The 70,111-nt window shown below is 55.5% G+C and overlaps 1 protein-coding gene and 1 pseudogene across 1 annotated transcript; one reads left to right on the top strand and one right to left on the bottom strand.

Moving 5' to 3' along the window:
- Positions 1–9,300: 9,300 nt before the first annotated feature.
- LOC135891995 (zinc finger protein 501-like) lies at positions 9,301–11,496 on the bottom strand. The gene is made up of 3 exons (XM_065419674.1): positions 11,418–11,496; positions 10,464–10,669; positions 9,301–10,167 (listed from the first exon to the last, which is right to left on the bottom strand). The coding sequence occupies exons 1-3, from the start codon at positions 11,494–11,496 to the stop codon at positions 9,301–9,303; spliced, it is 1,152 nt and encodes a 383-aa protein (XP_065275746.1).
- A 19,330-nt stretch (positions 11,497–30,826) lies between these two features.
- LOC135891994 (syntaxin-binding protein 2-like) lies at positions 30,827–60,029 on the top strand (annotated as a pseudogene).
- The last annotated feature ends 10,082 nt before the right edge of the window (positions 60,030–70,111 follow it).

The raw sequence follows: 70,111 nt of genomic DNA, 5'->3' as shown, positions 1-70,111 counted from the left end.
ACAGGGAGGGCTTGGCTCCCCTCACTTGGCTGATGGCCCAGGAGGGAACATGCGCCACGCCAGTAGCCGCATGGCTTGTGTGGGGGAGACCCGTGTCCACCAAGCCGCATAACGTGGGAGGGGCCAGATGTGCCACTGTAGACAAGGAGAGCGCAGAGCCCAGCTGAGCCCAGAGTGCCAGGTGCTGACGCCACACGATGGCCCCGCAAAGCTTGCTCTCGGCTCCTGGCTCCCTGGCAGCTGGGGCGAGGGGGTCACAGCGCTGGCCCAGTGACCCATCTGAACGCTGGGCTGGTTCCTCTGGCATCAGAGGATGGACCCGGCTGTTCCCACAGGCCTTGGCTCCACCCTGAGCCAGGTGCTCCACCCAGCAAGGCAGGGAACGCTGCTCCAGCAGCCAAGTCTGAGGGCAAAGCAGGGCTGTGCCACGGGAGGGGCTGCTTGGGTGCAGGATTCTCCACCTCTCCAGAGCCGCCAGGCCGGGTGTTAAGGCCTCTCGCTGTGACTTGCTGCCAGCAGGGGGCACCCTGCCAGGCCCTGCTCCATCCCTGTGCCCCTGTGTGAGAACCCGAGTGCCCATGGGTCCCTGCACCAAGGCTGGGGTGCCCCCGCCTCCTCCTTCGGGTAGAGCAGCCTACCAGTGGCGGGCCAAGGACAGCCAGGGATCCAGGGGGGTACCCCACGGCTTCAGCCCAAAAGGTCCAGAGAGCAGCCTACAGCCACGTTCACCCGAGCCCAGCAGCCAGCCAAGGCCGAGACCCAGGCCCTGTGGAGGAAAGGTTCATCTTCTCTAGACTTCGTGTGGGGCAAGGTGGCAAGCACGGGGCAGGGTGATGGTGGCATGTCACCACCTGGGACCCAGGCTGCAAACCCATCACGGGATGAGGGGTCAGGTGGGCTTAGCACACACATCCCACAGGGCCTTTCTGGTGTGGGAATCTATGACCAGCTTCTAAGTCCGTTCTGCAACTTCCCTCCAGACTCCTGCTGGGGAGGGCTGTGCGTGCCATACAGGGGTCGGGGCTCATCCTGAGGGGGGGGCTATGAGCTGGGCTGGGCTGCAGTGGCTCATGCTGGGTGGGGTGCGGGGGAATTGCCCGCTGAGGGGGCTGTGCAGAGGCAGGGGGCTGTGCAGAGGCAGGGGGCTGTGTATGCCGTGCAGGGATGGAGGCTCGTGGGGGGCGGGGAAGGCATCTGTGCATTGGGATGGGGCTGTGTGTGCTGTGCTGTGCTGGGACAGGGATCATTCCACAGGGGAGTTGGCTCATTCTAGGGGCCCCTGTTCTGCCCTTGCAGCTGGAGCAGATGCTGGAGAACACAGCCGTGCGTGCCCTGAAGCAGCTGATTCTGCTGCACCGGGAGGACGGCCCCAGCCCCTCCCGCACCGTTGAGTGGCTCAACATGCGCAGCTGGTGCTCAGGACACCTTCACATCAAGTGCCCACGCCGTGTCTTCTCCCGCCGGAGCCCCAACAAGCTGGTACTGTCCCTCTCGTCCCCAGGACCCTCTGGGCTGGTGCAGCATGGTGCCACACGGCGAAGCTGTCTGTGCTAAGGAAGACAAGACCCCATGGGGGTGGGCACAGAGCTGTTGTCTCAGAAAAGACCCCCAGGCCAGTCTGGTTCCTGTGGTGCCTCTGCTGCCTTCCATGGCATTAACCTGGGCAGAGCCTGATGCCAGCCTCGCATAGGTCTGTGATGGCATCAGACCTCTCTGGAGTGCGGGGTGCAGAGCCAGGGGGTTCCCTGTTATAAGGGGGTGGGAGGGGGGGGTCAGTGCTCAGCAGGGTGTGGGAGACTGGGGGCTGCACTTGGCTGCAGTGGGGAGGGTGGGAGGCCCCGATCTGGGCCACTGGCTGTGCCCAGGTTGGGGAGGGAGAGGCCCTGCTCGGGGGGGATGGGTTGGAAATCTGATGGCCACCCTTGTGGGGAGCAGTCCCCCAGCTGCGTTGGAGCACCCAGGGCAAATCCATGTCTTGCTCTGCAGCGGGAGCTGCCTGGCCTGGCCAGTCCCCCCGCAGCTGGCTGGAAGGAGTGGGCCCCTCATCCTGCCCATCCATCTCATGCAGGACGTGGGCTACAAGCACGGCAAGGTGATGTTCAGCGGCTGGAGCGGCGACATCATTGAGAAGATGGTGAAGGACCGGCGCTCGGCCGACTTCTACGAGAACAAGCGCATGGATGTGAGTGAGGGGGCAACAGTGGGGCATGGGCCAGCAGGGGATGGGTAGCTACAGTTTGTGCCTCGTCACACTCCAGCCACTTAGCTCCCTTTTGTGCCAAGCTGACGTTCCTACAGGGTCCTGGCTGTAGCAGCCCCATGGCACAGCACCAGTGCCTGGGGCAGGGGAACAACCAACTCAGCCCTGGCGCCCCAAGCAGTAGGGCTGGGGGCTCCAAGGGGAGTGGGGGGGCTTGGCAAGGAAGTGCCCTCCCTCATCACTGCAGACCCCAGTTCCAGCAGGGGCCGCTGTGTGGCTCTGGTCCCTTTGTCCTTAGGCCGAGCGGGAACCCCCAGCCCCTTGGCGAAGTGGGGGATCCCATCAGGGCTGGACTCAGAGCCATGGGGTGAGAGCCTGATCCACACCCTTTGCCACAATGCCCCCCACTCCTTGTCCTCACCCACTGGAGCCCTCCTGAACCACCCGCTCTCTAGCTCAGCCCACATAACATTTCCTCCCTGTGTCCCAGCCCCCCCAGGCTACCTGACGGGGGCATCTCTAGCCTGGCTCTCACCCCCCAGGTGCTGACTTGCCCCAGCGCGGGGTTCACTGATCTGGCTGAGATCGTGTCTTGCATCGAGCCGGCCAAGAGCTACCTGTCCGATGGCTACGCTGATGGTGAGTGGGGGCAGGGAGCGCGACGCAGGGCTCTCTGCCCATGTCACTTCAGTAGACTTCTGGGGCCCCAGCAAGGCTGGAGGAGGGGGGCTAGGGCTGGGATAGAAGGGGGGACTGCGGGTCGGGATTGAGGGGCACCAGGGCCAGGCCAGGAGCAACTGCCAGCCCCATGTGTGCTCCCATCCCAGGTGAGGAATCTGACTACCTGACGGAGTATGAGGAAGAAGGGCTGGACCCCGCGCGGGGAGAGGAGGAGCTGTTAGCACCGGCTGAGTGGACCCACACTGAGGTATTTGAGACTGTAAGCTCTGGCCTCTGCTCCGTGGGGAGGGGGTGTGCTGGGCCCAGCTGCTTCTCCTGGGGCCCTCTCTAGATGGGGGAGCTGGCCGAGGTGGGGCTCCGTCTGTGTCACTGTTCTGGCAGCTGTAGGGAGCGCTGGTCCCCGATGCTGCTGCCCATGCTCCAGGGAGCAAGGGTGGGCCTGGATTCCCCAGCCCCTGGGACCATGCCCCCCTTCCCTGCACAAACACTGCAGGCTCCCTACGAGGTGCTCTCCACACTCCCCCACTCCTCTGGGGGGGGCTTCCCGTTCACACTCTCCATGCTAGCTCCTGAGCTCCTTGCTCTCAGGCTGGCATTGCCCAACTCCAGAGCCCAGAGGCCAAATCCTGGGGGTGGGGCTAAGAGTCGTGTGGGAGAGGGTGGGAAATGGACCTTCCCCTCTTGAGTGTGGGGACCAGCAACACCCACCGCAACATGGGGCTTGTCTGGACCCAGATGTTGCCCTAGATCAGTGGTTCTCAAACTTTTTGTATTGGTGACCCCTTTTGAACACCAAGCCTCTGAGTGCGACCCCCCTTAGAAATTAAAAGCACATTTTTGATATTTAACACTATGTTAAATACTAAATTTAAACCCTATTGCTTAAAATGAATTGACCTTTGTTGCTTCTTCTCTGTGTTTGAAAAAATCCACGTTTCAATTTTTATGCTCAGGATGTTTAGTTTCAAGATGTCACTGCAGTTTGCATGGTTGCATTGATTCAGCAGACAAAACTTCACAGCAAATGACACATTGCGGTTTTTCAGTACCAGAGGTGATGATCCTGGTAAAGCCAAGTTTAATGTAAGACTCGAGATCCTTTCGTTTTTTAGCGGTTTTAGCAGTACAAGTGGCCATTATTTTCAGGAAAAAGTTTGCACTTGTGTCTCTGACTGTTAATTAATACAGTACTTGTTCAGCTGCGAATCAAGCCCTCTAATGTTGTCTCAGTACCAGGGCCAGCCATAGGAAAAAGGGCGCCCTGGGCAAACTTCTATTTGGCACCCTTTCTTTGGAGGTGGAGCAGCGCTGGAGGTGGAGTTGGGGGTGGAGCTGGGCTGGAGGAGCTTGGGGCTGGCAGCCCGGCGCAGGGCTCGGGGTTGGAGCTTGCAACCCCCCACATAACCGGGTTGTGACCCCCTGAGGGGTTGCAACCACCAGTTTGAGAACCAATGCCCTAGATGACCTTGGTGTGCTCGGGAGGAGGGGGGCTCCTGGCCACGTGGCTTGTCCTTACCCAGCTCTCACTAAACAGGCCTGAATTGTCCCTGCCTCGGCCTGGGAAGAGGCAGGGCGATTGCCCTGGGGGCAGCTCTCCTGGGGCGCGGGAGTCTCACTCTGGACTGGATGGAGGGACGGGGTGTGTGTTCTCCACTCAGCCACTGACTGGACTCTAGTCTGAGTTCACACTCATCCTGCTGGTCCTTCCTGGCCCTGAGCTCTCTGGTCTGGGGGCAAGGGCCCATCATGACAGCAGCACTGCTGCCCCCTCCTGCCACTTGGTGGCTGGCCGAGGGCTGGGTCTGTGCCATCACACAGTGTCTTCTCCTTCCCGGATGAGGAGAAAAGTCTGCGGCACCACAACTCCCCGCCCCCGGAGCGAGCCCAGCCGCCTGCTCCCGGACTGGGACAGATGGAGCCTGCAGGCCCAGGGCTGGCACTAGGAGACTGCAGCCTGCATGTTGCTGGGGCACTGGAGCCCATCCTGCGTTGGAGCCCCCGGCCTGCATCTGCTGCTGGAGTCCTGAGGCCAGCCTGGTTCCACTCGGTTAATGGCCAGGGTTCTGCTGGGGTCAGCAGCCCTTCTACACCTCCCAGTGTGCAGTGGGACCTGGCCCGGGCTCACCTCAGGGTGGAGTGGTGGCCACCGGGCCCAGCACCCTCCACCAGCCAGTACTTGACCCAGGCCAGTGCTGCTGCAGGTAGGGTGACCAGACAGCAAATGTGAAAAATCGGGACAGGGGGTGGGAGGTAATAGAAACCTATATAAGAAAAAGACCCCAAAATCGGAACTGTCCCTATAAAATCGGGACATCTGGTCACCCTAGCTGCAGGTCCCGGGGCACCCACAGCTACCCACTGTATCAGCTACAGGCCACTGCTGCTCACTCCAAGGCCTTGCATTGCTCCAGGGACAGCAGGGCCCAGTCCAGCAGCCTCTGCTGGTAGGGGGTGGGGATGAGGGCAGGATACTGGGGCAGGACTACCCCAGCCCCCTCCCTGCCACACACACGAGGGCCCATGGCCCTTCCTTGCTGCTCCCTTCGCTTGCCCTCTGCCTGCCTCATGGAGGGCCACGGGTGCAGCTGGCAGCCAGGGCCCTACACCCTTCCCCCATGGCCCTATGCCTGCACGCTCCTTGCTGTGTGCCAGGGTTCACCTCCTGGCCAGGTGCTGCTGCATGACCCACTCAGGTGAGGGAAGGTTCCCAAGAGGAGGTGCCTGAGGGGTGAGGCAGATGCCCCCAAGCCCTTCTAGGTCCAGCCCCAGCTTCTGCCAGCTTCTCTTCCCCTGGATCGCCACCTGGGGTCTTGAACACCGCACTGAGTCCAGAACCTGGGAGTCCAGTGTCCCCCCACCCAGGCTGAGTGCTTTGGTGAAAACTCTGCCTCTCCCTCCTCCCCTACATGCACTGTGTATAGGGGCAGTGTCATTTCCCTCTTGCCCTCCGCCGCATTGCTGCTGTGGGACATGCCCCTCAGCATCTCTCCTGCAGCTGCTTCTCCTTCCCAGCCCCACCTGCCACCCCTAGAGAGGGCCTGGGCTTCCTGGGGCCACGCACTCAGGATCAGGGATCAGCAGGGCCTGCTATAGCCCCAGCTTGCCTGGCCTGTAGGGGAAGCCAGGGGACCCACAGCCAGGGGGTGGTGGGTGATTTAGGCCAGAGCCTTGCTCCCTGGCTGCATGTAACTCTGCCAGCTCAGGCTGCTATTCCTGGGGCAGCCCCTTTCCCCAGGGAAGCAAATCCTAGGCTCAGCAGGCATGGACACCCCTCCCCCACCTCCCAGCTCCTGGGCACCCCCCATTCCTGGCTGAGCTGCTGTTTGCACCTCCCTCCAGGCATCTCATCACTGTCATAGAGCCCCCACATCCCAGCTGCGGCCAGGGTGGGAGCAATAGAACCCTAGATGCTACTGATTGTTAAGTTATTGCTGAGGGTGGGAGCTGCAGGGGGGGAGGGGCTGGCACGGAGAGGCCTGGGCACTGGGATTTTGTTATTTATTTTTTATTTAAAAGAAACCTGCTTGTGGCTGCCCGGCTGGGGCGGGGTCTGCCCATCCTGCCAGAATAAAAACTTCCACTGGCCGGGCTGACAATCACTTTTGGCTAACTCTCTGATCAGCCCCCGGGGCCCCTGGGGCAGCCCCCGGCTCAGCCTCCTCCAGGGGACGTGTTTGGGAATAACAAGCGTGGGCCTGTGGCTCCACTGGCCCCAGCTCAGCCCAGGCTGGCTCCTGCAGGAGAAAGTAAGGTGCTCAGGAGCTGCTGCCCTTGCTCTGGGCAGCCTGTGGAGCCGCTGCTGCTGGGGCAGGGGTTGGCTTGTTTTCCCTCAGACCATGAGTCGTGTCCCACCAAAGGTGGGTGCAGCCCCTGCCAAGCTGTGTGCCCACTGAGCCATGCACAGTTCCCTTCCCCTCGTGGGCTCCAGCATGTAGGAAACTGGGGTTGGGCCTGGCCCCCCAACTCACTGCAGGGGGGTGCCTGGTAGGTCAGAGGAGGCTCCAACTCCATCCTCTGTGCTGCACTGGGGCCTAGCTCCTGTGCTCGGCAGGCTCTGTGCCTGCTCATGCCCTTCTCCCCCCCCCCCCTCCCCCCCCCCCGCCATGTGGTGCAGGATCAGCTCCCAGCAGATCCATGCTGTGTGGGACTCTTTCCCTTCCGCTGTGCCCACCTGGCTGCATCCCCCATGGGCCCTGCAGCCTGCATCCAGCAGCTGGGAAGGTGAATCTACCCACCTCCCAGCACTGCAACTGCTCCCAGCTGGGGAGCCCCAGCCCCCAAGCCTGAATTCCCAGCAAAGCCCTGGGGGCTGCTCCCGTAGGTGGCTTTGGCCCTGGTGCCAGCTCTAGCTGCAGGACGCCCTGGCCTGGGACCGGCTGCAGCTCAGGGGGTGCACATCAGCACAGGCTCTTCGATGCGATCTGCTGGCCAAACGGTCACTGTCACTTCCCAACCCAAGGACCAGGACCCATGTAGCCCCAGCTTCTGCAATTAACCTTGGTCTAGTAGCAACAAGGAGTTGGCCATGGCTGCTGCTTGGCCTGGCTCTCCTGTCAGCTACTCCCCAGTTACTGCCCTTGGGTCACTGCACTGGTGGCCTCCCGTCTTTGCAGCGGCACCTCCCACCTGCTCTAAGGGCTTCCCTCTGGCCCAGACCCCTGCACCAGTGACTCCAGCCACCCAGGAAATGCGGCCCAGTCTGGCTCCCAACAGGGGCCAGCGGGAGTCCAGGAGCTGCCCCCGGCTTTGCTCTAGGAAGCCTCCACTATATGGCAAAGCTCAGGCCTGCCCAGAGACCCAAACTGCAGGGTCCCCCCTTACTGCAACCCCCAAGAGCCCCCTCCCCCAGGCACCAGCCCCCTAGCAGAGAGACACCCCTCAGCTGGGCACCCATGATGCTTATACTAAATCCAGGGCCAAGGCACCCATGCAGCATGCAGGCCCCACCGGGAATCAATGCTCCAGGGGTTAACGGCCAGGGCGCCGGCTGCCAGTGACCAGGCCCACAGTAGCATGCAGCAGAGCTGGTGCCCCTCAGCCTGCTGCCTAGCAGGGAGTGTTCGGGTCTAGGGAGCTGGAACTAACAGGAGCTGGGGCTCCTAGGAAAGCCAAGACCCAGTCGCTGCCCCTCTCCACCAGACCCGGGCATAGATCCCCTGGCCTGAAGCCATCTCCCCTCTGCTCATTGTCGGCCCGCATTGCTGACACCAGGCTGTATCTGCCACTCAGCACTGGCTGCCTGGCCATGCTGCTGCAGCCATGTCCCACCCCACAGGGGGAAGATGAGGCGTAAAGCTGATCTGGAGCTCTGGGCCCATAAGCAAGGCCCTGAGTACCCAGGCCTGCTGCAGGCCATTCTGCAGCAGCTTTAGACACTTCCAGGCAGAGGAAATGCGGAGCCTGCTCAGGGCCACAGCGTGCTAGTGATTTCCAGAGGCAGCTGACGATGGTGTCCTCATGCAGGCTGGTCTCGCAGCACAGCAGGATTGTGACCAGAGCCAGCCTAGCCCCGTCCCACCTGGCGGCCGGAGAAACTGGGCTGGAAGAGAGGGCACGCTTTGGGACTGCACGCTGAACAGAAACCTCCAGCTGCGGTGCTGAGAGGCTGGGAAATGAAACAGTTACTGACAGTGCAAAGGATCGTGCTCCGCTGAGATGAGGGAGGCATCTGGCTCCTCTCAGAGTGACTGGCGCAGACCAGGGAGGTGGCACTGCCCATGTTTACACACAATGTGGTGGCAACAAAAGCCCCCAAAGAGACATTTCTCCAAAATGGAGCCAGGATGCCGCGGCACAAATGAAGCCATAGCAACACCAGGTGCCTGTGCCCAGCTGGCATTCCCCTCCGGGGTGCTTGGTGCAGTCAGGCCATGGGGCCCAGCGCCCGCCCACTGCAGACACGACACAGCGCCCCGGGGAATGTCACAGGTTTATTTTCACTTTGTAACACAACATTTTAGAAAATTCATTAGAAGCTGCTCCCCGAACCCGCAGCGCCCCCCCCCAGCTGTAGGACAGGTTTTGGCTTGGCTGGGCCTCATGGCAGGGCCCAGGGTGTTGGAGCAGCAGCCCAGGCAGCACCAGCCAGCAAAAGGGGAGAAAAACAGGGTCTGGCACTGCCTGGGCACAGTCCCCATTGCCTGAGCCCCACCCCTGAGCAGGGCCCCACCCTGCAGGAAGCTCTGCCCCCATGTTTGCTACCTGGGGCTGGAGAAACCATGACTGGTGGCAGCAGCTTCACTCACACTCAGTACCTGGATGGGCAACACAGTCCTGGCCCAGCCACCCCCATTCCTGGGTAGTGGGCGGGGGAGTGGCCATGCAACAGTGTGGACTCTGGTCAGGGCCAGGCCAGGACCATTCCAGCATGAGGAGTGTGGGAGTCATCAGATGCCGGTGATGTCCTGGGGGCTGGGATGTCACTCAGCAGCATGCACCCGCTGGTGCAGCAGGAGGTTGGAGCTGCGGGTGTAGCCACGACTGCACTGCCCGCAGCGGAAGGGGCGCTCCCCAGCATGGGAGCGCTGGTGGCGAAGCAGGGCTGAGCGGTGGCGGAAGCGGCGCCCACAGTGGGAGCACTCGTGAGGTTTCTCACCCGTGTGCCGCCGGCGGTGCTCCACCAGGCTGGCAAGCTGGGCAAAGTGGCACCCACACTGGGTACAGGGGTAGGGGCGCTGCCCACTGTGTGCACGCTGGTGCGCAGCCAGGGCTGAACGGTGCCCAAAGGCTTGGCCACACCGACTGCAGCAGAATGGCTGCTCCCTGCTGTGTGTGCGCCCGTGCTCCCGTAGGTGTGCCAGCTGGGCAAAGCACCGCCCACACTCAGCACAGGTGTGGGGTCGGGCGCCTGTGTGGCCCCGCTGGTGCCGCAGGAGGTTGGCACGGTCAGCAAAGGCATGGCTGCAGTCAGGGCAGGTGTGGGGGCACTGGCCAGCGTGGGCACTGCGCTGGTGCAGGTAGGAGCTCTGTGTATAGCTGCGCCCGCACTCCCCACAGTGGTAGGGGCGCTCACCCGTGTGCACCAGCTGGTGCCGCAGCAACGTGGCACTCAGGGCAAAGGCTTTGCCGCAGACCGGGCAGGGGAAGGGACGTTCACCTGTGTGCGCTAGCCGGTGCCGGAGCAGGTGGGTTCGCTGGCGGAAGCGGCGGGGGCAGTCAGGGCAGGCGTGGAGGCGTTCGACACTGTGTGTCTGCAAGTGCCGTGCCAGCGTGGAGCGCAGCCCAAAGCTCTTGCCACAGTGAGCGCAGGCGTGGGGGCGCTGGCTGGCGTGGGCGTCCTGCTGGTGCTATGCCAGGTGGGCACTCTGCCGGAAGCTCTGCCCGCACTCCCCACAACGGTAGGGACGCTCACCGGTGTGCACTCGCTGATGCACCAGCAGTGCCGAGCTGCCAGCAAAGGCCTTGCCGCACGCCAGGCAGGGGAAGGGGCGCTCACCTGTGTGCGCCCGCTGGTGCGTGGCCAGCGCTGCGTGGTTGCAAAAGCCTTTGCTGCAGGTGGTGCAGATGTAGGGCCTCTCGCTCACATGGAGGAGCTGGTGCCTTGTCAGAGTGGCACTCTGTCGGAAGCTCTTCCCACACTCACTGCATTTAAAGGGCCACCTGATGGCTCTGCATCAGCGCTACCTCCTGGTACAGCCTCCTCCACCCTGGCACTGCCTCCTTGCACAGCTTCCTCTGCCCCCGCAGCAGGGTCTTTGTGCCACACTCCCACCAGCTCCACATCAGTGCTGGTGCCGCCTCTTCCCGGTGCAGCATCCTCTGCCCCAGCCACGCTCGCCAGCCTCTCACCTGCAGGAACAAACGGGCAATCAGGCATGAGCCATCCCCACAGAAGGCCGGCTAGGACAGGGCCCCAACTACGGCAGTCAGAGTCCGAGGCACCACCCAAGTGGCCCCGCCCCTCCCTGGAGCCGGTTTCTGAGCTGGGATTGAAGGAGGCGGTCACATCTCTTGCAGCTTTTTCAGGCTGCTGCAGACTCAGGCAGGAGTCAGCACCACCCAGCTCAGGTTCACAAACCTTTCTTTGCCTCTGTGTGGGCTGGAAATATTATTTGCTTTTTCAGTGAGAGCCAAGACATGGCTTGGGGCCATGGTTCTGGGGGCCCTGGCGCAGGTGGTGGGATGGGTGCAGTGGGGCACACAGATCAGGGAGAGGGCAGTGACAACTTCTGAGAAGAGCTGGGCCAGGAGGGCTTGCCGGGATGGATGTGGGGGCTCCCCGCTGTCCAGGACCAGCGCCAGCTTTTTTGCCGCCCCAGGCGGCAAAAAAGGATGGAAGAGGACAGGAGAGGGGCAGTTCCGCGAGAAGCTGTCGCTGAAATGCCGCCGAAGACGGGGGCGGCCGAAGATCATCCCACCGCCAAAATGCCGCCGAATTCCGCGGCGGCCGAAGCGTCGCCACCAAAATGCCGCCGAGGGACACGAAATGCTGCCCCCACAAATCCTAGCGCCCTAGGCGACTGCCTAGGTCGTTTAGTGGTTGCGCCGGCCCTGCCGCTGCCCCCACCTCTCTCAGCTGGGTTTATTTATCCCTCACCTGTTTGGGGGCCCGGCCAGCTCTCATCGTCCTCGCCTTTGCTGAGATCTGGGACATGCAGCTCTTCCCCTCGCTCCATCCAGTATTGGGATTGGGGCCCTGCTGGGTGAGAACAGAGCAGGTGGGATCCAGGTAAATACCCGCCGAGCTCAGCGTTCATCTGCTACTTGGGGCTGGCAGGGACGGGACAGCCAGGAAATGCCCCTGGAAACACAAGAGGGTCAATTGAGACACAAACAATCAGAGTGGAGGGGAGACGACCCCCACGGGATCCCCGAGCCATGGTGCCAGCGTGGCCCCACAGCCACTCACTAACACAGGGGTATAAAAGCCCCCTGCCGGCTTCAGACTTGAACCAAACTGGCTCCGTGCAGCGCCAGGACTGAGCCTTTAAACGGGACTGGTGGGGAACAGCTGGCCTGGCTAATGCCACCCTGTGTGGTGAACACCAACTCCGTGCAAAGGAGCAAGCCCAGGAAGTGCCAGTTACCTCAGCCCACATCCTGTGAGCCAACGGCCCCACCGGGGACCCCACTGCATGGGGCAGAGAGCCAGCGATCCCCTCGGTCACAAGGGGCTGGCAGAGACTCCTGCACTTTCCAGAGCAGACTGTGTACACAGACCCTGCAGGGGAAACCGACCACGGCCTTCCCGAAAGAGCCCCAAAGCAGCTCAGAGCTCACAGCCTGGCTATCAGAGCTCTACAGGGAACAGCTCTGTGGTCTTCTGAGCCACAGAGCCCTGAGCGTGCTCCTGCTGGAAACACTTGACAGCATCACCCCCCTGGACTCGACCTAGGGAGGAAGCGCCTCACACTAATGAGGAAACCCCCCACACTCCACAACACGCCCAGGGACCCCTGCCGCTGGGACAGCGCCCCAACTCCTTGGCACAAGGAGCGTCTTCGTTCTGTGCTTGTGCAGGGGCCGGCGCCATAAGGCCTGATCTCCAAGTGGCTGTGAGTGCTACCACTGGCCAAAGAGCAATCGCCAGCTGGTGCTGCCATCGCAAACCAGCCCCTCTCCCGACTCCCCCAATCACAGGACTGGAAGGGACCTCGGGAGGTCATCTAGTCCAGTCCCCTGCACTCATGGCAGGACTAAGTATTATCTACCACCCCTGACAGGTGTTTGTCTAACCTGCTCTTAAAAATCTCCAATGATGGAGATTCCTCAACCTCCCTAGGCAATTTATTCCAGTGCTTCACCACCCTGACAGGAAGTTTTTCCTAATGTCCAACCTAAACTGCCCTTGCTGCAATTTAAGCCCATGGCATCTTTATCCTCAGAGGTTAAAGAGAACAATTTACCTCCCTCCTCATGGTAACAGCCTTTTATATACTCGAAAAATGGTAGCATGTCCCCCCTCAGTCTTTTCTTCTCCAGATTATGAAAAAACTGGGTTTGTTATCTTCCCTCATAAATCATGTTTTTTAGACCTTTAATGATTTTTGTTGCTCCTCTCTGGATTTTCTCCAATTTGTCGACATCTTTCCGGAAAGGTGGTGCTCAGAACTGGACACAATATTCCAGTTGAGGGCATATCAATGTGGAATAGAGCTGTCAAGGCTGTATCCCCACTTTGAACTTTAGGGTACAACTGTGGGGGCCTGCATGAAGACTTCTAAGCTTAACTACCAGCTTAGATCTGGTCCGCTGCCACCATTCCCAAAGCTAATTCCCTTCCCTGGGAAGCCTTGAGAAACCTTTCACCAATTCCCTGGTGAATACAGATCCAAACCCCTTGGATCTTAAGACAAGGAGAAATTAACCATCCCCCTCCTTTCTCCCCCCAACTCCTGGTGAATACAGATCCAACCCCCTTGGATCTAAAACAAGGAAAAATTAACCATCCCCCCTCCTTCCTTTCACCAACTCCTGGTGAATACAGATCCAACCCCCTTGGATCTAAAAACAAGGAAAAATCAATCAGGTTCTTAAAAAGAAGGTTTTTAATTAAAGAAAAAGGTAAAAATCATCTCTGTAAAATCAGTATGGAAAATAACTTTACAGGGTAATCAAACTTAAAGAGCTCAGAGGACCCCCCTCTAGCCTCAGGTTCAAAGTATAGCAAACAAAGATAAACACTCTAGTAAAAGGTACATTTACAAGTTGAGAAAACAAAGTAAAACTAACACGCCTTGCCTGGCTATTTACTTACAAGTTTGAAATAGGAGAGATTTGTTTAGAAAGATGTGGAGAACCTGGATTGCTGTCTGGTCCCTCTCAGTCCCAAGAGCGAACCACCCCTTACACAAAGAGCACAAACAAAAGCCTTTCCCCCCCCAAGATTTGAAAGTATCTTTTCCCCTTATTGGTCCTTTGGGTCAGGTGTCAGCCAGGTTACCCGAGCTTCTTAACCCTTTACAGGTAAAAGGATTGTGGAGTCTCTGGCCAGGAGGGATTTTATAGTACTGTACACAGGAGAGCTGTTACCCTTCCCTTTATAGTTATGACACGCCCCCCAAATCACAGATAGTGTTGGACGTTCGGTTCCACACTGGCTGTGATTTCTTCCTGGAGTTCTAGGAGAAAACAGAGTTAATAAGACACATGCACCTTTAGACATACTACTGATTATATAAAAACTAACAATATGTTTCATTCCAAGAACAATTGTTAACCAGTTAACTCTGGGAAACTTTCCCGGGAGAGTGCATCAGCCACTTTGTTCGAAGCTCCTGAAATGTGTTGTATTTTAAAATCAAAATCTTGGAGAGCTAAACTCCACCGAAGAAGTTTTTTGTTATTTCCCTTGGCGGTATGAAGCCACTGTAGCGCAGCATGGTCTGTTTGTAGTTGGAAACGCCGTCCCCAAACATATGGGCGTAGCTTTTCCAGCGCGTACACAATGGCGTAGCATTCCTTTTCGCTGATTGACCAGTGGCTTTCCCTCTCAGACAGTTTCTTGCTGAGAAACACGACAGGATGGAATTCTTGATCTGGTCCTTTCTGCATTAAAACTGCTCCCACGCCCCGCTCGGACGCATCTGTGGTTACTAGGAACGGTTTGTCAAAGTCTGGGGCCCTTAGCACAGGGTCAGACATGAGCGTCGCCTTAAGCTGGTTAAAGGCCTTTTGACACTCATCGGTCCACTGAACTGCATTTGGCTGTTTCTTTCTGGTTAGGTCTGTCAGCGGGGCAGCGATTTGGCTGTAGTGTGGTACAAATCGCCTATAATATCCGGCCAAGCCTAAGAAGGATTGGACCTGTTTCTTTGACTTTGGAACCGGCTACCTTTGGATAGCATCCACTTTGGCCTGTAGGGGATTTATAGTTCCTTGACCCACCTGGTGCCCCAGGTACGTCACTCTGTTTGACACTTTTTAGCCTTAACAGTTAGTCCTGCCTGCCGGATGTGCTCGAAGACTTTTTCCAGGTGCTCCAAGTGTTCTGTCCATGAATCAGAAAAATGGCCACATCATCGAGGTAGGCAACTGCAGATTCTCCCAATCCCGCTAGGAGACCATCTACAAGTCTTTGGAAGGTGGCGGGTGCATTTCGCAACCCGAAAGGGAGTACATTGTATTCATACACCCCTGCCTGGGTGACGAAGGCTGACCTTTCCTTAGCGGGTTCATCTAGTGGTACTTGCCAGTACCCTTTTGTTAAGTCTAAAGTAGAGATGAATTGGGCATGTCCCAATTTTTCCAATAGCTCATCTGTGCGTGGCATTGGATAGTTGTCAGGACGAGTTACAGCATTTAGCTTACGGTAGTCCACGCAAAAGCGTATTTCCCCATCTGGTTTGGGAACTAGAACCACTGGAGATGCCCATGCACTGTTAGAGGGGCGGATTATACCCATCTGTAGCATGTCCTGGATCTCCCTTTGTATAGCAGTTTGGGCATGAGGTGACTCCCGGTAGGGTGGGGTTCTAATTGGGTGAGCATTACCTGTGTCAATGGAGTGGTATGCCCGTTCGGTCCGTCCTGGAGTGGCTGAGAAAATTGGTGCAAAGCTGGTGCACAGCTCCTTGATCTGCTGTCGCTGCAGACGTCCAAGGGTCGTGGAGAGGTTCACCTCTTCCACGCCACCATCCTTTTTTCCTTTGTAGTAGACACCTTCAGGCCACTCCGCGTCATCTGTTTCCTGGGCTGTAAACTGGCAAACGTTTAATTCTCTGGAATAAAAGGGCTTAAGAGAATTAACATGGTATACCTTAGGCTTTATGTTGGAGGTGGGGGAGGCTATGAGATAGTTAAAAGCTCCTAGGCGTTCCTGGACCGTGAATGGTCCTTCCCACGACGCTTCCATTTTATGGGCCTGGAGCGCCTTTAAGACCATGACTTGGTCTCCTACTTTGAAGGACCGTTCTCTGGAATGTTTATCATACCAGGCCTTTTGCTCTTCCTGAGCATCCTTTAGGTTTTCTTTAGCAAGGGCTAAAGAGTGTCGGAGGGTGCTTTGTAGGTTGCTTACAAAGTCTAGAATGTTAGTTCCTGGAGAAGGCGTAAACCCCTCCCATTGCTGCTTCACCAACTGTAATGGCCCCTTAACCTCGCGGCCATACACAAGTTCAAATGGTGAAAACCCTAAACTGGGATGTGGTACAGCCCTGTAGGCAAAAAGCAACTGCTGCAACACTAGGTCCCAATCATTGGAGTGTTCATTTACGAATTTACGTATCATGGCCCCCAAAGTTCCATTAAACCTCTCCACCAGGCCATTGGTTTGATGATGATAAGGGGTGGCAACCAAGTGATTCACCCCATGAGCTTCCCACAGGTTTTTCATGGTCCCTGACAGGAAATTAGCTCCCGAATCTGTAAGGATGTCTGAGGGCCACCCTACCCTGGCAAAAATGTCTGCTAATGCCTGGCACACACTTTTAGCCCTGGTGTTGCTTAAGGGTACTGCTTCCGGCCATCGGGTAGCAAAATCCATGAAAGTCAGTATGTACTGCTTTCCTCTGGGTGTCTTCTTTGGAAAAGGACCCAGAATATCCACAGCTACTCGCTGAAATGGGACCTCAATTATGGGTAGTGGCTGGAGAGGGGCTTTAACCTGGTCTTGGGGCTTTCCCACTCGTTGGCACACCTCACAAGACCGGACATAATTAGCAACGTCCTTGCCCATTCCCTCCCAGTGGAAGGACTTCCCCAACCGGTCTTTGGTTCTGTTCACCCCAGAATGGCCACTGGGATGATCATGGGCTAAGCTCAAGAGCTTTACCCGATACTTAGTGGGAACTACCAACTGTCTTTGAGGATGCCAGTCTTCCTGGTGTCCACCAGAAAGAGTCTCCTTGTATAAAAGTCCTTGTTCTACAACAAACCGGGATCGGTTAGAAGAGCTGAGAGGCGGTGGGGTGCTCCGCGCCGCCGCCCAAGCTTTCTGAAGGCTGTCATCTGCTTCCTGCTCGGCCTGGAACTGTTCCCTTGATGCTGGAGACATCAGTTCCTCCTTGGACTGTGGACTGGGGCTTGGTCCCTCTGGAAGCGATGCAGGTGCTGGGGCTGTTTCCATTGACTGTGAACTGCTGTCTGCTGGTGCACTATGTGGTATTTCAGGCTCTGGCTGAGCCTCTTGGGTAGGGTTATCTGCTGCTCCCGCCAGTTCAGGCTCGCTGGTGCCCTCTGGCATTGGAGTTGTAGACGGGTTGGCAAGCGCTGGACTCAGTGCTGGCAATGGTTCTGGTGCTGGTGGTGTTGCCAGTTCCGGTTCTGGGACTGGCTTTGGCTGGGTCTCTGGGATTGGATCCACTACGGCTGTTGCAGTCGTTGGCAGGGGATCCGGTTCCACCACCTTTGTTTGGGTCTCTGGTAACACAGACGGGGCCCTGGTGGACGGCTCAGGAACAGGGATGGGGATGAAAGCTTGTTTAGCCTGGCTGCGGGTGACTATTCCCACCCTCTTGGCTAGCTTCACATGGTTGGCCAAGTCTTCCCCCAGCAGCATGGGAATGGGATAATTGTCATAGACTGCAAAAGTATACATTTCTGACCAGCCCTTGTACTGGACCTGCAACTTGGCTGTAGGTAAAGTTACAGACTGTGACACGAAGGGTTGAATTGTCACTGGAGCCTCCGGGTTGATGAGTTTGGGGTCCACTAGGGATTGGTGGATAGTTGACACTTGTGCCCCAGTGTCCCTCCAAGCGATAACCTTCTTTCCGCCCACTCTCAAGGTTTCCCTTCGCTCCGAGGGTATGAGAGAGGCATCTGGGTCTGGGGATCTTTGGTGTGATTGTGGTGTAATGAACTGTAATCAGTTGGGGTTCTTGGGGCAGTGAGCCTTTATATGTCCCAGTTCATTACATTTAAAACATCGCCCTGCTAAGGTATCACCGGGGCGATGTTGGTTGGTGGAGACTGGTGTGGTGGGGTGAGAAGGCGTCTGGGGTTTCCCTTGGGATGTGGGTGGGGCCTTGGGTTGTCCCCGGTGATAAGGTTTTGTTTCGGCTTGCCCCTTCTGATATTCGCTCCAACTGCTACTAGTTTTTTTCTTTTCTGTCACCTCCACCCATTTGGCTCCAATCTCCCCCGCCTCGGTTACAGTTTTGGGCTTCCCATCTAGGATGTACCTTTCTATTTCCCCAGGAACACCCTCTAAAAACTGCTCCATTTGCAGTAGGAAGGGCAACTCTTCCATAGATTTAACATTTGCTCCTGATATCCAGGCATCCCAATTTTTCCCAATGTGGTAGGCATGTCGGGTAAATGACACATTGGGTTTCCACCTTAGGGCTCTGAACCGCCGACGGGCATGCTCAGGTGTTAGCCCCATTCTGATTCTGGCCTTGTTTTTAAAAAGTTCATAACTGTTCATGTGGGGTGGGATAGCTCAGTGGTTTGAGCATTGGCCTGCTAAACCCAGGGTTGTGAGTTCAATCCTTGAGGGGTCCACTTAGGGATCTGGGGCAAAATCAGTACTTGGTCCTGCTAGTGAAGGCAGGGGGCTGGACTCGATGACATTTCAAGGTCCTTTCCAGTTCTAGGAGATAGGATATCTCCATTAAAAAAAAAAAAAATGTGTTCCTTAGGCATTTCAGCCGCCACCTCTGCTAAGGGTCCACTGAGCTGCGGCCTCAGCTCTACCATGTACTGGTCTGGAGTGATGCTGTATCCAAGGCAGGCCCTTTCAAAATTTTCTAAGAAGGCCTCAGTATCATCGCCTGCCTTGTAGGTGGGGAATTTTCTGGGATGGGAAGTGGTACCTGGAGAGGAGTTGCTAGGATTGGCTGGTGTATCCGGCCTAGCCCTTGCTACTTCCAGTTCATGCTTCCTTTCTTTTTCTCTCTCCTCCATCTCTTTTTCTTTCAGCTCCATAGCTCTCTTGTGGGCTTCCTCTTTGGCTTTCTCTTCTCTTTCTTTTAGCTCCATCTCTCTCTTGTGGGCCCCCTCTTTGGCTTTCTCTTCTCTTTCTCTCAGCTCTATCTCTTTTTCTTTCAGCTCCATAGCTCTCTTGTGGGCCTCCTCTTTGGCTTTTTCTTCTTTTGTAGTCATTTTCCTGTTTTCTTGTGCTGGGTCACACCCCTCTGCAGTTGACTGAAACTGGGATGCACTCAGCTCTGGCTGCTGCTGAATTAACAGAGACTTTCTAACTAGCTACTCCCGAGGATGTAAAAAGAAAAAAAAAACAATTCAGCTTGTAAATTCCTTTTACCAGTCGTTTGCTCATTAATTGAACCCTTCTCTTAACAAAGGCCCTTGTTAAAAAAACTTAACACCTCTGCCTTCAGGCAAGGAGAGATAAGATATGCACCTACCTTCAGCTCTGCTTTCCAAGCAGCTAGAAGGAAAAAAAAAATCTTACTGGCTTTTGGGTTTAAAATGATATCCCACCCCTGCCACCATGTCAAGGCTGTATCCCCACTTTGAACTTTAGGGTACAACTGTGGGGGCCTGCATGAAGACTTCTAAGCTTAACTACCAGCTTAGATCTGGTCCGCTGCCACCATTCCCAAAGCTAATTCCCTTCCCTGGGAAGCCTTGAGAAACCTTTCACCAATTCCCTGGTGAATACAGATCCAAACCCCTTGGATCTTAAGACAAGGAGAAATTAACCATCCCCCTCCTTTCTCCCCCCAACTCCTGGTGAATACAGATCCAACCCCCTTGGATCTAAAACAAGGAAAAATTAACCATCCCCCCTCCTTCCTTTCACCAACTCCTGGTGAATACAGATCCAACCCCCTTGGATCTAAAAACAAGGAAAAATCAATCAGGTTCTTAAAAAGAAGGTTTTTAATTAAAGAAAAAGGTAAAAATCATCTCTGTAAAATCAGTATGGAAAATAACTTTACAGGGTAATCAAACTTAAAGAGCTCAGAGGACCCCCCTCTAGCCTCAGGTTCAAAGTATAGCAAACAAAGATAAACACTCTAGTAAAAGGTACATTTACAAGTTGAGAAAACAAAGTAAAACTAACACGCCTTGCCTGGCTATTTACTTACAAGTTTGAAATAGGAGAGATTTGTTTAGAAAGATGTGGAGAACCTGGATTGCTGTCTGGTCCCTCTCAGTCCCAAGAGCGAACCACCCCTTAAACAAAGAGCACAAACAAAAGCCTTCCCCCCCCCCCAAGATTTGAAAGTATCTTTTCCCCTTATTGGTCCTTTGGGTCAGGTGTCAGCCAGGTTACCCGAGCTTCTTAACCCTTTACAGGTAAAAGGATTGTGGAGTCTCTGGCCAGGAGGGATTTTATAGTACTGTACACAGGAGAGCTGTTACCCTTCCCTTTATAGTTATGACAAGAGCAGAAGAATTACTTCTCGAGTCTTGCTTACAACACTCCTGCTAATACATCCCGAATGATCTTTGCTTTTTTTTGCAACAGTGTTACATTGTTGACTCATATTTAGCTTGTGATCCACTCTGACCCCCAGATCCCTTTCTGCAGTACTCCTTCCTAGGCAGTCATTTCCCAGTTTGTATGTGTACAACTGATTGTTCCTTCCTAAGTGGAGTACTTTGCATTTGTCCGTATTGAAAGTTTGTCCAGATCATTTTGAATTTTAATCCTATCCTCCAAAGCACTTGCAACCCCTCCCAGCTTGGTATCGTTCACAAACTTTGTAAGTGTACTCTCTATGCCATTATCTAAATCATTGATGAAGATATTGAACAGAACCAGACAGAACCCTAACCCAGAACTGATTCCCCCGCCCCCACAAACACACACCCCTGCACAGACACCGGTCACCCCCACACGCACACACACAGAGCCCTGCACAGAGAGCAGCCATTGGCTGCCAGCCAACCCCGCCCCCCGCATAGGCACCGGTCACCCCTCCCTGCCCCACACACACACACAGAGCCCTGCACAGAGAGAGAGCAGCCAACTCCCCCTGCCCCTGCACAGACCCCGATCACCGCCCCACACCCCCCCGCACACCATACCAGCTGTCCCGGAACTGGCTGCGGGCCGGGGCAGATCCGCGGGCTGCAGCTCTGCACCCGCCCCATGTAGCGGCCTGGCTGATGGAGGGCTGCTGCCCGCCCCACACGCTGAGCCAGCCGGGGCCGGGGGAGCGGACCGGGCTGGCTGCACCGTGCCCAGAGCGGCCCTGGAGCAGGCTCGGAGCCGCTGTGCTGCGCAGCCCCGCCCCGCTTCCGTCCCCTCTGCCCGTCACCGCGCCACGGGGCTCGGCCGCCCGACCACTCCCGCGCTCAGCCCGACCCCCGCACAGAGGCCCCCACTGGTGCGCCAAGGACATCAAATGCCCGCCCCGCCGCGGAAGGACCCGGCTTTACCGAGCTCCGGCTGCAGCCCGCGTCCTCCACCCCGCTCGGCTCCAGCCTGGCCTCGGCTGTTTACCAGGGGCCTCTCCCGCCGGCGGCCGGCGCTCTGTGCAGCGCGGGGACGTCTAGCGGCTGCACGAAGCAATGCCGGTGAAGGGCTCCCTGCCTCTAACCGCGGGGCTGGCTTCGCTCAGGCCCTGCCCCGCTCCTGACACCTGCCCCCCTGACCATCCTCCTGTGGAAATCACGGCTAGTTACAGATATCTCAGGGCAAGAGCCCGTGTCCAGCAAGGTCACCAGCGCCCCGGGCCGGCCTGTGCTGCAAAGCCAAAGGACTATTAACTGCCTGTTAATGCAATACTCCAATACAGAGCAGCCAGGTGGGAGGTGACAAAGTGCCACCCCACGTAACCCTTCTTGTGTTATGGAGAGAGAAGGCTATGCCACTCCCGGAGCCGAACCTTGATTTCTGGCCTGACAGATGTGTTACCCCATTTTTATTTTGGGTTCACTTTGTCCCTTAACACACAATATGTACGTACAAATCAACAACAAGCAATAGTCCATGGGTTTCAAATCCAGCAATAACTTTTTCACTCAGTGTAGAGGGGTGCACTCATGTCTCATGAGCACCCCTGGTTGAGTGCGTGCAGTGCCTGCACTTCCTCTCCCTAAAGCTCCTTCTTGGGCTTAGGTCCTCATCACTCTCGTCACCGTGCTGCCGTCGCCTCCTTGCCTGCTTTTGCAGGTTCTGGTGCTGCATACACTGCAGGATAATGCACGTGGTGTTTACAGTGCTCATAACTGCCGCGGCGATCTGAGCGGGCTCTATGCTTGCCGTGGTATGGCGTCTGCGCGGAAAAAAGGCGCAAAACGATTCTCAGCTGTTGCTCTCACTGAGGGAGGGGGGCCTGATGACATGTACCCAGAACCACCCGCGACAATGTTTTTGCCCCATCAGGCATTGGAAGCTCAACCCAGAATTCCAATGGGTGGCAGAGACTGCGGGAACTGTGGGATAGCTACCACAGTGCAACGCTCCGAAAGTCGACGCTAGCCTTGGTACTGTGGACGCACTCCAACGACTTAATGAGTTTAGTGGGGACACACACAATCGACTGTATCAAATCGATTTCTAAAAAATTGACTGCTATTAAATCGACCTAATTTCGTAGTGTAGACATAGTGAATTCAGTTCTGACAGCAGGCCTTACTCCAGGGCTTCCCCCTGGAGGCAATGTTCTCAGAGGGCAGTTCAGGCCCCAGCTCTCCTACTGGGCCACTAAAGAATTCAGTTCCCCTTCTGGGGTATCTCAAAATCCAGGCCACTTCCCCCACTGCCTAATGGCAGGTGAGGAAGACCCTGGTCTGCTCACTACCCCTACAGATAGCAGTTGTCCATCATGCCCCTTTATCTACACCACTAGGGTTACCATATGTCCGGATTTTCCCGGACATGTCCGGCTTTTTAGATCTTAAATTGCCGTCCGGGAGGAATTTTTAAATAGCTCAAAATGTCCGGCATTTTGCCGGGCGGGGAGGGAGATGCAGAACCTACGAACCTGGGCAGCAACAGGCAGAGGCGTAGTGAGCGCCCTCCGTACCCTCCGACCGGATGGGGCCCCGCAAGGAAGGGGGCCCCTAAAAGTGGCAAAATAAATACCGCATTCCAGTTTCTGCATTGTAAGGGGCCCCACCCGGACATATGTTCGGAGGGGGCCACCGTTCGGAGGGGGCCACGTTCTTTGTTGCTACGGCCCTGGCAGCAGGGAGCAGAAGTCTGGAGCCTCTGGGCTGCCTCAGCTGTTGGGAGGGGGGGTGGGAAGGGGGAGGGGGGTGGAATTCTTGAGCCCACGCTGCCCTGGCTGCAGCCGGCAGGAGCGGAAGCCCCCAGGAGACGCAGGATGAGGAAGCCTGGGGAGCCGCGGTAGGAGTTTGGGGCAGCAGGAGGACAGGGCTGCAGGGCAGGGCAGAAGTCCCGATCCCGGGCTGGAGGAGGAACCCCGGGGAGCTGCAGTAGGAGCTTGGGGCAGCAGGAGGACAGGGCTGCAGGGCAGGGCAGAAGTCCCGATCCTGGGCTGCCTCGGCTGGGGTGAAAGACAGTAAGTTCCCAGCCTGGTCGGAGCCTGGGCTGCCTCGGCCGTTGGGGAGGGGTGCGTGGAATTCCTGAGTCCCAGCTGGAGCAGGGGAGGAAGGATGGAAGTCCCCAGCCTGGGCTGCCCCAACCCCTTGCTGGAGCTGGGAGAGGCCCCGAGCCCCGGCTGCCCCGGCTGCTGCAGTGACTGGGAGCAGAAGTACCTCCTCATTGATCAGCCCCATCCACTGTGCGGCTGCTAAGGATGCAAGCACCTTGTCTTACTACTGCCCCAATCCCCAGGTGGACTTTCCATCCCTGGGGGGGCTCCACATCTGGGTCCCCAGGGGCAGAAGCTGCCAGGACCAGGGGATAAATCAAGGCCTGTGTCTGCACAGTGCTTTGCAGATGAAGCCAGCTAGCCACGAGCGAAAGGTTCTGCTTAACTTTGCTGATTTGAACTTTTGCCTCTGCAACTCCTTGCACTGAAACAAAGAACCATTTCCCATGTAAGCTGCAACTTCAGCCTGGCTGGGCATTGTCCAGAACCAGCCCTAAACACCCTCCCCTGTCAGTGGGAGAAGGGAGAGTTGTCTGTGCATGGACCATGCAGCAGGGAGCTGCTGATTTTCTTGGGACTTGGTCTAGCCAGGACATTATTGCCCGGCAAGCCAGGGTGCGACTCTACAGGGCTAGCAGGCTGCACGGTGACAACCTTGTGTCTCTTGCAGGTACGTTTTTTCCATTTTGGGGCCCTGGAACTGCTCAGGCAGCCTAGGTGAACACAGCGGGGATGAAACCAAGGGAGGCAGCGATGTTAAGTGTTTCTGATCTCTCCTAGCAAACACGCTGGCTGGGATCCAGGCTGCTGACAGCTGATATTTTCTGGTGGTTCTTTTTATTATTATTCCCTTGCATCCTTACTACATAAACTTGCCCAGAGCAGCAGCCGATTTCCTCTGCCCCAGTGGCTCGCTTTCCCATGCAAGCCAGGCAGCAGGGGCTGAATTTGACCCTTAGCTGGGTGGGATGCGGATGGGGACCCGTGCCTGTTGCCCCGGGCTGGTTGTGGTCCATGAGGCCTGGTTTGGGAGGTGTATGGGTGTAAGAAGAGTCTGGGAGGATGCAGGGGAAAGAGCCTTGACGTAAGCATTTGCAAAATCAAATCAGCAATCAGTCAGAGAAAATCAGACACAGATGGGGCAGGATGAGCCAACAGCTTTTGTGTTGCAATGTTTGGTCAGGTAGGGTTACCATACGTCCGGATTTTCCCGGACATGTCCGGCTTTTTGGTCCTCAAATCCCTGTCCGGGAGGAATTTCCAAAAAGCAGGACATGTCCAGGAAAATAGGGAGGCATGGTGGGGGGACCCCCCCCCCCCGGGCTCCAACTTTCCCGGCTCCTGCCGCTCTCCACCGTCACGGGGGCTGAAGCAACTTCCTCGCAGGGGCCAGGCGGCGGCTGTTCGTTCTCCCCACCTGGGCAGCTGGACTCGGGAGCAGCCGCCACCATTTTTTTTTTTTTTTTTTTGCTCTGCCCCCCCCCCCGCGTCCCGGTATTTGACCTGGGTGATCTGGTCACCCTAGGGGGCGGAGTTGGGGCAGGGACTTTGGGGAAGGGGCGGAGTTGGGGCGGGGCCAGGGCCCGTGGAGTGTCCTCTTTTTGCAATATTGAAATATGGTAACCCTATACACCACACCACTGCTCTAATTCCCAGGGCCACTTCCCAGTAGGCCCACACCTTCCTCAGCAGCAACCAGCCCAGAGCTCCTTCTTTCCACCAGCACTGCTCTGTCTGAGGTCCGATAGCTCCCTCAACCCGCCACACTCCTCTTACTCTAGTAAGGGACTGATTTCATAATGGCCCTGCATCTCATCTTATATTATGCTGCTGGGCCCTGATTGGCTGCTCCCTTCAGTCCCTTTCTGTGTGTCCCACACAGCCACTCTAGGCAGCTTGGAGGATCCTCTCCACTGCCCTTTTCTGAGGACATTATACACTAGTTACAAATGAAAGAGTTTGTTGTTTGGTGAATTAAGAACAGGAAAATGGCAACATTTATCTAAATTTGTTTCATTGTGTTAATAAAAATAATAAAACACATTATTAAAGTTGTGTGTTTTGCGTGTCACACAGCAAAATTCATATGAAGACACTGCTCGGGCATAGCTGGCTCTCAAATAACCATGTTTATTAACTATGTGCAACTATCTGCAGTTCTGAGTGATTTCTGATGGCTTCTAAAATATAGACAACAGTGAATAGCCCTACACTGCTCACAAACTCTTTGTCTTCTAGCCCTAATCCCATCTCTATGGGGTCGGATCTCTGAGTCCTTCTTCTACTTCGAGTCTGTCTCGAAGCAGTAGAGTGCTCACAAACTACTTAAAGAAATACTATCCTAGTCCTATATACTACACTAACGGCACGTCTTCACTACCCGCCGGATCGGCGGGTAGCAATCGATCTATTGGGGATCGACTTATTGCGTCTAGTGAAGATGCGATAAAATCGATCCCCGATGGCTCTGTCGTCGACTCCGGAAATCCACTGCGGCAAGAGGCGGAAGTGGAGTCGACGGCGGCACAGCAGCGGTCAACTCGCCGCCATCCTCACAGCCAGGTAAGTCGACCTAAAATACACAACTTCAGCTACGCTATTCACGTAGCTGAAGTTGCGTATCTTAGGTCGACCCCCCCCCCCCCCGTAGTGTAGACCTAGCCTTAGTTAAACCAGCTAGCGTCCTTAGTGTTTTAGGGAGACTCATACAGCAGCAATGTGGCTTGGTATGTGTTAATAGAGTTTGGAAAACTCTATCATATGGCTAGAATACCTACACCTCCTTTCCTTTTACATTCCCCAAACTCCATCATAGAAATGCCAGCTCTCAGTTTGACCATGTTTGTGGAAATATACAAAATGGTTCTCACTGTCGTATGTTATCCCGACAGCTTTGAAGCTATCATGACACCTTTGCTTTAATACATGCTACTGTTTATGCAACTAATTTTGATGATTTCTATTTAACTAATAAATAGTTGAAACATTATTTTAAATATTAATGCTACATTCAAGTTATATGGAAAAGTGCTACAGAGAGGGCAGTCGAAGAATTTTTGTGGGACAGTGGTGTAGTCATGCAGGATTTACATACTGCTTGCTATTTTAACTGAGATTTACAGCTCAAGCACTGGGTTAACAGTTTAAGTCAGTGGCTCTCAACCTTTTCAGACTATTGGACCCCTTTCAGGAGTCTGATTTGTCTTGTGCACCCCAAGTTTCACCTCACTTAAAAACTACTTGCTTACAAAATCAGACATAAAAATACAAAAGTGTCACAGCCGCACTATTACTGAAAAATTGCTGACTGTCTAATTTTTGCCATATAATTATAAAATAAATCAATTGGAATAGAATTATTGTACTTACACGTCAGTGTATGATATATAGAGCAGTATAAACAAATCATTGTATGAAATTTTAGTTTGTACTGACTTCACTAGTGCTTTTTATGTAGCCTGTTGTAAAACTAGGCAAATATCTAGATGAGTTGATGTACCCCTTGGAAGACCACGGCGTACCTCCAGTGTACACGTACCCCTGGTTGAGAACCACTTACATGATTCTCAAGTGTAGGGACTGAGAACAGCCAAAGGAAAGGTTACAATTTTATTATTTTCTGTTTGTTTATTTTGGGTAAAGGAAACAGAACAAAAGTAAAGCAAAAACAGGAGCACCAAATTGGAGAGTGACAAATTAAGACAGAAGCATGAACGCCAGAACTGTTTGGCTGAGCAGGAAGCCAAAGAGTGTGAACACCAAAATTGGGAAGCAGGAGCCCAGGAGAGGGAGGCAGAAAAGCAGCAGCAAGAAGAAGCACACTGATGGGCTGTGGAAGCAGAAGCAGCCGCACACCAATGATCCATGGCCCTTCCTTCGCCACCAGGCTCAGTGTCACCTTCCTCACAGCTTGACTAAATGTTGAGGTGTAACCTTCAGAAGGATCCATTGCAAAGGTTCCCTGGACTATAAAAGAGAGGGGCAAAGAGCCCCAAATGATCTCTTTCACCTAAGAAAGGAGCCAGCACTTTGGCTTCTAGAGGAGATTCTGACCGAGGGTGGGAGGGACAGCCACCATCCTGCTGGAAGACCTTGAGTGAGAAAAGCCATCTTGAACAAAGACTGTATCTTGCTAGGTTCAGTTTTAGTCTCTGGAAAGTGTTTCACTTTTATCTGGTTCGCCGCTGCAGGCCAATGGGGGCTGCGGGAAGCGGCACGGGGTGAGGGATGTGCTGGCCTATTGGCCTGCAGCGGCAAACTGCGGCCAGTGGGAGCCGCGATCGGCCAAACCTGCGGATGGGGCAGGTAAACAAACTGGCCCAGCCTGCCAGGGGGCTTACCCTGGCAGGCCGCATGCCAAACATTGCCGATCCCTGAGCTATACCAACAGTGCTGTGTTTGAATAAAAGTGTTAGCTAACTCCACTGAATGTGGCAAGCTGTGCATTTTGTCTCTTTAGAGGAGGAAATAGACCTTATTATTCCTCTGAATGCTGCAGGAGAGGGCTGGACATCGCAGAGCACATAGGTTTGAGACGGGAGGTGTGCTGGGGTCACCTGCTAACATCAGCCAAGTCAGAAAGCCAGGAGTATGTCTGTGATAAGTGGTGGCAGGCTGTTGGATGCAAAATGGCTGAATCAGAGCTATACATGAATGAGAGAGGTAAATAGTGGTGTCCCCCAGGGGTCTGTACTGGGCCCAGTCCTATTCAACATATTCATAAATGATCTGGAAAAAGGGGTAAACAGTGAAGTGGCAAAATTTGCAGGTGATACAAAACTACTCAAAAAGAATGAGTACTTGTGGCACCTTAGAGACTAACAAATTTATTTGAGCATAAGCTTTCGTGGGCTAAAACCCACTTCATCAGATGCATGCAGTGGAAAATACAGTAGGAATATATATATATATATATACACACAGAGAACATGAAAAAATGAGTGTTGCCATACACACTATAACGAGTGATCAGTTAAGGTGAGCTATTAACAGCAGGAGGAAAAAAAACTTTTTGTAGTGATAATCAAAATGGCCCATTTCCAACAGTTGACAAGGAGGTGTGAGGAACAGTAGGGGGGGGAAATAAACATGGGGAAATAGTACTCCTCATTGTTTTTAATAAAATGCATGTGGCAAGTTTTCCAATACTGTAAGCTTATGTTTGTGTAGCTAAGAGCAAGTCAGGCATAGGGGCACCAGTTTAATAATCCCGCCTAGGGCACCATAAATCCTAAAGACGGCCCTGGGGGGAAGGGTACTGGAGTCACAGCCCTCTGCCAAGCAAAGGCAGCCCCATCTCCTGTCCTGGAGAGACGCCCTCTAGGCAGAGGTGCTGGAGCTAGAGGTGCTGGGGGTGCGGCAGCACCCCCTGGCTGAAGTGGTTTCCATCCTATACGGGGTTTACAGTCTGGTTCAATGTCTCTCAGCACCCCCACGATACAAACTGTCCAGCAGCCCTGCCTCTAGGGGAAAAGGTGTGCTCAGCCCCTGTGGCCCATTCAGCCCCTTGCTGCTCTGCGGGGGCAGTCACCGAGAGGCCCAGATACAGCCTGAGGCAACAGTGGGTTTGTGATATGGACGCTGGGGTGGAACCCCACCCCCGAAGTCTGGGGCCTTGTAGGCTTTCCCATCTGCCACTTGATTTCACAAGCGTCAGTGGGGGATAAAGCCCAGAGTCTGAGCTATTCTGACTGTAGCCAGCAGGGGACAGCAGAGGACAGCATATCCCCCTGCCTCCTCATGACCATAGGGACACTGGCAAGAAGATTTCGAATGGCCCCTAACTTTGGGTGCCCACGTTGAGACACCTGGGGTCTGGATTTCAGAGGTGCTAAACACCCGCTGCTCCCAACGGGGCTCGTGGGCACTTAGGGTGTGTCTACACTGCAGTTACGTGCCCACAGCTGGCCCGGGCCAGCTGTCTCCGGCTCATGGGGCTCGAGCTGAGCAGCTGTTTACTTGCAGTGTAGACGTTCTGGCTTGGGCTGGAGCCCGAGCTCTGGGACCCTCCCACCTCGCAGCTCCAGTCTGAGCCCCAAAGGCTACACCGCAGTTAAACAGCCCCTTAGCCCGAGCCCCGGGAGCTGGAGTCAGCTGGCCCAGGCCAGCTGCGGGTGTGTAATTGAAAATCAGCCCCCAGCCGTCTCTGGCTGGGCACCAAAACCTGAAGCATCCAGTGCTGGCCATTTACTCCCTACTGAATCCCTGGACCTGAACTCCATGGGCGAGGCCACCTTGCCTGGCCTGTGTTTGGCTCTAGGCTGAATCTACTGGGAGCCTAGCAGGTCCTCTAGGTTTGATGTATCCTGAGGGCAGCACATGGCTCTGGGAAGGCTCAGTAATTGGATGAGTCTGTTCAATTACATGGATCTGCTTCTAGCCAGGCCAGCATGAGGTGGTTGGTTGCGTTTTGCTTGGGTCTGTAAAACAAAACTAAATCAAAGTGGCTGGTGGAAGCAGCGCAATGAACATTTAATAAGAATCAGTGGCAGAGCTAATAGCAGGCCAGGGGTAACCGCCCCCCTCGGCAGCCATTAGGTATACGTGTTGTGCCTTTTCAAGCCAATAGGTATAACTGAAGGTGGAACCACCAATGACCCAGTTGCCTCCTGGTTCCACCACTGCTCAAAATGTAGCTCTGCTGATGCTAAGAATCCGGAGTCTATTGAGCAGGAACGTGGGACAGACAGCACCCTTGCTTGGAGAACCCATGCTTTGCAAAATGAGACATGGACTTTCATTCACCCTGCACTGAATTGCAGCCACTTCTGGGGTGGAGCGCAGTAGCTGCATAACAACACACAGCAACACTGCACAGGGATTGCTCGCCCAGCACTGAAATGCAGATACCTCTTGGGTGGAGCGCAGCAGCAGCGTAGTAACACAGCAACACTATAGAGGGATCACTCACCTGGCACTGAAATGCAGACATCTCTGGATGGAGCACAGCTGATGTGCAACAGCACTGAACAACAGTACACAAAGGCTCACTTACCCAGCACTGAAATGATGCCACCTCTGGGGTAGGAATGCAGCAGCTGTTGAACAGCCACAGAGCGACACGACTCACAGTTTAGAGCAGGGTGTGAAGAAGACTCTCACTTCCATTCGAAAGCTCTGGGGGAGTTTACAGAAACAGAACATGATGTTAACCTGAGCTGAACAGCAGCCAGGACACAATAGATTGGGTCTGCACTGCGGGTAACCAGACAACAGCTCTGCCATGAGGGATTTGTTCTGATTGATGGAGGGAGGGATGGGGCAGGAAGCCAGTTAAGCCTGGGGAACAAATTCCTTCTCCGGGACGCTTTGCTCCAGGATCTTGGAGCCTGGACTAGAACCCAGGAATCCTAACTGCCAGCTCTCTGCTCTAACCATTAGACCCCACTCTGCTTGCAGTCAGGATAGAACCCAGGAGTCCTGATTCCTAGACCACCCCCCCCCACCGTTTCTCTAATCCAGTGGCTCTCAAGCAGGGTTACGTGAGCCCCTGAGGGTACGCAGAGGTCTTCCAGGGGATACATCAACAGGCTACATAAAAAGCATTATTAGTGAAGTCAGTACAAACTAAAATTTGCAAGAGGTGGAAATGGCCCCGTCCGGGTTGAAGGCGGTGGTGCACAAGAGTGAGTGCGGAGCCAGGGGGCCTGAGCCCGGTCGGGAGCAGGGTCCGGTTGGGTGTGGGTCTGGGGGGGCGGGGCCCAGTTGGGGAGGATTAGGAGTCAGTCAGAGCAGAGAGCTCCCCCCGCCGCCTGCCTGTCACACACCAGAAGAGGGAGGAGGGTGTCTGCTCCACCCCAAAGGGCTGCCCCCTCCCATAGGAGCTGCACCTTGCGGGGCGGAGGCGGTGGCAGCATCTCTTTCCATTGGGGTGACTCCTGCCAGGGCCGGTGAAGGAGAAAAATTACATCATAGCCACTTTGTACCATAGTGAAGCAGTACACTTCTGCCCGGCCACAACGCAGAGCTGGCGTAGGCTATAGCTGTAATGTAGGAGAGAACAAGTTAAAGCCTTACACTTGATCAGCATGGCCTCTGCTGCCTTGTGCATGCTGGACTCTGAGGGGTTAGTTGCTATGTGTTAGTCATTGTCTTCTGGCAACACCCTGACCCGCTGTGTGGGCTGTGTTACTTCAGAAGCCCAAGCCACTACTGAATCTCCAGCCCAGGCTGCAGTGGACAGGGCCTGTAACTAAATCCAGACCACAGGCCTGGGGTTTAAAAGACCCTTGGAAAGTGGATTCAGTTCTGATGTTCCATGGTTGCCCCCAGAACTGGGACAGAGCAAAAGTGGCCCACAGCTCAGGACAGCCGGTGGTGCTAATAACCCTTAGCGCTTCTCTTAGCTTCTCCTCAGTAAATCGCACAATTAGGAGAGCCCGACAAGTGACTTTTGAATACTTGGGCTGGGCCATACTGCCCCGGTTCAAGAGGGGTCTCTGAACAGGAATAGCAGGGGGCTGCAGGTCAGGAGTGAGGGGCATCTGCAGAGCCGTGAGGGGGGGAACCCAGGACTGGAATAGCTGCGGGTTAGGAGTGAGGAGCACTGGCAGAGCTGGTGAGGGACAAACCAGGGCTGGCATAGCAGGGGGCTGCGGTCAGCAGTGAAGGGCACTGGCGGAGCTGGGAGTGGGTGGGAGGCCAAGGCTGGGATAGCAGGGGGCTGCGGACAGGAGTGAGGGGCACTGGCAGAGCTGGGAGCGGGTGAGAGCCCAGGGATGGGATAGCAGGGGGGCTTGTCTGCACATTCCACCCCAGTGCAGCTGTGCCGTGGTACCGCTGTAGTGAAGACGCTTCTGTCGGCGTGGTTAAGCCACATCCGCGAGAGGCGGTAGCTATACTCCCATCAACGTAGCACTGTCTACACCAGGGGCTAGGTCGGTCTAACTGCATCACTCGGGGGGCAGGATGTGTGGATTTTTCACACTCCTGAGGGACGTAGTTATCCCAGTATAAGGCTGTAGTGTAGACCTGGCCTAATGAACCTGTCCTGCACAAGTGAAAGGCTGTGATCTGTACAGCCAGCCCCTCCTGTGGAGCGGTCCCACTGAGGAGCAAGGAGGTGGATTTTACCCCAGTATATGACATCAGAGAGACCGAGACTGGCACGCTGCATCCAGTTCTGGTGTGCACATTTTAAAAAGACCGTGGGCAGCTTGGAGACGGTGCGGGGAGGAGCCACAGAACTGATCCAAGAGCTGGAGCAAAGGCCAGCCAGGGAGAGGCCTAGAGCTCAGTCTCCTTAGCGCCTCGGGGAGGAGAAGGGACTTGATTTCAGTGTCTGAGTCCTTTCCAGGGGAGAAGAATAGTGGGTGCCAACGAGCTTTTCAATCTAGCGGGGATGGCAGAGCAAGAACCACTGGCTGGAAGAGAGAACTGGACCAGATCAGATTGGAAATAAGGCACTGATTTTGCAGTGGGAGGGTGATTGATGCCCCCCGGCGAAGGGTGGATTCACCATCTCTGGGGGGTTTCAGAGCCAGCCTTTGAGGAAGAGGCTTTAGCCAAACGCAGGTAATTGACTAAGTGCAGGGAGACCTGGGGGAAGTTCTCTGGCCTGTTGTAACAATGCGGTTCTGGCGGAACCCACCTGAGAATGCCAATTCAGGCCAAATCGCTTAAACAGGGCAGTTACAGCCCAAGGCTGGGGTTTTTCCACCTCTAAGGCAAACCAAACCAGCCAGACTAAGAGGACTTTGGTCTCACCCCACTGGCTAACCACAAGTCACACAAACAATTCCCTTAGACACTCCAGTTTTCCAGTATCACCACCAGTGCCACTTGTTATGGGGACAAATGGTTATGAAAACCAATACCCCAATAAAAGAAAAAAGGTTCTCCTGATCCCAAAGGACCAAGCCCCAGTCCCAGGTCAATATACAAATTAGATCTTACCCACAAATCACGCTGTTGCCAATCCTTTAGAATCTAAAATCTAAAGGTTTATTCATAAAAGGAAAAAGATAGAGATGAGAGTTAGAATTGGTTAAATGGAATCAATTACATACAGTAATGGCAAAGTTCTTAGTACAGGCTTGCAGCAATGATAGAATAAACTGCAGTTTCAAATCAAGTCTCTGGAATACATCCCCAGCTGGGATGTGTCATCAGTCCTTTGTGTAGACCTTCTGTTTGTAGCAAAGTCCCTCCAGAGGTAAGAAGCAGGACTGAAGACCAGATGGAGATGAGGCATCAGCCTTATATAGTCTTTTCCAGGTGTAAGAACACCTCTTTGTTCTTACTGTGGAAAATTACAGCAAAATGGAGTCTGGAGTCACATGGGCAAGTTCCTGCATACTTTGCTGAGTTACAAGGCATATTTGCCTTCTCTCAATGGGTCAATTGTATAGCTGATGGTCCTTAATGGGCCATCAAGCAGGCTAGACAGAGCTAACACCAGCTTGTCTGGGATGTCACCCAGAAGCATAACATAAGTTTGAAATGCAGACAGTATAGAGCCAATATTCATAACTTCAACTACAAAATTGATACACACATATAGACAGCATAATCATAACCAGTAAACCATAACCTTGTCTTAGACACCTCATTTGACCCCCTTTATACAAGATTTGGTGCCACTACAGGACTTTGGTTGCAACCATGTTCTATATGGTCCCAGATTATGTCAATAACGTCACACCTGTCGAACAGGACGTTGGCCTGGATGATTTGATGGTTCCGTCTGGCCTTACACTCACTGCCACCTGTCTCTTCTTTTCGCTGCCAGTTGTTGCATTTTTAACATCCCAAATCCAGATTAGCGGCAGGCGGGGAAGGAAGAAGGCGGATTATCTGGTTTCATTCCCAGCAATTGAGTTAATTCGGTTTTAGGTCCGGATTTGGAAGGGTTCATTCAACGGCGCTGGCTAAAGAGGCTTGTTCTAAGTGGCACGTGGCTGCGTCGCATGGAGAGCTTTTGGTTTGGCTGCGGGGAAAGTTGAACGGCTTGTCAGAGTTTGGGGGCAGTGTGGTCTAGGAGTCAGGACTCCTGGGTTCTACCCTTGCCTCTGGGAGGGGAGTGAGGTCTAGTGGTTAGAGCTGGGAATGAAGACTGTGGGAGGGGAGCATTCTCTAGTGCAGCGATTCTCAAACTATGGGGCAGGTCTCCCAAGGGAGGCATGAGGATGTGTCATGAGAGGCGTGAGCTGTGTGCTTTTTAAGAGCACTGGCTGTCGGCCCCCGGTGGCAGGGGCTCATACAGAAGGGCTGTGCACTCCCGGGAGGCGGGAATAAAGGGGACAGCCAGAGCCCCACCACCAGGCTCGGGCTCTCCATCCCCCTGTCTCAATCCCTGTCTGGGGAGGCGGTGGGGCTCCAGCTGTCAGCCCCAGGGTGGCAGCAGCAGTGCAGAAGTAAGGGTGGCGTTGGGGTGCTAAGTCTGCTGTGAAAAGTGATATTGACGAATATCATTTTTTCACATCGCTGTTCTTATTTCTGTGCAGCCGTTGCTCTCCGCTCTGCCTTCAGAGCGGGGGTGGTGGTGGTGGTGGTATATGTACTTGGGGGGGGGGGCGTGAACAACTGCAGACACAAAGAGAAGAGGCCCGATGAAATACCTTAGAGAACTACTGCTCTAGTGGTTAGGGCAGGGGTGAGGGCTGGTAGTCAAGACTCCTGGGTCGTATCCCAGGCTCTGTCACTGCCATACTGGCTTCTCCTCAACCAGCGGCCTTAGGGACTGCAGGTAACACCAATATCAGCTGATATGGTACTCAGCTGTTACCCCTCTGTGCCTCATTTACCTGCCTTTAAAATGGGATCACCCATCTCACTGGGAGGCTGAGCGCTTCAGTTGTGAGGCACAGATAGCCTTTGAAAATCCCTTGAGGAGCACATGGTCACTGTCCTAGCGCCTTTGTCCAGTCAGGGTCATAGCCCAGTCCAAGCGAGGGCACAATGTTAATTACCCAAGAGCTATAAACCTGTTCTCTGCGCCACTCTCCTCTGGCCCTACCGCTGTGATTTGCCTGTATGTTGTATCTCCTCCCTTCACGTCTCTAGGCTGTGAGCCTGTCAGGGCAGGGATCGGCTCTGATCCGTGTCTGCACAGCACCCTGCCAGTTCATCATAGGGACTTTTACAGCCCCTATTACCACAGTGGTTGTGTGCTGAGGCATGGCCAGGCTTTTATACCCATTGCACAGAGACCGGTGGCAGACTAGAAATGGAACCTGGGTCTCCCACGGCCCAAGCTCTTGTCACACTCACCACAGGGCCAGCCTTCTCTGAAGGGCAGCTGCCTGCAGAACCAATATGATCTTTGCTGAAACTGGGCCATTGTAAGTGCCTCTTGCTCAAACCCTCTACGGCCCCAGAAAGCCAGCCTGAGCTCCTGTTCCAGAGATGTCTCGTCTGCCTCCAACCCAGCGCTGGCTGCCCTGCTGTTGTCCATTGTGTGCTGTGCACATGATCCTGCAGGAAGAAGGTGCTCCCAGCGCTGGGAAATGAGCCTGGTGGCTGCAGAACCTCCACTTGGCTTGTACGTGGAAGCTCTTTGGAGCTGGGGCGGTCTTTGTATTTTGTATTTGTACAGCACCTGGCGCAAGGGGGCCTGGTCTGACTGGGGCTCCTAGGCTATACCGTGGCACCCCAGTAAATAATGTACAGCGCCAAGCACAGTGGGTCCCTGGGCCATGACTCAGGGTCCTAGATAGGATTATAAGCCTGGATAAGGGAGCTGCTGAAGGGTCTGACTAGTAGGATGGGATCTTTCCTGTACAGGGCTAAATGGCTACAAAGATAAAACAGCAGCAGGAAAGTTAAGAGCAACAAGCAGGAGGAGAGCGGCGAGATGCAGGGGGCTGATCCAGGCGGCAGCAGCTGCAGGGAAGGAGGCTTTTGTCTTGTGCCCGCTGGGAAGGGAGTAGAGAGACACGAGGGTGTCTTTGACCTAACTTCTGAACTCCCAGGGGCCCCAGCTGTGCCTGGAGAGGCTGCTCGCTGTGAGCTGGAGCAGTGGAGACCAGCGCTTTTGTAGAGTCTCCTGCCTTGGGGATGCTCTAGCTGTGGTTGCAGGCGGGGCAGCTCAGATAGCACCGCCCCTTGTTGATCTTGTGATGAGAAGGCCCCGCCCCATGCCCTGGCAAGGAGAGGGGTGGGAACAGGTTTGTGTTAGCAGGTGCCTAGCGAAACTGACACAGGCTGGGAGCGGCCCCAGATTCTCCTGCGGCGGCCCCAGATTCTCCTGCGGCAGCCCCGTCTGTCTGTCTGGCGTGCCTCATGTTATCCCCCCAGCAGGCCCAGGCAGGGAGTTACGGCTCCTGATTCTGCAGCTGGGCCTGCGTTTCTTGCTTCACCTGATTCAGGTGTGGAGAGACTCACAACCCCGAGTGAAGGATGGAACCAGTTGGTGAATGCAGTTCAGCCTGCCTGGGGTCTGGTCAATGCGATGGCCCCAGCCACTTTGGAAAGGAGTCTATGTGATGGTGCTGCCCGTGGGAGCCAGCTGAGGTCACTCAATCAGGGTGAACTGCAAACAAAACGGGGCAGACAAACCCCAAACGCTGGTGGATATTCCAATACTTAGATTTACCAAGCCAGCGCAAAACAGCTTCTATAGTACCTCACTGGTTATTCAGAAGGCCAAACAACGCAGTTCCCTTAAAGTACCCAGCCTCAGGCCTCGGTCCAGACACACCTGTCAGATATGATGATGATTACTGAAAATCTTACTTCATCATATAAAAGAAAAGGTTCTTCCAATCCCAAAGGATCAGCCACATACCCAGGTTCAATTATAACTTAGATCTTACCCAAAATACACACTATAGTCAATTCTTATTAACTAAGCTAAAATTTATTAAAAAAGAAAAGAGAGAGAGTGTTGGTTAAAAGATCAATAAACATACAGACTTGAATTCAATTCTTGAGGTTTAGACGCATAGCAGAGGTGAGCTTGTAGTTGCCAAAAGTCCTTTTAGAAATAATCCATAGGTTATAGTCCAATGTCCATATTCAGGGTGGCTCCAGTCAGTGACTGGGGATCTCAATCCTTGTGGCTTAAGGTTTCCCCCTCTTGAAACCCAAAGCAGATGTGAGCTCAAATAGCATCATGTCCCAGGGTTCTTATACATTTCCAGCAGCCTTTCAGCCTGAGAAAACAATAGGCTTAATTCTCCTTCTCTCAAACATCCTGGCAGTTAGCACAAGGTAATCTATCCATTAAACACTTCAGATACAGGTTACCACAACTTCAAAGAGACATATAGACAATAATACTATTTCACTCAAGTATCATCATAAATGTTAATATTCCTTTTTGATCTTCGAATTAAAGTTACAGCAATTGACAAGACTTGTTTGCTTACATCACAAGACCTGAGCAAACATCTACCCTTTTACCTCTAACAATGCAGACTTGCATTTCAAAGCTCTATTCATTTACACATCTTCCTAACCAGTTTCTACAGTTCACCCATGGGTCAGGTCAGTCTGATTTAATTAACTCTTTCTGGCCCTGTCATCTTTCAATGAAATATTATTTTATACTCATAAAGTCACAGTCTAGTTTGGCTTTGACATCGGTTAGAATTTGGGGAGAGAGTTTCACCACAGAGAACGGCGTTTAGGGGCTGCAGGTAACACCACTATCAGCCAGTGTGTGACCACTGTTCACCCTGAGCCATGCCCTACGGGGCCAGCCAGATTCAGGTGCTTCATAGGGGCAAAACAAACAGATATATTATGGTAGCACCCAGGAGCCCCAGTCATGGACCAAGGCCCCATTTTGCAAGGCGTTGTACATTATTTATTAGGTGTATCACGGTAGTGCCCAGGAGCACCAGTCGTGGGCCAGGACCCCATTGTGCTGGGTGCTGTACATTATTTATTAGGTGTATTACGGTAGCATCCAGGAGTGCCAGTCATGGTTCAGGGTACCATTGTGCTGGGCACAACAAAAAGATGGTGCTTGGCCCGAATAGCTGACTATCTAATTGCTTAGCTTGGCCGTGGAAGGTGCCCAGGAGACAGGCCGGCAGTTCCCTGAGCGGGGCATGCTTTGGAGGGGTTCTATGTGCAGGACTCAGGATTCAAAGTCTTTGTCGTGTTGTCATCCCCCACACACAGTAGAGGGTCCCTGGATCCCCTCCAGTCAAGAGGTGCTGGACAGGATCTGTTCTCTTGCTGCACGGGGCCAGATCCTTAGTTCAGCTGTGCTCGTATCCAGCCTGGCAGAAAGGAAGGGGGATCAGACCCATGGCCCATCTAGCCTGCCACCCCACCATGATCGCTGACTGGGGGCTCTGCTAGGAGCACATCACTAGCTGGCCTGAAAGCAGCCTCTGAACCACTTCCCCGAGGGCACCAGCCAGTGGGTCCTGGCTCAGGGCACAGCCGTCCCGTCCGAGCCCCACCACTAATCCCTGTCTCTTTCCCTCGCAGAGATCTTCAGCGTTGTCCTTCGCAGTGTGAAGAAGGAAGGAGAATGGAAGGTAAGCAGGCCGGGCCTGCTGCCCTGGTGTTCCCCTGGGGATATGCTGTATCCATATATCGTGCTCCTTCCCCTCCAGCCTCTTGGGATTCATTAGGAACCTGAGGTTTTCCAGGCTGGATCAGATTCCTGCTCTGTCTAGCCGATCATCCGCCCCCAGCTAGGCTTGGGTATGTCTGCCTTCCCGCTGTGCTGGATCAGACCCAGCTGGTCCAGCTAGCCCCATATCTCCCCCCACACACACCGGATCAGACCACTGGGCCCAGTGAGCCAGCCTGGGTGGGAGGAGGAGCAGGAAAGCACCAAGCATGGGGGCAGCATGCACCATTGGGCAGGCAGGTTATTGAGCCCCCGGCATGGACTGGGCTGGGGTGTGTGGAGCAGTGGGCTTGGCCGGTGCGGCAGAGGGAGCACAGGGGACTAGGTTTCCCAGTGGCTGGATTTGGTGCAGCAGGATGCTGGGCTGCACGGAGCAATGGGTTCATTCGGCAAGGCAGGAAGGCGGTGGAGATGTTGGGCCGATGGCCTACAGGGCTTTCCTAGGGGAACACGGAGACTCCCCTCGTTCCATTTCTCTGTGCCCTGATCCTGGTTCTGTCCGAGGGCTGGGGAGCGGGTATCTGGTGGATCAGAGCAGGGCACTGGGAGCTAGGACTCCTGGATTCTGTCCCTGCCTCTTGCACTCACCCTGTCACCTGGGCCAAGAGGCTGATCTCCTCCAGTCTAGGAGGATGGAACCATTCGGAATGGCCGGGTGTCCCAGGTTTGTCTCCGACATCTCGTACCAGCCACTCTGCTAGGAGCCGCTCTCCTTGTCGCTCCTCACGCAGTCCTTAGCACGGTCAGCTCAGCCAAGTGCAGGCTTGGTAACGGCCCTGCCGCTCTGCTGTGGAAGGGTTGGGCCAGGAGCCGTCGGCTCTGCCGTTAGCAGTCGCTCTGCTCCCTTGGCTGTGCCGTGGATGATGATGGTGGGTGGGCGGCTGGGCTCAGGGCAGTGACTAGCTCATCCGAAGTGGCGCACTCCCCTCTCGCTACCTCAGGTGCTGATCATGGACCACCCCAGCACGCGCATCCTTTCGTCGTGCTGCAAGATGTCCGACATCGTGGACGAAGGCATCACGCGTGAGTGGCTCCTCCCTCCCGTCTGCTCCCCCCGCCAGGGCTCCCCTCCCCCTTGGATACACCTCACAGTCGGGGAGTTGACTTGTCTACATTCACGTTTGCATCTAGTTTCCCCCCTTTGCAGCCCCCTAGACACCCTCCTTGCTATTGGTACCTTCCCAGCCAGATCTAGTTCCCTTAGCCCGGCGCTTTCAGCCCCTGGAGCCTCTTCACTGCTTTTCTCAGATTCCTGTTAACTCCTCGCTGCTCCTCCCCCATGCTGCGGGCAGGGTCCTGGCTGGGAAGGGGGAATGCTGGCTCCCTGCTCCAGGGTGGAGGAGCCCTGGGGTTGAGGGGCACAGAGCTGAGCCAGCGCTCTAGGGGGCTGTCCCCAGCACAGTACAGAGGGACGTTTCCTCCCTGCTCCGTACTGGGGCAGCATCGCAGCCCATGGCCCCACATCAAAGCGGCTGCTGCATTGTAGCCTGTGGAACCCCCCAGCCTGCTGCCAGCGAACATCCCTGTTCCCCTTGGCTTCCCCTCCCCCCATCCCGGTGGAGAGCGGCTGAGGCGGGTGGTTTAGGACACACTGACCCACACCCACTGTCTGCTCTCTCCTAGTTGTGGAAGACATTAACAAGTGCCAGGACCCAATCCCCAGCCTGGAGGCCATCTACCTGCTCAGCCCTGTGGAGAAGGTAGGAGCTCGGGCCTGGGGTAGCTGGATGGGGAGCAGGGGAGACCCCGGGGTATCTCCTAGTGCTGCCTGGAGGTGGCGCTGTCCGGGGGGATGCGCAGCACAACGTCAGGATGGGAATGGGGCCAGTAGGGGCTCCCCAAGAGGCTGCTTTCCCGGAGTTGGGCTTTCGCGTTCTTTGCCACATGAGGCACAGACTATCCCCTAGACCTCTCCGCAGTGCAGTCCCGTGGGGGTTGGATGGGAAGGTGCAGCAGGCGGAGAGAGGCAACCTCAGCTGAGACTCAAAGTGAAGGAGAATCGCTGAGGCAGAGGCTCAGGTAGCAGGGGCTGTGGGGGAGGAGGCTCCTGCATCTGCAGCAGGGAGGGAGACCAGGGGCAGGGGGCGCTGGCAGAGCAGGGTGAAGCTCAGAACCCGCAGGGAGCGCTGTAGGAGAGGACTGCGAGCTGGGGCCTGGGGCTTGGGACAGGGCAGCCAGGTTCTCACCTGTCACAATGGCCGGTCGCGGAGTCCAAACAGCTTCCGAACACCCTGCCTGGCTAGCTGGGGTGGCGAAGCTGCAGGTGCCCAGCGTGGCGCCCGGGGAGGGAGCGGGCCCTGATGGCGGCTGCCTGGGATTGCTGCTTGGCTGGCTGTTCCCTGTGCACTGCTCAGAGCCCACTTAGTTCAGCAGCAAGGCCCATGCCAGGCCCCATCTGCGGCCGGGCACGGACACTTGTGTGCCAGCGAGAGATGTGGCTGGGCCCTGAGGATGTCCCGGGTACATAGGCACATGCTCCGGGTGGGGAGGGAGCCCAGAGCCAGGGTGGTGAAAACCAGCCCACCTCCCAATGGCATCATGCTGGGCCCTGAGTCCCCAGGGGCTGGGCCCTTCGGGCAGCAGGGGGGGGCCTCCGCTGGTGCTGACAACCCCTCCTCTCCCCCCTTTGCAGTCGGTGCAGGCTCTGATCGATGACTTCCAGGGCACCCCCACCTTCATCTACAAGGCAGTTCACGTCTTCTTCATCAACCGTGAGTATTGGGGGGTGGGGGATCCCTCTGCTGGGAGCCTGGCTCGTGGCACACTGGAGCCTGGGGGTGGGGGGGTCTCTCTCTGCCAGCAGGCCAGTGTGCAGCACCCTGATTACGCTCTGCCCTCCCGCAGGGGGATGCAGCCCCAGCAGGCCAGACCGAACGACCCCACTGATCCCTTCCCCCCCCCTTCTCCCCCATGGGCCTGCCTCCAGCCAGCATGGCTCACAGACACCAGCAGCGTGTGCCCAGAAAGGCGGCCTCTGGCTACCATTCCCAGCATGCATTGCTCCATCAGTCCCAACTGGGGTGGGGGGATGGGACACCACCGGAATACCCAGTGTGTCAGGGTCACATTTGCTTCTCCCCATTACAGCAGCAGGGGGAGCCCAAGTCCCCGTTCCTCCTTGTGCATCATCCGGAGTTGTACACTCCGGTCACTTCCCCCTGTGGGGGGGCTGAGGGCAGGGTGTGAGACAGGGGCTATGTAGGAGAGATTGTGGCCCTCCCTCGCTGCTGATGCTGCAGGAGGTGAGAACCCGGCGTGACCAGTAGCGTAGCTAGGGGGGTTCAGGTGAAGCGGCCGCTTCCCCTGACCACATTCCCCAAAAGTGGCGCCTTTTAAATTTTCATACTTACTCAGCGCCTCTTCCGGGTCCTTCCGCTGTCTCCTCCCTCTTGCTACTCACTTCATCAACAACAAAAGAAGTCTCCTCCCCCGACTGGAACTCGTCCATCTTTCCTCCGGCTCGGACCGCAGCCGCTCACGCCGCCAGCCTGTAGCGAACGCCCCGTCCCCTGATAATGGCGGAGGAGTTATCAGGGGACGGGGACGGGGCGTGAGCGGCTGCGGTCCGAGCCGGAGGAAAGATGGACGAGTTCCAGTCGGGGGAGGAGACTTCTTTTGTTGTTGATGAAGTGAGTAGCAACAGCAACGGTGCACGGACCCCCCGCCCACCTGGGCACCCCCCCTCCTCCTCGGCTGCTTCCGGGTTTTTCTTTTCTTTTTTTCGCGGGCTGGCCTGCTGGCTCCCGCCTCCCGGCGCTCCGGGAGGCTGGCGGAACGGGGCCGCGGGCTGGCTCCCGCTGCTCTGGGAGGCCGCAAACGGGGCCACAGGCTGGCCTGCTGGCTCCCGGCGGCTGGCGCAGCGGGGCCACGGGCTCCCGGCGCTCTGGCCGGGACTCTGGCCCTGAGAGAGTGGCCAGGGGTCTCAGTGGCCTGGAGAGCGCTCCAGATGGGGAAGCGGGGCGGCCCTGCGCATGCACCGCTCCGTCTTTCGGCGGCATTTCGGCGCATGCGCAGGGCCACCGAAATGCCACCGAAGGACCGGCGCCTTTTTTCTCCACCACTCCTCCTCGGCTGCAACCCTGGCTACGCCACTGGGCGTGACTCTGGCTCGGGGGGGCTGGACTCATCGTTGACTCCTGTGTGGCCCTGGTTCCCCACAGGTGTGCAGCACTACTGCCCCTGCTGTGCCCGTCCTGGCCCCGTCCGTGGGGGCTGGCGCTATGCTGGGGGTCCTGAGCCCTGTGCCTGTCACCCCCACCCACTGCCTTTGCCTTGCAGCCTGTCCTGAGCCTCTGTTCAACGAGCTGAGGAAGTCACGGATCACCAAGGCCATCAAAACCCTCAAGGAGATCAACGTGGCCTTCCTGCCCTACGAGAGCCAGGTGAGGGGTGGCCGGGCTTTGGAGGAGCAGTGCCACGGGGCGGACGGTGACGTACGACACCCCAACCTTAGTGTTCCACGTGGCTCGGCGGGGAACCTTTCCCTTCTAAGGCCCTGGGTTTGACGCCAGCACAGGGCAGCAGGGACTAGCCGGCTGCTCACACCCTGTGAGACGTGGAATCACTGGCTTCCACCTGGTGGGGATGGTAGATGTATGGGTGAGGAGGGCCCTGCCTCCCTGGCTTTACCAGCTCTTACTGATGGTTTATACGAGGCCTGCAAGACAGCCCGATACTCCACACACCTGCCCTTTGCCCAACCGCCCCATCCCCTCCTTGTGTCATAGAATCATAGAATATCAGGGTTGGAAGGGACCTCAGGAGGTCATCTAGTCCAACGCCCTGCTCAAAGCAGGACCAATCCCCAGACAGATTTTTGCCCCAGATCCCTAAATGGCTCCCTCAAGGATTGAACTCACAACCCTGGGTTTCACAGGCCAATGCTCAAACCACTGAGCTATCCCTCCCTCCTCACGCCCCTGAGGGGCAGGGCTGTGTTGTCAGCCCTGTTGCATTGATGGGGAAACTGAGGCACAGAGAGACATGAGCCTGGTCTACACACAAAAGCTTTGTTGGTATGGGTTTGTTATGGGGACATGAGAGAGAAAATCCCCCCTGTAACTGATGCAGCTGTGCTGGCAGAGCCCCTGGGTAGATGCTGTTATGCTGGCAAAGCAGTCCTTTCACCACTGTAGCTTATTTCATCTGGGGCACAAATGCCAGCTGTGCCAAGAGAAGCTTTGGCTGGTATAAGCTGAGTGTGCGTCAGGAGGCTTTGCTGGCTCACCCGTCCCGTTGCGCCAGCAAACCCTTCGTGGGCCGATACTGTTTTATTTGTGTCCAAGCACGTTTGCCCCAATGGCTCGTTCTGTTCAGCCAGTGAAATAAGCGACAGCGGCAGAAGCACGTTGATGCCGGGTTTGCCCGTGGCTACGCTGGGGCTTTTGCCAGACTAGAAGCGTGGCCATGCCCCCTCCCCCAACATTGACTTCTCCAGGGCAGAGATACACCGCTGAGGGCACACGGGAGTCTGCAGCCAAGTAAGGACCTGAACCTGGGGCGTCTTCATCCCAGGCTGGTGCATGAATCTCTGGGCCGCTGTCCCTCTACCACAACAGGAGTGGCACTGGCAAAGGGATCTCTCCCTCACTAGGGGCTCGCTACAGCTCCGCCAGGCTGGCCTGGTCCAACAGCGCATCTATGGGGCACAGCTGGCCTGGCTCCCAGCAGTTGGCACCAGGGTCTGATCTCTGCTCCTCCCCACCCCCCAGGTGTACTCCCTGGACGGGCCACAGACCTTCCACAATTGCTTCAGCCCCCACCGCTTCTTCCAAAAGCACAAGCAGCTGGAGATGCTGGCAGAGCAGATTGCCATTGTGTGAAACCCTGGAGGAGTATCCAGCCATCCACTACAGGAAGTGTGTGTGCCTGGGGGAAGGGGTGTGAAGAAGTGGGAATGTTCTTAATGTTTTCTTTGAATACTGTGTGGGTGCCTGTGACGCAGCAGGGAGAGGGGAGTGTTGACCTGGGAAGGTTGCAGGGGAGTTTTGCTGGGACTGTCTGCATTGGGGATGGGAGACTTTTCTTGAGGCCAGATACCTGAGCATGTAACATGAGAACCAGGAGGGGGGTTGGAGCCAGGTGACACCTTTGCCCAGGAAATGGACAAAGGCTGGGGGAGGCTGGATGAGAGGGCTGGAGGGAGTTTCAGTTTGGAGCTGGCTGGGAAAATAGAGGGGAGCCTAGACGGGGCTCTGGCCTCCCTGGGGCCCCCAAGATTGACCTGACTGAGGGGGTCCTGTTGTCTGTATCTGCAAGACCTGTCTTGGACTGTGTTCCTGTCATCTAAATAAACCTTCTGTTTTACTGGCTGGCTGAGAGTCATGGTGAGTCGCAGGAAGCCGAGGGTGCAGGCCTTGTCTCCCCCACACTCTGTGACAAGGGGTACCCAGCCATCTGCTTCAGGAAGTGAGTGTGCCCGGGGGAAGGGGTACCCAGCTATCCCCTATAGGAAGTGAGTGTGCCATGGAGAGGTACCCGGCCATCCTCTACAGGAAGTGAATGTGCCCAGAGGGAGAAGGGTACCTGGTCATCTCCTACAGGAAGTGAGTGTGCCCAGAGGGAGAAGGATACCTGGTCATCTCCTACAGGAAGTGCGTGTGCCCCTGGGGGAGGAGTGGTTTCTGACCCACAGGGTTTGTCTTTGCTGCAGGGACCATGAAGATAACTTCCTCCTGCTGCACGCTGTGCTGGCCAAACTCAAGGCGTTCAAGGCATACGAGCCCAGCATGGGAGAGGTGAGCGTGCTGTGCCGCCCACACCCTCGCCATGGGACAGAGCCGCGGGGGGAGCGGGAGCACATGAGAAGTAGAAGGAAGGAGGAGTGATTTAGAATCTGCTCGCAGATCCTGGCGAGGGGAGGGGTGGGGTCTAGACTCCCTTGGAGATCCTGAGGGGTTGGCAGAACAATAGGATTCCCTGTGTTGCTGGACTAATGTCCCCAGCCCTTCTCTAACACTGGCCGTGGGCAGATCTCAAAGTGCTCTACAAAGGCCAGTGTCCTTATTCCCTCTGTACAGATGGGGAAACCAAGGCATGGACTGGGGAAGTGTGTGCCCAGCACAATCTCTCTGTTTATAAACAGGGCAGTTCAGTCACAGAACTAAGCTTCGCACACAGAGTCTCTTCCACACCTGGACACTCCTGTCTGTGTGTGCTCCTTCACCCACCACCGTGGTATCGGAACCTCACTAATGAATTCAGCCTCCCAGGGGAGGCAGGGGGGCCTGTGTTACAGATGGGAAACTGAGGCATGCAGGGAGTCTGTCAGAGCAGGAATAGAACCCAGCTCTCCCGAGCCTTAGCCACAAGTCAGCCCTGGCCTGTGGGATTCCCCCAGCTCCTGCCGTCCCCGTCCCACCCCCAGCAGAGGGGAGCTGCAAACCCACCCTGCCCTGGATTCTCGCACGGGATACCCAGTGGCTCCTGTCCCGCTAGGAGAAGCAAAGTGATGTAAATTCCAAGGCCTGTCCAGATCTCTTCCTCCTGTTGCTTCTGCTCTTGCTTCCAGCCTTTGCCGAGGTGCTGGGAGACTGTGCACCTGTGACCAACTGGGAATGTTTGTCATATCTTTTATGAATCCAATTCGTGACTCAGTTTCCCCTATATTTTTCATGGCTTCTCTGGCGGGGGGGGAAGGACACTCAGGGAAGGTAAGAGTCATGGCGGGGGGGGGGGCGGGGTGTCACCTCCCTGTCTTGGTGAAATGAAGAGAATCCAACCCAGATCAGCCTGCGGGCCAGAAAGAACGTGCTGGCTCCAATGGCTCCTGGCTGGACGCTCCCAGCAGGGAATCGGAGCAGGGGCCCCAGCTCGAGAACACAGGGTTGGGAAGGTTTGAGCTGTGGGATAAGTGGGGGAAGCTGGGAGCTCTCACCTGAGAACTGACCAAGGTCAGACCGAGGCCTGGTCTACAGGAGGCAATTGGGTAGGTGTAACTACATCACTCGGGGGTATGAGAAAGGCGGCGTCACTGAAGCGGTGCAGCTGCAGTGGTTACATGTAGGCAGGCCCTGAGCGAGAGACCGGGAGCCTGAAAACAGGTTTCGCTGCAGCTCGGCCGGGCTCTGGGCTGACCAGAATGGCCTCTTGCTTTAACCTTCAGTGGGCTGGGCTGCCTGGGCTGGGGTCCAGGTGCCTAAGAAACCCGACTGTTCTGACAACGCTGGGGGAGTGGCCCTGTCACCCGGGCTGAGTGGTGTCGGGCCCTGCGGAGTGGACGGGTCTGTACCAGGGTCTGTCTCAGCTGGACTCGCTGGGCAGGGCTCACGGGGTGAAGCCCAGCGGTTTGGTCTCAGGAGGTGGGAGGCCGTATGGCCTGTCCTGGAGGAAGAGAGAGCCCTGTTGGGGTCTGGCACAGCAAAGGGCTTCCTCCCAGAGACTTCCCCAGATGGGGCCCTGGCACCGACCCTGTGGATCCATGAGCGCACCTTTCCTCTCTACTTTCCCATCCACCGAGGCAATGTTGCCTAGTGGATAGAGCCCTGGACTGGAACGGGAGACCCGGGTTCTATTCCCAGCTGGGTGACCTTGGGCAAGTCACCTCCCCTATTTGTGCCTCAGTTTCCCCATCTGTAAAATGGGGATAATGATACCGGTCTCAGGCAGGGGGGCCCCCTCTGGGATAGCTGGCTGCCATGGCACAGACGCTCTGTAACTCACAGCTGGCAGCACAGGCCTGCCTCCAGAGAGGAGTCTGGCACACACCTGGCTGCCCAAACTATCTACCCAGGGAAGGGATTGACAACATGCTTGTTAACCACCGGAGCTACTTGCTGCAGCAGAGCTGGCTCCAGCCTGCAGCCCCCGTCTGATCTGTGCTATTCTCAGGAGCTGAGAGCGGAGCTGGGGAGGGCAGAGTCCTGCTCCGTGCACACCCTGCTCCTCTGAGCGCCCCAGGGATATTCCTGAGACTCTTGCCAAGCCTCCCTGTCACAGGTGTAAGCACTATTCCCATGTTACACGGGGGAAACTGAGGCATGGAGCAGCGTGCCACGAGTAGGTGGCAAAGGCAGGAATAGGAGCCAGGAGTCCAGACAGCATGCCCACCGCAGGGCCGGGAGTGCTGACTCAAGCCCCTGCTCTCAATGCAGTGCTGGCTCCATGCTGCACAATCCCGGCTGGCCAGTCCAGTGTGCCCCCGCCTTGCCAGCTGGCGCAGAACCCCAGGGACTCTTGTAGCATGGCCTCTAGCAGTCAGGTCTCCAAAGCCACCCAGCCCACGGTCACAGCCCCCTGGGGCCTTGTCTGCACTAGTCCCTCTTGCCTTGATGTTTCCCAGCTGCCAGCCCTGAGGGGTAGCTGGCACAGGCAGTGCTGTGGCACCCACCAGGGCACTAACCACCTCTCTGCTCTGGGCAGGGTGGGGTGACCCGGTGGTTACGCCATCCCCCATCTGCACTCGGGGTTCCCTCCAGCAGAGCCAAACTGGCAAAGGTGTGAGCAGAGTCTGGGGGGCGGGGCGCGCTGGGCATAGCAACCCACCCAGGCTGGGTAGGGCTGGAGAGGAATGATGGCGCCAGCTCTGGGTTCATGTCCCTGCTCTGCCACAAACTCCCCGTGTGACCTTGGGTGAGTCACCCAGCCTCTCTGGGCCTCCATCCCCCTCTGCAATGGGGTGACAGCCCTGCCCAGCCCCACGTGCATGGGGGGAGGGGGGGCAGGATGCAGCAATGATAGTGCTAGAGTGGTGGGGGCCAGATACTCCTCCAAGAGAGGCGCTCCCCCGTCAGCCTCAACCCATTTACCCAGAGGCTGTGGAGACCTGCCAGGCGGGTGGGTGGTGGCTGGTCCGATGTTCTGCTCCCAAGCGTGGCTGAAAATCGGGCCACGTACTGAGGTGGGACAGTTGGGGAAGGGTCAGGGGCTGTACGTCTCCGGCCCCCCTGACTGTCTGTGCTACCCAGCAAAGAGCAGACGCAGCCCCTTGCTGAGGTGCTCCTGGGTGGGCTTGGGTTCCACTGGAGCTGCTGGAGCCGGTTTCAGAGCCGTCTGCCATGGGAGCGCAGGGCTGGTCTCCTATCGCCACCTGCTGTGCTAAGAGGGCAGTGCATGCTGATCAGGCAGGGAGCGGGGGCAGGGCCAGCCCCCCCAATGATGTGGGTCTGAGATGATGACCATTTGAGTGGTCTCTGTCCAACTGGATGCTGGGGGGCCATCCAGGCTGGGAGTGGGGAGCAAGAGCCTCATATGGGGTCCCAGCTCAGATGCAAGGTGGGGCATAGGGATAACGTCCCATTGCCCCCTCTGAGACCTTGTATCAAAGAGTCTCTGGGCCTGGTGTTGGTTAACGATAGACTAGCCAGGGCCTTCTGGTGTAGTTCCCCCCCTCCCCACACAGCATATGGGGCAGGGGGCAGTCGGGGGGCTGCCTTGTAAGGGGCATGCTCCCGTTGGTGGAGAGGCATGAGCAGAGAGCGTGCTTGGGGGAGTGGCCATTGCTATTTGCACGAGGGGGCGTTGCAGCACAGCTGGGTGGGGAGCTCTCCCTGCCGGTCAGGGCGGGACCCCAGGGCACGTCTCAGCTAGCTTGGGGGGTGTCTCTTGGCTTCCTCCTGGGGTTGGGGGCTGGGCCGCAAAGAGGGCGGGTGGTGAAGTTTCAGGCCACCAGGCCCATTGGATTGTGCCGTGCAAGCCAGGCCAGGACCCCTCCACCGGAGCAGGGGGTGACGGGTCTCTCTCTCCTTTGCCCCAGGGCCCCGACAAAGCCCGCTCTCAGCTGCTGATCGTGGACCGGAGCTTCGACCTGGTGTCCCCACTGCTGCACGAGCTCACCTACCAGGCCATGGCCTACGACCTGCTCAGCATTGAGAACAACACCTACAGGTAGGGCCTGGCTGCCAGCAGGGGGCGCCCCACACTCCTCCTCAGGCGGGCTGGGGGGGTGGGACCCAGGCACCTGCACTGCTCTGTAGCTCCCACGCTCGGAGGAGGGGTGTCGCAGCCTGACCCCCTCTCCCCTCCCCCGCAGATACGAGACAACGGGCACCAGCGACTTGCGGGAGAAGGAGGCGCTCCTGGACGAAGACGACGAACTCTGGGTGCAGCTACGCCACATGCACATCACTGACGTCTCCAAGTGAGTGCGCTCAGCCCTGCCCCTGACACGCCCCTCCGTGCCCCCCCCGGACACACCACTCCGTGCCCCACCCAATGCCTAGTGCCCCACCCCCGCCCCGTCTGAGGCTCTCGAGGCAAAGAACTCTGGTGCCCGTGGGGTGGGGGCTCCATCCCCTGTAGCACAGGACAGGGCGCCCCCTACCTCCAAGGCAGTGCCTGGCTCCCGCCTGACCCCTCTCCCTGCTGCAGGAAGGTGACCGAGCTGCTGCACACCTTCTGTGAGAGCAAGAGGCTGACCACGGACGAGGTGCGGTGGGGGCTGGGGGGGAACGATTGGAGAGTCCAGGCCGGAGGGACTGGGGGACCCATCCCACTGCCACTGATGGGGAGGGGAGGCTGCTCTGCTGCCCCAGGAGTGATTGGCGGGGGGGGGGGGCTGTCCTATTGCTCCCAGGGTTTGCCTGTAAAGGGCTAAGAGGTGTATGTGGAGCCCCCTGCCTCCCAGCCAGAGCTCTGGAGCTCCCCACGGTGGGGGAGGGCATAGGCCCATGGGGCTGGGTCAGACAGCAGGATCGGGGCCATGCAGGGAGAGCTGCAGGGAGCCAACGCTGGCATCTCCACGGGCCGCTGCCGCTTTACACCTCGAGGGGCGCTCAGGTTGCGGGGCTCCCGTCACATTCCAGCTGGCCTGGGAAGAGCAAGTCTAACCCAAGCCGCAGCCACGCGTGGCCTGAGTGACCCGCCCTGGCATGCGTGGCTGGGCTGCTGACGCTGGCCCCAGGCGAGGCCTCTGCCCTGCAGGGGGCTCTGTGTGCTGGGAGGGGCCGTGATCTCACCACCGCCTCCCACCAGGCCAACATCGAGGACCTGTCCCAGATCCTGAAGAAGATGCCCGAGTACCAGAGAGAGCTGAACAAGGTAACGGGGCTGGGGCTGTTAGTGGGCGGGGGGCAGGGCATTCAGTGGGGCTGATGGGGGGGCAGGGTGCTCTGTGGGGCTGGTGAGGGACAGTAGGGACTCTCTGGGGGGCAGGGCACTCTGGGGCACTCCGCTTTACTGCCTGATGAGAGCTTCTGACCTGTCCCGTCGGGCAGAGCCATTTCCCCCCCAGGTGCTGTGTGGCACCATGGGCAGCAGCCTGCCCATCAGTGCCCAGAGCTGCCATGTTAGCCGCAGCAATGGCAGCCCTTGGGTAACGCCCACGCCTTGCTGCTGCAGCTCTCAGGAGAGGGCCTTGGTGGGCTTCCAAACCAGCCCATTGGAGCCACTCCTGGTGCCACTGGGCCACGTACCAACAGAAAGCTCCTGGCCACTGGCACAGGTACCCCGACACCTGCTGGTCTCCAAGCCCCCAACCTCGTGGTACTAACAGAGTAGCCGTGGGCTGTTTTGGAAGCTACTTCCTCCTCCTGATCTTCCCCTTCAGCTGCCCCGCTCCACCCCAGAGGTGGCTGCACATCAGTGCTGGGCAAAACAATCCCTATATACTCGGCTTACACAGCCGATTGGGGCTGCTCCTCTGGCCGAGGTGCCCTCCTTGGGGGCTGGGGGGGGCGGGTGCTCTGGACCAGCCGGTGATGCAGTGCCGCAGTAAACTCCCCCCTGTCCCGGTCTCTCCCTGCAGTACTCCACGCACCTGAACCTGGCTGAGCACTGCATGCGGCACTTCAAAGGGATGGTGGAGAAGCTGTGAAGCGTGGAGCAGGTGGGTCTGTGGGCAGAGCCTGTCTGGGGGGCAGAGTCTGGCTCATGGACTGAGCCCGGAGAAAGGGGTCTCAGACTCACAGGCTCGCTGGAGCCAGGGCCAGCCCCCCCATGTAGCACCGCAGGTGCAGAAGGGGGACGTGGGGCTCGGGTTACTCCCTGGGGGCCTGTTGCTCACCCCAGGGGGAGCTGACCCCAGGGAGGAGGGGGCCCTGGCACAGGGGATAGGCAAGCTGTGGTTCGTGGGGCTGTCGCATCTCCCATCCTGATGCGGGGCAGGAGGAAGCGGAGCGGCCTGACCTGGGCCTTGTGTGTGCGCCCCCACCCCCTCCAGGACCTGGCCATGGGGACAGACGTGGATGGGGAGATGATCAAGGACCCCATGAAGATCATCGTGCCCGTCCTGCTGGACCCCAGGGCAGGGCCGCCCAGAGGATTCAGGGGGCACTTCGGCGGCGGGTCCCGGGGCGGAAGGACACCCCCCTCCCCCCCGCCGCGGGTCTTCGGGGCACTTCAGCGGCGGGTCCCGGGGCAGAAGGACCCCCCTGCCGTGGGTCTTCGGGACACTTCGGCGGTGGGTCCCGGGGCAGAAGGACACCCCCCCCCTTCCCCTCCGCCGCGGGTCTTCGGGACACTTCGGCGGTGGGTCCCAGGGCGGAAGGAAACCCCCCCCCCCCGCTGCGGGTCTTCGGGGCACTTCGGCGGCGGGTCCTGGGGCGGAAGGAACCCCCCCCCCCCGCTGCGGGTCTTCGGGGCACTTCGGTGGCGGGTCCCAGGGCGGAAGGACACCCCCCTCTCCCCCCCTCCGCCGCGGGTCTTCGGGGCACTTCGGCGGCGGGTCCCGGGGCAGAAGGACCCCCCCCGCCACGGGTCTTCGAGGCACTTCGGCAGCGGGTCCTGGGGTGGAAGGACCCCCCGCCGCTGAATTGCCGCCGAAGACCTGGAGTGGAAGAAGCTCCAGGGGCCCCGAAAAACTCTCGTGGGGGCCCCTGTGGGGCCCGAGGCCTGGGGCAAATTGCCCCACTTGCCCCCCCCTCTGGGCGGCTCTGCCCCAGCGTGCAGGCCTATGACAAGATCCGCATCATCCTGCTCTACATCCTCCTGAAGAACGGTAACACCACAGGCCTGCAGGGGGCAGCACTGGGGGGCCTGCTGCTGCAGGGGGCGCTCCTGGAGGCGGGGCCCAGGCCTGTGGGGCTGGGGGGGAATAGCACTGCTCAGACTGGCACGCCCCACAGCCACGCAGGGCGCCTCCCAGCCAGCTGCTTCCCGGGCAGGGCCGGCTCCAGGCACCAGCTTACCAAGCAGGTGCTTGGGGCGGCCACTTCGGAGAGGGGCGGCACGTCCAGCTGTTCGGCGGCAATTCGGCAGACAGTCCCTCACTCCTGCTTGGAGCGAAGGACCTCCCGCCGAATTGCCGCCGTAGATCGCGATCGCGGCTTTTTTGTTTTTGTTTTTTTGTTTTGTTTGGCTGCTTGGGGCGGCCAAAACCCTGGAGCCGGCCCTGTTCCCGGGGCCTGTGTCCAGCCTGGCTCTACAGCCCTGTCTCCCCTCTGCCCACCTCTCGGTGCCTGCGAGACAGCCAGTGCACCGCGCCCACGCTCCGCACTGCCCCCTGGGATCGGACCTGGCGGCCTTTGCTCCCTGCTGCTGCCTTCTCAGCAGTTTCCGCCCTCCACGCTCCCCCAGCCCGTTCTCTGCAGGGAGGGGAAATGGAGACACATACCCGGAGCGGCCCTCCGGCCCGTTCTCTGCAGGGAGGGGGGACATCCCTCCCTTCCTGCAGGCTGTTCAGATACCATGTTCTGTCTCTGAGCTCCCTGCGACCAGTTCCCTGCCCATCCCTTGTGTTATCCCTGTACCAGCTCCCTGCTTCTTCCTGCATCCAGCCCCTTCCCCCAGCTCTCCCTGACCCTGACACTTGGCACAGTCCCTCTTCCCCCATCGGTTCCTGCCCCATGCTGGCTCGGTGGGGCAGGGCCCTGCTCCGGGGCCCTTCCTGTAACCCTGCTCAGGCACTGCCCTACGCCCACTGCCCAGGCCAGGGTGCCCTCATATGGCTCCTCTGGCTGCCCAGTTTCCTGGCCAGGGGGCGCTGTGGAGTTGCCAGGGCTCCCCCTCTGCACTAAGCAGCAGTAAATGGTTTAGGGGCATTGCCCTCCCTCCAGCTCAAGGCCTCACAGCCTTAAAGAGCCAGGTCTCGGCTCTGACACTGCACCTGACTGGCCGCAGGAGATCAGGGGGAGGGGGGCTCCCACTGCACTGCCAGGGGCAGCTAGAGAGACCCCTGCCCCCAGCGCCCGAGAGAACCTGTGGAGGCAGGAGCAGCGAGAACCTAAATTTGATCATTAACTGCGTGGGGTCTAGTGGGTTAGAGGGGGGCTGGGAGCCAGGACTCCTGGGTTCTCCCCCCAGCTCTGGGAGGGGTAGGAAGAGCAGGATCTCAGGGTTTGATCAGGGAACTAGGACTCCTGGGCCATGGACTGAATGTGCCAAGGCTGTGGGTGCGTCCCAGGGGTGCTAGCGCGCCTGTCTCTCCCCATGCAGGTGTGAGCATGGAGAACCGTGACAAGCTGATCCAGCGTGCCAACATCCAGCAGCTGAGCAGCAGCATCGACAACATGCAGTTCCTGGGCACCTCTCTCACGCCTGGGGTAAGGGACTGGGGCCAGGGGCCAGCAGCTGTACCCATGGCAGGGGAGCCCAGGCCAACCTGGGGGTGCCCTCCATGGCAGTGACCTACTCCCAGCACAGAGGTGGCCTCTGCCCCATACAGTGGGGTGACGCCCTCCCCATATGAGGGTGACCCCCGAGTTACTCCCCATCTGGGGTGACCTCTTCTGCCCTGCAGAGGACCCTGGGGGTCAGGACCTCAGATCACCAGGGAGCTGGAGCTGGTGACCACTGCATGGGGTGGCCATGTGACGAATGGGGGGAAGCGTCTCTGTTCTCCCATCAGTCTCTCTCCCCTCCTCTCTCTCTCTCTCGCTCAGTGATCCATTCTGTTCTTTTCTCTGCCCCTCCCCTGCCAGCCCAGCTGGAGCGATTCAGGTAGGCCGCGCTCTCCCTGTCTGCCCCCGTTCCCATCCCGCACCCCCTCCCTGCTGCCTCTCACCCCCTCTCCCTTCCTCCCCCAGAGTGGGCAGCTGCGACCCGAGAGGAAGGTGCGGCCGGAGTCCACCTACCCGCTCTCCCGCTGGACCCCCAGGCTCAAGGACGTCATGGAGGTACCAGGCCATCTGCTTCCTGGCCTTGGGGGTGGGGGTCACACCTGGCAGGCTGGGCCCAAGGGGGAGGGGTTGGTTTGGGGTCAGCCATGTGTAGAACCCTGCATATCCGTGCACCATTTCTGCGGATAGTGGATCGGCTGCAGATACAACCGGGCCAGGCTCTACTCCCCAGCAGCGCCTGGCCCGCGGCGTCCGGCTCATGCAGCCCGGGGGACGCAGTGCGCTCGGGGCCGCCGGCCAGCAGCCAGTGGCTGGGCAACAGGTCAGAGTTGGGGCTGGCCGGCACCCACTCGCCTCGCCGCTCTGCTTCCTGTCCAGCAGCTCGAGCAGCACCAGCACATCAGTGCTGGGCAAAACAATCCCTATATACTCGGCTTACACAGCCAATTGGGGCTGCTCCTCAGGCCAAGGGGCCCTCCTTAGGGGTTGGGGGGTGCAGGTGCTCTGGACCAGCCGGTAATGCGGTAAACTCCCCCGTGCCCCAGTCTCTCCCTGCAGTACTCCACGCACCTGAACCTGGCCGAGCACTGCGTGCGGCACTTGAAAGGGACGGTGGAGAAGCTGTGCAGCGTGGAGCAGGTGGGTCTGTGGGCAGAGCCTGGCTCGGGGGCAGAGTCTGGCTCATGGACTCAGCCCGGAGAAAGGGGTCTCAGAGCCGCAGGCTCGCTGGAGCCAGGGCCAGCCCCCCCATGCAGCACTGGGGGTGCAGAAGGGAGACATGGGACTCGGGTTACTCCCTGGGGGCTCGTTGCTCACCCCAGGGGGAGCTGACCCCAGGGAGGAGGGGGCCCTGGCACAGGGGGTAGGCGAACTGTGGGTCATGGGGCCACACACAATGCTCATTATATGCGTCTGACGAAGTGGGCATTCACCCACAAAAGCTTATGCTCCAATACATGTTAGTCTTAAAGGTGCCACAGGACCCTCTGTTGCTTTTTACAGATCCAGACTAACACGGCTACCCTTCTGATACATTACTTGTGTGAGCATGCAGGCTGAGGAGTCAGTGTGGCCTAGTGGATAGGACTCTGGATAATGACTCAGGAGACCTGGATTCTCTTCCTGGCCACGGACCTGCTCTGTTATGATAAGACTTGGGCTAGTCATTTCATGTGTGGATTGTAAACTCTTTAGGGCAGTGGCTTATTAGCCAAATTACTGTGTGGTCATCAGGAAAAACTTTTCCCAATTGTTTGTTCTCTTTTATGGTTTGTCCCCAGCAAAACAGAGTAGACATTTACTGTATCCTGGAGAAAGTATTACAGCAGGACACCTGGGGACTAGAGAGAAGGCTACTGAACAAAATAATAACACTAGCCTCAAACCACATGAGAGAGACTCAGGTAATTTAGTTCTCCCGAGATACTAATCAAAGGATCCAAAGCTTTAACTAATTAAAACTCTATTTTTTGGGGGTAAACTATATACTGAAACGAAAATATATTCTCCTGTTAGAGGCCCACACCTTCCTCCAGACCAAAGCCCAGGTCCTAGACAGCACTTGTGCACATGCATAAGATGGAACAACTCACGTGCTGAAAGTTACACATATGTGCTTAAGTGCTTTGCAGGATCAGGACCTGAGACACATGATATCAGACAGAGTCAGGCCTATGGTTTCTTAACGAGCAAGTCTTTCCCGAAGTCTACTAGGGATTTCATTATTGATACTGATGTTATGTGGAAGGCACTCTGATACTATAGCGATAAGTGGCAGAATAAAGCCCTAAGACAGACAGAATCTGAGCTATCTCCAAAAGAAGCAGCATTGGATTTAGAATATAGTTTGCCAGTAGGAAAACCCATTGAAAAATCCCTCTCTTGTTCCAAAGGAAGTCAGCCTCCTTTTGGGGGACAGTTTATTCCAGGAAAGCTCTCTGAATATCTTGAAGCTGCCCAGTCTGTCTCTCACTACCTCCTCAGGGAAGGGCAGGGGAAAATATCATGTGACTATGGTGACCAGTCATCCACCACAAGTAGCTAATAGTGAATAGTCTAACTAACCAGCTTGCAAACAACTGAAAAGCTGAACATTGTTTAGCCAAATGACTCGATGAATATTTATGACTAATGACTCTATGCACAGAAAGTTAGGTTGGTTCATTCACAACTTGTGCACAGAAATAAGGACTTGACTCATATAAACAACTCTGGCTAGTGCAAGAACATATCAAGTCAGGTTCCAGGTCTCAGTCCTTCTCTTCAAGGTGCTCAATGGCCAGGGCCCAGTATACCTAAAATATCAGGTAAATCCCTGGGATTAGGACTGTGGCTGACAGGTCCGATTTCTCAGGCACCAGGAAGTTTTCTACTCTAAGGATGAGGTTTGTCTGTGCAGGAGATAGAGCTTTCTCAGGGGACAGTCTGTGACAGTGGAACAAACTCCCAAAGGAACTAAGGACCATCACAAACCTTCCCACCTTTCCCAGTGCAAGGTGCATTTCTTCAACCTGGCTTCTCTAATATAAATACAGAGCAATATGTACACATAACCTCACGCCCAAACAAACCAAAAATCAAAGCCCTACCAAAACAAAACTGCACACACAATTCTCCCCATGAGAAGAGGATGAGAGAGAATGAACTGGACATGACAAACGTTATTTGCAACCGTGTTGTAGCCATGTCATTCCCAGGTTATTAGAGAGACAAGGTGGGTGAGGTATAGGGTGACCAGATAGTAAGTATGAAAAATCGTGATGGGGTGGGGTGGGGTTGATAAGCACCTAAACCCCGAATATCTGGAATGTCCCTATAAAATTAGGACATCTGGTCACCCTAGCTGAGATAATATCTTCTGTTGGACCAACTTCTGTTGGTGAAAGAAATAATCTTTCAAGGACCTGAAGAAGAACTCTGTGCAGTTCTTTCACCAACAGAAGTTAGTCCAATAAAAGATATTACCATGACAGATGTTAGTCATATTATTAATCATAGAATCATAGAATATCAGGGTTGGAAGGGACCTCAGGAGGTCATCTAGTCCAACCCCCTTCTCAAAGCAGAACCAATTCCCAACTAAATCATCCCAGCCAGGGCTTTGTCAAGCCTGACCTTAAAAACCTCTAAGGAAGGAGATTCCACCACCTCCATAGGTAACCCATTCCAGTGCTCTAATGTACTAGGGGAAGCTGCTCAGATACTGCATTGATGATAACAGTATAAAAACCTATATAGAATAAAGTGAAGGAGAAAGAGAGAGCCTCTTTCTGAGATTATCCTTTTCCTTCTCCCTAATGATCCTATTTGTTAACAAATATATACATTCTTAGTGCTGTTGTGGCTTTGTGCAGAAGTGTGAATTGTCTCAGTAGATTCTGATGTATTTTATCCGTTAGGCAAAGATACCTAAAAAAGGGAATATAAATAACACATGTTATGCAGATCCGCACCACTAGGTGGAAGCAGATATTTTGAGTTGTCATTTATTGAGAAACTATTTCAAAAAGCAAAGTAATGTTCTTGGAATTCTGCTTTAAGCCATAAGGCTCACAGCTAAGCAGAGTCATCTATAGAGTGCTGGATCTTTAACTTTTTTTCCATACAAGAACCTGCTAAAATCCCTTTAATAAATTGTGTTATCTTCAGTCTCCTATTTGTCTGTGCTGTGATGGAAAAATATAATTGTCTGTTAATAATGGCTTTTATTTGAAGGAGAGAGTTAGAAAACATGTTTGCAAAATGCTTTGAAGAAGAAAATCTCTCTGGAAATGCAAATTATTATTATGGTTGTTATCGGGTCAAATTCTACAGCCTTGCTCAGATCCTAAGAGGTATTTAGGCTCCTAGCTCCCATTGGTTTCAGTGGAAGTTAGGAATCTAAATACCTCCGGGGGGGAGGGATAGCTCAGTGGTTTGAGCATTGGCCTGCTAAACCCAGGGTTGTGCATTCAATCCTTGAGAGGGCCATTTAGGGATCTGGGGCAAAAAAATAGGACAGTTACTTGTTCCGTAACTGGAATTCTTCAAGATGTGTTGCTCATGTCTATTCCACAGTAGGTGTGTGTGTGCACCGGTGCAGGAAGTTTTTCCCTCAGCAGTACCCGTAGGGGGGAGCGCCGCTGCGACCCCTGGAGTGGCGCCGCTATAGCGCGCTATAAGGGGAGCCGCGTGCTCCCCCCACCCTCAGTTCCTTCTTGCCAGACCAACTCCGACATAGGGGAAGGAGGGCGGGATGTGGACTAGACATGAGCAACACATCTCGAAGAACGCCAGTTACGGAACAGGTAACTGTCCTTTCTTCTTCGCGTGCTTGCTCATGTGTATTCCACAGTAGGTGAATACAAGCTGCGCCTGATGGAGGTGGGTAGGAGTTTATAGGCCGCCACTACCGCCATGCACTTTATGAACTCCCTGGGGGCGGTAGACAGGCCAAAGGGCAGGACCCTAAATTGGTAGTGGTCCTGTCCCACTACAAAATGGAGGAAGCGTCTGTGCCCCTCAAATATGTGGATATGGAAGTACATGTCCTGGAGATCCAGGGCCGCATACCAATCGCCAGGGTCCAGGGAGGGTATGATACATGCCAGAGATACCATGCGGAATCGGCAATTTGCCATGAACCGGTTGAGGTCCCGCAGATCCAGAATGGGTCTGAGCCCCCCTTTGGCCTTGGGGATCAGGAAGTAGTGGGAGTAGAACCCTTTCCCTCGGAATTCCCACGGAACCTTCTCCACAGCTCCCAGCTGAGGAGCCGACCCACCTCCTGCTGCAGCAGGGATAGGTGCGATGGGTCCCTCCTGCCGACCGAGGGAGGGGGGTGGGAGGGCAGGGGTGAGACAAACTGTAATGTATAGCCCTGGGAAATGGTGTTGAGGACCCACTGGTCCGATGTTATTCGGGACCATTCCGGAAGGAACGCAGACAGGGGGTTGCTGAAACCAAACTTTATTGGTGGGAGGGTGCGCTTGGGGGTCACCCGAGTACCCTCCCGCAACCAGTCAAAACCGTCTCTTGCCCTGATGCTTGCCCCTGGAGGGGCCAGGCTGAGGGGCTGAGCGAGATTGCCTCTGAGGTCGCCTTTTCTGAGCCTTGGACCTCTTGTAGGCGGGTTCATACCTCGGCTGAGGCGCAGGGATGGGGGCTTGCACCTTGGGCTTTTATTTGGGCAGAATGTAGAGCCTGAGGGTTTGTAGGGTGGTACATGAGTCCTTCATACTATGGAGTCTCATGTCCATTTGTTCTGCGAACAGGTCCTTGCCATCAAAGGGAAGATCCTGCATAGCGGACTGCGCCTCCGCGGAGAGCCCAGAGAGCAGAAGCCATGAAGCCCTGCGCATGGACACGGCCGAGCCCATGGACCGAGCTGCCGTGTCGGCCGCATCCGACGCCGCCTGCAGAGCAGCTTTTGCTGCGGCAGCGCCCTCATCCACCAGCGCCTAAAAATCCTTCCTGTCCCGTTCCGGAAGGGAGGATTCAAATTTTGGCAGTGACCCCCACAAGTTAAACTCATGACGACTGAGGAGGGCCTGGTGGTTGGCTACTCTGAGCTGGAAGCTGGCAGATGAATAAAGCTTCCTGCCAAATGAGTCCAGTCTTTTGCGGGTCCTGGTTGGCCTTGGGAGCAGGTCCTGGTTGGCCTTGTCTTTCCCTGTGGTTTACGGACTCTACCACTAGGGAGTTGGGCGCCGGGTGGGTATAGGTATTCATGCGCCTTTGTGGGCACAAAGTATTTGCGCTCTGCCCTTTTCGATATTGCGGCAAGCAAGGCCGGTGTCTGCCAGAGGGCATTGGAGATGTTGGCCACCCCCTTGTGGAGCAGGAGGGCCACTCTGCCCGGTGCCGAGGACGAGAGTACGTTGAACAGCAAGTCCAAGGATCCCTCCATCTCCTCAGCTTGGAGGTGGAGACTGGATGCCACTCGCTTTAGCAACAAGTCAGGCTAAAATGAAAAGCACATGATGGAAAAAGTGAGGTAGCTGATGGGTGAGACTCCCTGGAGCCGCGGGGACAGGCCTGGGGTAGGGGGTGGGGGGCTGATGCAGGGGGCAGACAGAGAAGGCAAACAGGGGACTCCTTGCTGAGCTGTTCCCATGAGCCTCTGGGGGGCGCTCCAGGCTGGGCACTCCAGGAGTGAGCTGTTGGTGCAGGGAGGGGCCTTTGTTTTGGGGGTTGAGGCTGGTGCCAGGTGCTGGGGATGCAGCCTGTTCGTACTAGGGGCTACAGCTGTCCTGCCGCATCCCCTTTGCCAGCCCGCCCAGCAAGTGCCAAGGGGGTGGGTGTTTGTCTAAGCACAGGAGCACTGAACACTGGCTCAGGCACCCACTGGGCCAGCCCCTCACCTGCTCTGCGCCTCAATTTCCCCCTCTGTGAAATGGGGGTGATGAACCCATCACATGGAGGAGCCCCGTGCTAAGCATCATCTGGGTGACCCAGCTACATCGGCCTAGCAGGCAGAAGCCTGGGAGTCAGGACACCTGGGTTCCATGCCTGGCTCTGACCTGCTGCTGGGGGGTAGGGCCAAGGGATTCAGAGTGTGGGAGGGGTCTCCAGGCTAGGGCAGGGGTTGGGGTGTGGGAGGGGGTGAGGGCTCTGGCTCTGGCTCTGGGTGCAGGCTCTGGGGTGGGGCTGGGGATGAGGGGTTTGGGGTGCGGGACAGGGCTCAGGGCTGGGGCCAAAGGGTTCAAAGTGCAGGATGGGGCTCAGGGCTGGGGCAGGGGTTGGGGTGTGGGAAGGGGTGAGGGCTCCAGCTGGGGATGCGGGCTCTGGGCTGGGGATGAGGGGTTTGGGATGTGGGATGGGGCTCAGGGCAGGGGGTTGGGGTGCGGGGGTGTGTGTGCGGTCACTCCCTTTCCCTGTTTCCCTCCCCCTTGGTCTAGGAGCTCACCTGGGCAGCGCCACCCGAAGAAGGATGATGAGAACCACTCCCATACATAGCATTGGCACAAGTTATGGAGCCACCCTCTACTGAACACACAGTAACAGCATTTACAGAAAAGGTGGCAGCGCTGGGGTACATTTGGTTACACCCAGACAACTGCTCCGAGTTATACAACATACCAACATTGTTATAAACTGGACTTTCAAGAGGATACAATTTCTGCTGTTCTTCCCTTGCTTTTTGGACTTGGAGCTGAAGTCTTTGCACTTTTGCCTCAGCTTCTAGTTCCTGCAATCGAATTTCTGCCAGTCTTTGTTCATGCTCAAGTTGCAGTTTACTTGCTGCCTTTTGCATTCCAATTGCTTCTGCAGCTTCTGTGGCATCTCCTGCCGTCTGATCACTGGCCATTAACAGATCTCTCAGTTCTTGATTTGTAGCTTATCCCCTTTTCTGAACACAAATCTTCCAGGGCTTTTTTGTCAAGGCCCTCATATGCTCTTTGCTCACCCATTGCAACTGCTCTTTAACCAACTAAACTCTCAATCCCCAAATTCAAATTTAGATAGCGGGGGGTTCTGACCCAAAGCTTAATTGACCCGGTTCTGTGGATCCTAGCACGACTACACCACTGTAACGATGCTGGTTCTGGCGGGACCCAACTGAGAGTGCCAATTCAGGACAAATTGCTTAAAACAGGGCAGTTACAGCCCAAGGCTGGGGTTTTTCCACCTCTAAGGCAAACCAAACCAGCCAGACTAAGAGAACTTTGGTCTCACCCCACTGGCTAACCACAAGTCACACAAGCAATTCCGTAGACACTCCAGTTTCCCAGTATCACCACCAGTGCCACTCGTTATGGGGACAAATGGTTATGAAAACCAATACCCCAGTAAAATAAAAAGAGTTCTCCCAATCCCAAAGGACCAAGCCCCAGACCCAAGCCAATATACAAACCAGATCTTACCCACAAATCACGCCGTTGCCAATCCTTCAGAATCTAAAATCTAAAGGTTTATTCATAAAAGGAAAAAAATATAGATGAGAGTTAGAATTGGTTAATTGAAATCAATTACATACAGTAATGGCAAAGTTCTTGGTTCAGGTTTGTAGCAGTGATAGAATAAACTGCAAGTTTAAATCAAGTCTCTGGAGTACATCCACAGCTGGGATGGGTCCTCAGTCCTTTGTTCAGAGCTTCAGTTTGTAGCAAAGTCCCTCCAGAGGTAAGAAGCAGGATTGAAGACAAGAGGGAGATGAGGCATCAGCCTTATATAGTCTTTTCCAGGTGTAAGAACACCTCTTTGTTCTCACTGTGGAAAATTACAGCAAAATGGAGTCTGGAGTCACATGGGCAAGTTCCTGCATACTTTGCTGAGTTACAAGGCATATTTGCCTTCTCTCAATGGGTCAATTGTATATCTGATAGTCCTTAATAGGCCATCAAGCAGGCTAGGCAGAGCGAACACCAACTTGTCTGGGATGTCACCCAGAAGCATAGCATAAGTTTGAAATACAGACAGTATAGAGCCAACCTTCATAACTTCAACTACAAAAGTGGTACACACATATAGACAGCATAATCATAACCAGCAAACCATAACCTTGTCTTAGACACCTCATTTGACCCCCTTTATACAAGATTTGGTGCCACTACAGGACTTTGGTTGCACCCATGTTCTATACTGTCCCAGATTATGTCAATAACGTCACAGCCGAAAAGGAAGGTTTGGGGGGTGGGGAGAAACAGCATGCATAGGGTGACCAGATCACAGCAGTAAAATAGGACCCACCGCCTCCCCGCTCGGCCCCACCATCACACCCCTCTTCACCCCCTAGCCCCCCGCTGACTTGCTGCATCCCTCCTAGTCAGTCCCCCACCCACCACTCGCCTCCTTTCACCTCCTCCCTCCCCTGCCAGAAACCCCCATGGCCGCCTCTTTGCCCAACCACCTGCCCACCCGCTCGCCCCCGACTCGCCGCTCGCCCCCTCGCCCCCCCCCCAAGTATAAAGCCTCATTCAAAGACCCAGGGGGTCACTATATTAATTCACACACCAGTCAATCAATGCAGTACCAAAAATTAAAATACTGAAAATAGATGCCCCCCTCCATCCAGCCAGCTACTAGCCGCTCTCCTCCTCACCCCCCCCCCCCCCAAGTATCAGGGGAGGCAGGTTTGTAGAAATTTTGGTGGTGCCCAGAACGCTCAGAGCCCCCTGCCCTCCCCAAACTCTGCCCCCCACCTGCCTAAGGCTCTGTGAGGGAGTTTGGGTGGGGGAGGAGGAGGTCTGGGGTGCAGGCCCTGGGTTGGGGCAGGGGATTGGGGTGTAGGACAGTTGAGAGGTTGGGCTCTGGGACAGAGTTTGGGGGCTGTCATAACTATAAAGGGAAGGGTGACAGCTCTCCTGTGTACAGTACTAAAGTCCCTCCTGGTCAGAGACTCTAAAATCCTTTTACCTGTAAAGGGTTAAGAAGCTCGGGTAACCTGGCTGACACCTGACCCAAAGGACCAATAAGGGGACAAGATACTTTCAAATCTTGGGGGGGGAAAGGCTTTTGTGTGTGTCCTTTGTTTAAGGGGTTGTTCGCTCTTGGGACTGAGAGGGACCAGACATCAATCCAGGTTCTCCCCATCTTTCTAAACAAGTCTCTCTTATTTCAAAATTGTAAGTAAAAGCCAGGCAAGGCGTCTTAGATTTACTTTGTTTTCTCAACTTGTAAATGTACCTTTTACTAAAGTGCTTATCTTGTTTGCTATACTTTGAACCTAAGACAGAGGGGATTCCTCTGAGCTCTTTAAGTTTGATTACCCTGTAAAGTTATTTTCCATACTGATTTTGCAGAGATGATTTTTACCTTTTGCTTTAATTAAAAGCCTTCTTTTTTAAAACCTGATTGATTTCTCCTTGTTTTAAGATCCAAAGGGGGTTTGGATCTGTATTCACCAGGAGTTGGTGAAAGGAAGGAGGGGGGAAGGGTCAATCTCTCCTTGTTTAAGATCCAAGCAGTTTGGATCTGTATTCACCAGGGAATTGGTGAAAGGTTTCTCAAGGCTTCCCAGGGAGGGAATCCATCGAGAATGGTGGCAGCGGGACCAGAGCTAAGCTGGTAGATAAGCTTAGCAGTTTTCATGCAGGCCCCTACATTTGTACCCTAAAGTTCAAAGTAGGGATACAGCCTTGACATGGTGGCACAGCGGTGGGATCGTTTTAAACCCAAAAGCCAGTAAGATTTTTTTTTTCCTTCTAGCTGCTTGGAAAGCAGAGCTGAAGGTAGATGCATATCTTATCTCTCCTTGCCTGAAGGCAGAGGTGTTAAGTTTTTTTTAACAAGGTCCTTTGTTAAGAGAACGGTTCAATAAGTGAGCAAACGACTGGTAAAAGGAATTTACAAGGTGAATTGTTTTTTTTTTTTTTTCTTTTTACATCCTCGGGAGTAGCTTGTTAGAAAGTCTCTGTTAACTCAGCAGCACTCAGCAGGAGCCTGAGCTAAGTACATCCCAGTTTCAGTCAACTGCAGAGGGGTGTGACCCAGCACAAGAAAACCAGGAAAATGACTACCAAAGAAGAAAAAGCTAAAGAGGAGGCCCACAAGAGAGCTATGGAGCTGAAAGAAAAAGAGATAGAGCTGAGAGACAGAGAAGAGAAAGCCAAAGAGGGGGCCCACAAGAGAGAGATGGAGCTGAGAGACAGAGAAGAGAAAGCCAAAGAGGAGGCCCACAAGAGAGAAATGGAGCTGGAAAAAGCCAAGCAGGAGGCCCATAAAAGAGAGATGGAGCTGAGAGAAAGAGAAGAAAAAGCCAAACAGGAGGCCCATAAAAGAGAGATGGAGCTGAAAGAAAAAGAGATGGAACTGGAAGCAGCAAGGACTAGGCAGGGTGCATCAGACCATCCTAACAACTCCTCTCCAGGTACCACTTCCCATCCCAGGAAATTCCCCACCTACAAGGCAGGCGATGATACTGAGGCCTTCTTAGAAAATTTTGAAAGGGCCTGCCTTGGATACGACATCCCTCCAACCCAGTACATGGTAGAGCTGAGGCCGCAGCTCAGTGGACCCTTAGCAGAGGTGGCGGCTGAAATGCCTAAGGAACACATGAACAGTTATGAACTTTTTAAAAACAAGGCCAGAATCAGAATGGGGCTAACACCTGAGCATGCCCGTCGGCGGTTCAGAGCCCTAAGGTGGAAACCTGATGTGTCATTTACCCGACATGCCTACCACATTGGGAAAAATTGGGATGCCTGGATATCAGGAGCAAATGTTAAATCTACGGAAGAGTTGCCCTTCCTATTGCAAATGGAGCAGTTTTTAGAGGGTGTTCCTGAGGAAATAGAAAGGTACATCCTAGATGGGAAGCCCAAAACTGTAACCGAGGCGGGGGAGATTGGAGCCAAATGGGTGGAGGTGACAGAAAAGAAAAAAGCTAGTAGCAGTTGGAGCGAATATCAGAAGGGGCAAACCGAAACAAAACCTTATCACCGGGGACAACCCAAGGCCCCACCCACATCCCAAGGGAAACCCCAGACGCCTTCTCACCCCACCACACCAGTCTCCATCAACCAACATCGCCCCGGTGATACCTTAGCAGGGCGATGTTTTAAATGTAATGAACTGGGGCATATAAAGGCTCACTGCCCCAAGAACCCCAACCGATTACAGTTCATTACACCCCAATCACACCAAAGAACCCCAGACCCAGATGCCTCTCTCATACCCTCGGAGCGAAGGGAAACCTTGAGAGTGGGCGGAAAGAAGGTTATCGCTTGGAGGGACACTGGGGCACAAGTGTCAACTATCCACCAATCCCTAGTGGACCCCAAACTCATCAACCCTGAGGCTACAGTGACAATTCGACCCTTCGTGTCACAGTCTGTAACCTTGCCTACAGCCAAGTTGCATGTCCAGTACAAGGGCTGGTCAGGAATGTGGACTTTTGCAGTCTATGACAATTATCCCATTCCCATGCTGCTGGGGGAAGACTTGGCCAACCACGTGAAGCTAGCCAAGAGGGTGGGAATAGTCACCCGCAGCCAGGCTAAGCAAGCTTTCACCCCCATCCCTGTTCCTGAGCCGTCCACCAGGGCCCCGTCTGTGTTACCGGAGACCCAAACACAGGTGGTGGAACCGGATCCCCGGCCAACGACTGCAACAGCCGTAGTGGATCCAATCCCAGAGACCCAGCCAAAGCCAGTCCCGGAACCGGAACTGGCAACGCACCCAGCACCAGAACCATTGCCAACACTGAGTCCAGCGCTTGCAAGCCCGTCTACAACTCCAATGCCAGAGGGCACCAGCGAGTCTGAACTGGTGGAAGCAGCAGATAACCCTACCCAAGAGGCTCAGCCAGAGCCTGAAATACCACATAGTGCACCAGCGGACAGCGGTTCACAGTCAATGGAAAAAGCCCCAGCACCTACATCGCTTCCAGAGGGACCAAGCCCCAGTCCACAGTCCAAGGAGGAACTGATGTCTCCAGCATCAAGGGAACAGTTCCAGGCCGAGCAGGAAGCAGATGACAGCCTTCAGAAAGCTTGGGCGGCGGCACGGAGCACCCCACCGCCTCTCAGCTCTTTTAACCGATCCCGGTTTGTTGTAGAAAAAGGACTTTTATACAAGGAGACTCTTTCTGGTGGGCACCAGGAAGACTGGCATCCTCAAAGACAGCTGGTAGTTCCCACTAAGTATCGGGTAAAACTCTTGAGCTTAGCCCATGATCATCCCAGTGGCCATTCTGGGGTGAACAGAACCAAAGACCGGTTGGGGAAGTCCTTCCACTGGGAGGGAATGGGCAAGGACGTTGCTAATTATGTCCGGTCTTGTGAGGTGTGCCAACGAGTGGGAAAGCCCCAAGATCAGGTTAAAGCCCCTCTCCAGCCACTACCCATAATTGAGGTCCCATTTCAGCGAGTAGCTGTGGATATTCTGGGTCCTTTCCCAAAGAAGACACCCAGAGGAAAGCAGTACGTACTGACTTTCATGGATTTTGCTACCCGATGGCCGGAAGCTGTACCCTTACGCAACACCAAGGCTAAAAGTGTGTGCCAGGCATTAGCAGACATTTTTGCCAGGGTAGGTTGGCCCTCCGACATCCTTACAGATTCGGGAACTAATTTCCTGGCAGGGAACATGAAAAACCTGTGGAAAGCTCATGGGGTGAATCACTTGGTTGCCACCCCTCATCACCATCAAACCAATGGTCTGGTGGAGAGGTTTAATGGAACTTTGGGGGCCATGATACGTAAATTCGTAAATGAACACTCCAATGATTGGGACCTAGTGTTGCAGCAGTTGCTTTTTGCCTACAGGGCTGTACCACATCCCAGTTTAGGGTTTTCACCATTTGAACTTGTGTATGGCCGCGAGGTTAAGGGGCCATTACAGTTGGTGAAGCAGCAATGGGAGGGGTTTACGCCTTCTCCAGGAACTAACATTCTAGACTTTGTAAGCAACCTACAAAACACCCTCCGACACTCTTTAGCCCTTGCTAAAGAAAACCTAAAGGATGCTCAGGAAGAGCAAAAGGCCTGGTATGATAAACATTCCAGAGAACGGTCCTTCAAAGTAGGAGACCAAGTCATGGTCTTAAAGGCGCTCCAGGCCCATAAAATGGAAGCATCGTGGGAAGGACCATTCACGGTCCAGGAGCGCCTAGGAGCTGTTAACTATCTCATAGCCTCCCCCACCTCCAACATAAAGCCTAAGGTATACCATGTTAATTCTCTTAAGCCCTTTTATTCTAGAGAATTAAACGTTTGCCAGTTTACAGCCCAGGAAACTGATGACGCGGAGTGGCCTGAAGGTGTCTACTATGAAGGAAAAAGGAATGGTGGCGTGGAAGAGGTGAACCTCTCCACGACCCTGGGACGTCTGCAGCGACAGCAGATAAAGGAGCTGTGCACAAGCTTTGCACCGATTTTCTCAGCCACTCCAGGACGGACCGAACGGGCATACCACTCCATTGACACAGGTAATGCTCACCCAATTAGAACCCCACCCTACCGTGAGTCACCTCATGCCCAAGCGGCTATACAAAGGGAGATCCAGGACATGCTACAGATGGGTATAATCCGCCCCTCTACCAGTGCATGGGCATCTCCAGTGGTTCTAGTTCCCAAACCAGATGGGGAAATACGCTTTTGCGTGGACTACCGTAAGCTAAATGCTGTAACTCGTCCTGACAACTATCCAATGCCACGCACAGATGAGCTATTGGAAAAATTGGGACATGCCCAATTCATCTCTACTTTAGACTTAACCAAAGGGTACTGGCAAGTACCACTAGATGAACCCGCTAAGGAAAGGTCAGCCTTCGTCACCCAGGCAGGGGTGTATGAATTCAATGTACTCCCTTTCGGGTTGCGAAATGCACCCGCCACCTTCCAAAGACTTGTAGATGGTCTCCTAGCAGGATTGGGAGAATCTGCAGTTGCCTACCTCGATGATGTGGCCATTTTTTCTGATTCATGGACAGAACACCTGGAGCACCTGAAAAAAGTCTTCGAGCGCATCCGGCAGGCAGGACTAACTGTTAAGGCTAAAAAGTGTCAAATAGGCCAAAACAGAGTGACGTACCTGGGGCACCAGGTGGGTCAAGGAACTATAAATCCCCTACAGGCCAAAGTGGATGCTATCCAAAAGTGGCCGGTTCCAAAGTCAAAGAAACAGGTCCAATCCTTCTTAGGCTTGGCCGGATATTATAGGCGATTTGTACCACACTACAGCCAAATCGCCGCCCCGCTGACAGACCTAACCAGAAAGAAACAGCCAAATGCAGTTCAGTGGACTGATAAGTGTCAAAAGGCCTTTAACCAGCTTAAGGCAACACTCATGTCTGACCCTGTGCTAAGGCCCCCAGACTTTGACGAACCATTCCTAGTAACCACAGATGCGTCCGAGCGAGGCGTGGGAGCAGTTTTAATGCAGGAAGGACCGGATCAAGAATTCCATCCTGTCGTGTTTCTCAGCAAGAAACTGTCTGAGAGGGAAAGCCACTGGTCAATCAGCGAAAAGGAATGCTACGCCATTGTGTACGCGCTGGAAAAGCTACGCCCATATGTTTGGGGACGGCGGTTCCAACTACAAACAGACCATGCTGCGCTACAGTGGCTTCATACCGCCAAGGGAAATAACAAAAAACTTCTTCGGTGGAGTTTAGCCCTCCAAGATTTTGATTTTGAAATACAACACATTTCGGGAGCTTCTAACAAAGTGGCTGATGCACTCTCCCGGGAAAGTTTCCCAGAGTTAACTGGTTAACAATTGTTCTTGTAATGAAACATATTGTTAGTTTTTATATAATCAGTAGTATGTCTAAAGGTACATGTGTCTTGTTAACTCTGTTTTCTCCTAGAACTCCAGGAAGGAATCACAGCCAGTGTGGAACCGAACGTCCAACACTATCTGTGATTTGGGGGGCGTGTCATAACTATAAAGGGAAGGGTGACAGCTCTCCTGTGTACAGTACTAAAGTCCCTCCTGGTCAGAGACTCTAAAATCCTTTTACCTGTAAAGGGTTAAGAAGCTCGGG

Source organism: Emys orbicularis, chromosome 19 (genome assembly GCF_028017835.1).
Source record: "Emys orbicularis isolate rEmyOrb1 chromosome 19, rEmyOrb1.hap1, whole genome shotgun sequence".
In the NCBI taxonomy this organism is placed as follows: Eukaryota; Metazoa; Chordata; order Testudines; family Emydidae; genus Emys; species Emys orbicularis.
Note: the sequence above shows the minus strand (reverse complement) of the source record. Positions and strands in the feature narration are given on the sequence as shown.

Coding starts and splice junctions, on each gene's coding strand:
- LOC135891995 (XM_065419674.1), bottom strand. CDS start 11,496: ATGGAGCGAGGGGAAGAGCTGCATGTCCCAGATCTCAGCAAAGGCGAG. Junction 10,670..11,417: donor CTGGCCGGGCCCCCAAACAG/GTGAGGGATAAA, acceptor TTGTTCCTGCAG/GTGAGAGGCTGGCGAGCGTG. Junction 10,168..10,463: donor CAGGTGGCCCTTTAAATGCA/GTGAGTGTGGGA, acceptor CACCTGGCATAG/CACCAGCAGGACGCCCACGC.